This window comes from Mirounga angustirostris, unplaced genomic scaffold (genome assembly GCF_029215605.1).
Source record: "Mirounga angustirostris isolate CCGP_5_RB_7025 unplaced genomic scaffold, mMirAng1.0.hap1 SCAF_8, whole genome shotgun sequence".
Lineage (NCBI taxonomy): Eukaryota > Metazoa > Chordata > Mammalia > Carnivora > Phocidae > Mirounga > Mirounga angustirostris.
Window position 1 is genome coordinate 105172354 of NW_026991716.1, and position 72089 is coordinate 105244442.

General features: G+C 35.2%; 1 protein-coding gene across 1 annotated transcript; it reads left to right on the top strand.

The window, feature by feature from the left end:
- Window positions 1–37686: 37686 nt before the first annotated feature.
- LOC123837114 (large ribosomal subunit protein eL30-like) lies at window positions 37687–38118 on the top strand. Its single transcript, XM_045866066.3, has one exon. It carries the CDS (start codon window positions 37736–37738, stop codon window positions 38081–38083), a length of 348 nt encoding a protein of 115 aa, XP_045722022.1. The 5' UTR covers window positions 37687–37735; the 3' UTR covers window positions 38084–38118.
- The last annotated feature ends 33971 nt before the right edge of the window (window positions 38119–72089 follow it).

Genomic DNA, 72089 nt, shown 5'->3' on the forward strand with positions numbered 1-72089 from the left:
TAATATTGTCTTTAGGAACTCAAAGATAGGAATAGAAGGCATGTTTGTTCATTTTAAAAGTGGGCAGCCTTGAATGCTTGTTAACACACAAATGTTAATAGAGATCACTGGTCAGAACTCTTATATATTAAAAACAATTTGAAGTTTGAAGTGAACTCAATAAACTAAAAAGAGAAACAGAATTAAATTCAATAAAAGATGTCTGCTCTCATGGCTTTCATTCTACTTAGTGCTGGAAGTTCTAGCCATTCAATAATGCAAGAAAAGGAAATAAAAAGCAGACAACTTGGAAAGAAATAAATAAAACAGACTGAATAGGCTGATGACATCATTATTTACATAGAAAATTCCAAGAACACACAAAACACCTTCTAGATCTAACAAATGAGTTGTGTGCTTGAATTTGATGTAGGCCAATTTATCACTTTTTGCTTTTAGGAATTGGTGTGATACTTAGGTAGAGGTTTTCGAAAGAAAACCTCTAGTGCAAGATTTCGAGATACAAGATAAGCACACAAAAATCAATTGTATTTCTATATAGTAGTAATAAACATGTGGACACTAAAATTTTAAATGCATACCATTTATAATCATTCAAAAATTTAAATGCTTACGTATAAATCTAACAAAAAATATAGGATGTATATGCTTAAAACTAAAACCAAAGATGAAATAAAATCAAAGAAGTTTATACCTTTTGATCATTTTCATCCATTTCATTCACTGATAAAAGAAGGATAACTTTTTCAATAAATGGTGCCAGACAAGCAGAAACAAAACCAAAAACCTCTACCTAAGTGTCACACCAATTCCAAAAAGCAGAAAGTGATAAATTGGCCTTCATCAAATTCAAAGATATTTAATCTGTGATATACCCTGTTAAGATTATAAAAAGTTAAGCTACAGAGTGGGACAAAATATTTGCAAACCACATATCTAACAGGACTAATATCTGTAATATACAAAGAGCCTTCAAAATCCAGCAGATAAAATATAAATAATCCAGAAAGAAATTGGACAAAAAAAATTAAACAGACATTTCACTAAAAAAGATATTTAGTGAATAAATACATTAAAAGATGTTCAGTATCATTACCCATTAGGAAAATGCGAATTAAAACTACAAAAAGAGGGTGCCTGGGTGGCTCAGTTGGTTAAGCGACTGCCTTCGGCTCAGGTCATGATCCTGGAGTCCCGGGATCGAGTCCTGCATCGGGCTCCCTGCTCGGCAGGGAGTCTGCTTCTCCCTCTGACCCTCCTCCCTCTCATGCTCTCTGTCTCTCATTCTCTCTCTCTCAAATAAATAAATAAAATCTTTAAAAAAATAAAAATTAAAAAAATTAAAAAAAACTACAAAAAGATACCACTATACATTTAGCAAAATGGCTAACATTTAAAAATAGTGGTAACACCAAATGCTGACAAATATGTGGAGAAACTGAATTACTGTACATTCCTGTTAGAAATGTAAAACAGTGTGACTACTCTGAAAAGCAGTTTGACAGGTTTTTAAAAAAAGTTTTTAAGAACTAAATATGCAACTTCTAATCAACCTAGCAATTGTACTCCTGGTTATTTATCTTAGAAAAATGAAAACTCAGGGTCACACAAAAACCTACACATGAATGTTCTCAGAAACTTAATATATAAAAACCAACAACTAGAAACTGTCCAAATATCCTTCAACAGATTAATGGTTAAAGAAGCTATCGTACATGAAACATGGATTACTACTCAGCTATAAAAAGAACTTTTTTAAAAATTCCAGAATAGCTAACATACGGTGTTATATTAGTTTCGGGTGTACAATACACTGATTCAGCAATTCCATACATTACTCAGTGCTCACCAAGATAAGTGTACTCTTAATCCCCTTCACCTGTTTCACCCATCCCCTCTGGTAACAATCAGTTTGTTCTCTACAGTTAAGAGGCTGTTTTTTGTTTTATCTATTTTATTCTGTTTGTTTTGTTTCTTAAATTTCATGTATGAGTGAAATCATATGGTATTTATCTTTCTCTGATTTATTTCACATAGCATTATACTCTCTAGATCCATCCATGTTGTTGCAAATGACAAGATTTCATTCTTTTTTTATGGCTGAGTAACATTCCATTGTACATATATACCACATCTTCTTTATCCATTCATCTATTGATGGACACTTGGGCTGCTCCCATAATTTGGCTATTGTAAATAAGGCTGCAATAACCATAGGAGTTTTTCCACAGTGGCTACACCAGTTTGCATTCCTACCAACAGTGCATGAGGGTTCTTTTTTCTCCACATCCTCACCAACACCTACTGTTTCTTTTGTTTTGGATTTTAGCCTTTCTAACAGGTGTGAGATGATATCTCATTGCAGTTTTAATTTGCAGAAAAAGAACTTCTGCTATACAGAAGAACCTGGATGAATACTCAGAGAACTTAACGAATGGGAAAAGCCAATTTCAAAAAAGTGACATTCATGAGATGACAAAATTGTAGATTTGGAGAGGGATTAGTGGGTACAGGGATTAAGGAACAAAAAGAGAAGTGAGTGTGGCTATAAGAGGGCAACGTAAGGAATCCTTTTGATGCCATGTTTTGTATCTGGACTGTATTAATGTCAATATCTTGGTTATGATATGGTACTATAGTTTTGTAGTATGTTACCATTGGAAAACTCAGTAAAGAGTACATGGGATCTCTCTCTTTTTTTAAAGATCTATTGATTTATTTAAGAGAGAGAGAGAGGGAAAGAGAGCAAGGAGAAGGGCAGAGGGAAAGGGAGAGAAGCAGACTCTTCACTGAGCAGGGAGACCGACACATGGCTCCATCCCAGGACCCTGAGATTATGACCTGAGCCAAAATCAAGAGGGGGAAGCTTAATTGACTGAGCCACCAAGGCACCCCCCATGGGATCTCTTTGCACAACTTCTTGCAACTGCATATGAATCTATAATGATCTCAAAACAAACAGTTAAATTAAAAATATTTGAAGACTGAAGTAAACTTAATGAACTACAGAGAGAAACAATTAAATAAAATAAAGTATAAATTAATCCTTGAAAATTACAATAAGAAATTGGACCAGAAACAATTTAAAACTATTTTTTGCATTAGTTTATTAAAAGCATTTAAAGAAGTGTCATTCATTCCTGTATTTGTTCAATACTTCATTTATTCAACTGAATATTCTCAAATATTAACTAAGAACTTTGAAGACATTGTCCTTTTCAAAACACTTAAAATTGTGTACTGCATTGATTATGTGGTTTTTCATGGACCTTAAACATTGACTTAAAATATCTCTATAACATTACTTTATTGTATACAAACACGTAACTACAGATTAGGTTCTCATGCTTATAGTTCTCATTTAGCAATAAAATAAATGCTGAAATTTGTAGCAGTGCCTGGCTGTAATCAGATCCAGATGATCCTAATGATCCAGAATGTGCCTAACATATATATATGAAAATACAAACTATTCAAATATTAAAACACAAACATAACATTTTTAGGGGTAATATGTAGACTCTTCAGGGTCCATAGACCTTGTGTGGGAAAGACTTTAGGAGCTTATATGCAAATAAATAAAAACTAAAATCTAAGAGGGTAATATCCAAAACCAAAATGAGTTGATTTCATAGTTTAAAAGAGATCACATAATGGTACACATACATATTCACTATATTAAATATATAACATATTATTTTTATTATATATAATATTACATATATATATATTTTTTTAATCTGGTCCACAAAGAAGTGTTTGTGACAGCAAATGATGTGGGAAATATCTGATCCAAAAGTAAACTAAAAATAGAATTTAAAACTGAAAAATAAATGCAAAAAAGAAAGGCTGAATTGCACTAAACTACTTGGGTTGAAAACAAAAGATCCTGAATAGTGACTCAGTAATTTTCTTAGGGCAGATTCTGTACTTAAACAGAAGCATAAGGAGTTTAAATTTCAGTATGAAATAATGCAAGAATGATGATTATGACCTGTCATTGTGTTATAAGATTTTCTAGGTATGCTTTTAAACCTTTACAAATTGCTCACTTTAACAAAGGGTTAAGAGAGTGATTATTTCAATTAAATTTGAAGTCAGTTAGTGTAATTTTGTATTTCCATGCATGTTAATTTATAGGATAGTACAAAATATGAACTTCAGTGCTTCCCAAAGGAGAGTAAAAAGATTTTTGGCACTGTGATTTTGAAGAAATCTAAGTTTAGTGAGCTCTCTCCACGAATTCATATTTAGAAACATGTGTAAATAATCTATCAAGATAGATTTTAATATGCAATTAATTTGAATATATTTAGCAAGATATAAAACAAAAATGTCAGTGACTGAGGCACTTGCTTTCTAGTAATTGTTTAGAAACAAAGACATATCAAAATTTTTCCACTTCTTGTTTCATTTTGAATATTAGAACAAGAATTGGACATGGTTAAGAAGAAAGGCATGTGACATCAATTCTTGCAAAAGCCATCATAAAGGTTTTACTGGGTAAGGGGCTTGAATAAAAATTTCACGTGCTAATAAACTACCTATTATCATTTTTAAAGGACTATAATTCTCTTGGACTATTCTGATGAAATATTTGTGTATTTCTTCTCAAGTTAACTTTTTAAATTTCTTTCAAGTCTTTGTGGAAATTCAACCATCACAAGAAATATTTACCCAAAAGGGAATCTTGGTATTTGAAAATAATAAAATTTTAGTGTGAATTCTAAATGTAAGTCTAAATATGTTCTTCAAAGGACAAGTAATTTGGCAATAGATACATTTGAGCAAAATATCATGAACATTCCTACTATTGGTAATCAAACTAATTTTTCCTTTACTTGAGAGTGTTGATGTTCTTAATTAAGCAGCCAAATGGATCTGGCCCAGTTACTTAAAGCAAGATGGAGCATACTGGGAACTCTTAGGGCCTTTCAAGGCCTACTTCACATGGCTGGGGCAAGCAAGAGCAAAGGAAGAGGGCAGACACAGCTACAGATGCAACGTAAGGAACCAAAGTCCAATCTGATAGCCTTGGTGACCAGGAATCAAGTAATAGGTTTTGGTTTTGGCAGGTGGGCAAGATAGAGGTTGTAGTTGTTCTAAACAGGTAAGAGGTAATAGCAATGGGGAGTTTAATTGAGACGGGATAACATCTCCTAAGTCCTAGCAGGATGTAAAATGTTGACGTCAGGAAGTCTGGCAAATGGTAACGAGAACTTAGTCACTTAGCTGAGGTTCTAGAGCAGAGTAGTAACATCGTCTGACACACGTTTTAATAGGGAACTCCAGATGCTGGCAAGGCCCCAGATAACAGATGATGCTGTCTTGAATCAGTGTGGTAACAATGGACATGTGAGGAGTGGGTTTAATTCTGTATATTTTTTACAGTGAGGCCCACAAGGATATGCTGATAAACTACAGGTGAGATATGGAAGAAAGAAAGGCAGTGTATATATATATCCCTTGGGAGTCTAAGCAACATGGGAAACCATTATCATCAACTAATGAGAGCATATAATATATCATGACTTCTGAAACTTAAAGAGGGTATTTTGAAAGTTAAAGAGGATGCTATTAATAATTATTCTGAGAAAGGGAAAATGGGTATCTGGATATAATGAGTTGGAAGACTGTAGGAGGAGCTGAATTAGAGGTGAGGAGTGTTGAATATTAGGAACTAAGTTCTGGATATATTAAGTTTAATAGGCCTATGAGATAGCTTAAGGAGCAATTGCATACAGGTCACTGGATATATGTTTCTGGGTTCAGAAGAGAGTTCTGGATAGGAGATAAAAATGTTGATGTCATCAGTACATTGATACTATTTAATGTCTTGAGAATGGATAAGAAAAGAAAGGAATGTGTATAACTAGATAAGAGAAAAGACCACTGGACTGAGTCTTGAGCCACTGATATTTAGAAGACAGAAGCATGGAGGCAAGCCAAGAAAAAAAAATGTAGGAAGAACTTTGACCCATTTCAGGATAAATTTCTGCCTTATGTGGGTTTAACTCATAAGAATTTACCTCTAACTTGTTTTTAGAAGTTAACACTTGAGTTTTTTTTTAATACTAAAATATTGGTTGCCTTCTCAAATACATAAGAAAATGGTGAATCTTAAACCACTTTTTGAAATCTAATCAAATTCCATTTATTCACACAGCTAAAGGAACTCCTACCTTCCATTAAACAGTATTAAAATACTCTCATAAACTTTCCACTAATGCCTCACAAATGGATTTTCAAATAGAATACATCACAGCCTGTGTGCTGATTCAACTCAAGCTAAATATTATAATCACTAATAGAGGGCTGCCAAACCCAAGTTCCCATGGGAGGTGGTAAGAAACAAAATAAACCTTTGTAAAATTATTTGTATAAAATTCACCAGGACAATGTCGAGATGGATCACTAGCCAGAGTATGGACAATATCATCATCCATCAGGCAGCTTCTTAGTAAAGCAAAAATAGAAATCTTTTGGCACAAAATCAAAGACCATATTTTGAAATAAAAAAGATCAACAGAAGAACAATAAAGCCTTTACATTTTAAATTCCCAACTTAAAATCTCCTTCAAAAGAAATTTCTTTGTTTCTTTAACTTTTCCTTTTTTACAGTTAAGAATAAGTATTACTTCCACTAAAAATCCATCAGATTTTTATCATTTTGTCCTGTGATAGAAAGCATTTCACAACAGACAAGGGAAAAGCTAAACTGAAAGTGTTTAAAACTTAGTTTTGAAGGAATTGGGAGAGACTCATTTTTCCTAAAGTCACTAGTGTCCAAATTGTTTTTATAAGGTGCATAAAATAAAAAAATTTTAAATGCTACCATTAAACTTGAGAATTTTTTATAACTAATCTGAGAATAACCAAAAGTGAAAAGTTTTTCAATCTAAAACCAAACTGCATCTCTAAAATCAAATTGCTTACATTTTGTTTTAAATACCTAAAAAGACAATTTTTCCAAAATACTTTGCCATCTTCTAACTCAAAGTGACTACTGCCAGTATTTCCAGCTTTATCAGTAAACCCCTCTGCTCCAGTTTAAAATAGTTTAAAATATTCAGCCTTTTTTCATTTTCCTTTATCTAACCAAACAGTATTTTTTGAAAATATTTTTTCAGTGCAACTCTGCGTAAGAAACTCTATTTAAAATACTGTGTTCTCGGGCACCTGGGTGGCTCAGTTGGTCAAGCGACTGACTGCCTTTGGCTCAGGTCATGATCCTGGAGTCCCAGAATTGAGTCCTGCATCAGAGTCCCAGCTCAGCAGGGAGTCTGCCTCTCCCTCTGACCTTCTCCCCTCTCATGCTCTCTCTCTCTCTCACGCTCTCTTTCTCTCTCAAATAAATAAAATCTTGAAAAAAAATACTATGCTCTCAAGAATCCTAGAGAACCATGTCATTAAGAACAATAGGGACAAACCCATCAAGTTTTTTCTTTTTTTAATCCCATTAGCAGTGAACAAAACATACAAAAGTCACACCTACATGGAGCTTGTATTCTGTTTGGGGAGACAAGAAACACAGCAGTGAACAAAACATACAAAAGTCACACCTACATGGAGCTTGTATTCTGTTTGGGGAGACAAGAAACACATATAGTAGATTAGAAGGACTAACTTCTGAAAAGAAAAATAAAGAGCAAGGGCTACTGAGTGTTGGGGAGGGGGAGCAATTTTAAACAGGATGGCTCTCAAAGGGGTTGGTATGTCAGCTAAGATCTGAAAAAGGTGAGAGAGAAGCTGTGAGGATACCTGGGGGAGGAGATTCCAGATAAAAGAAATAGCTAATCTAAAGACCCAGAGCTCTGAAGAACAGAGAGGAGACCAGCGTGGCTATAGCAGAGGCAGTAAGGGAACAAGAATGAGATGAGAAAGTAAGGGGGCAGGAGGGAGGGGCAGGGGCACAGAACTAGCCAAACCTTGTGCGAACTTTTAAGAACTTTGGATTTTACTCTGAGTGAGGTGGGCAGGCATGGAAGATTCTGAGCAAAGAATGACAAGATCTGGTTTACTACTGACCACTATGTTGAATACAGTCTATATGGCTCAAGGGTGGAAGCCAGGAGTCCAGTAATCTAGGAGAGGCATGATAATAAGGGCTCAGAATAGAGCGAGAGCAATAAAGGTGGTAAGAAGTGGTACAATTTTAGATCCATCCTGAGAGTAGAGCCAACTGGATTTAACAATAACAGATGACATGGATGTGACAAAAAGAGGAAGGGTAGAACCATTAACTGAGATGGGGATGTTTGTGGGTGAAACAAATGGGAATAAGATCTGATTCAGTTGTGGACATATTAAATTTGAGATTTCTATTAATTATTCAAATTCAGGCATTGAAGGAATCTGATGTTTAGGTTAGAGAGATCATTAAGACCATAAGGTGTCAGAGCTGAAACCGTAAAACTCCTAAAAGAAAACACAGGCAGTAAACTCTTGGACATCGACCTTAATATTTTCCTAGGTAGGTTTCCTCAGGCAAGAGAAACAAAAACAAATTGAAAATACACCAAAATAAAAAGGGTTTTCACAGCAAAGGAAACCATCAACAAAACAAAAAGTCAACCTACTGAATGGGAGAAGGTATTTGCAAGTCACATATATAATATGGAGTCAATATCCAAAATATATAAAGAACTTACACAACTCAACACCAAAAAAAACCCCTAAATAATCTGATTAAAGATGGGCAGAGGACCTGAACAGACACTTTTCTAAAGACATAGAGATGAAAAACAGACACATGGAAAGGTGCTCAACATCACTCATCATCAGGAAAATGCAAATCGAAACTTGAGATATCACCTCACATCTGTCAGAATGGCTAGTATCAAAATGACAAGAAATAACAAATGTTGGAGAGGATGTGAAGAAAAGGGAACCTTGTGCACTGTTGGTGGGAATGTAAATTGGCACAGCCACTGTGGAAAGCTGTATGGAGTTTCCTCAAAAAATAAAAAATAGAAATACCATACGATCCAGTAATTCCACTACTGGGTATCTACCCAAAGAAAATGAAAAGACTAATTTGAAAAGATATATGCACCCCTATGTTTATTACAACATTATTTACAGTAGTCAAGATATAGAAGCAACCTAAGTGTCCATCAATATATGAATGAATAAAGATGTGGTATATAATATGTACATAGGATATTACTCGGCCATAAAAAAAGAATGAAGTCTTGTCATTTATGACAACATGGATGTACCTAGAGGGTTATGTACTAAATGAGATAAGTCAGAGAAAGACAATTACCATATGATTTCACTCATATGTGGAATAAAAAAAAAATTCAAATGAGCAGACAACAAAACCAGAAAGACTCATAAATACAGAGAACAAACTGGTTGTTATCAGAGGGAGGATGAGCAAAATTGGTAAAGGGGATAAAAAGATACAAAATTCCAGTTAAATAAATAAGCCATGGAGATAAAAAGTACAGCATAGGGAATATAGTCAATAATACTTTAATAACATTGTATGGTGACAGACACTTATTGTGGTAAATATTTTTTAATGTATAGAATTGTTGAATCACTGTGTTGTACACCTGAAACTAATATAACATTGCGTGTCAACTACAGTAATATTTAAAAAAAAGAAGAGCATAGGGATTACAGAGGAGAACTGAGGGCTAAGCCTTGATGGTCTCTAATATTAAGAGGTCTCTGGGAAACAAAGGAAACATTTCTAGAATTTCCATTTTGTTCTTTGTCAAATGAGTCTATTCTTTTTCATAGTTTGCTATTGTTCACTCTTTATGTTTTGATTCTTTATTCTGATATTTAGTCACTCTAAACATACATTTTTATATTATCTTACTCCTCATCTTCCTAATATCAAAAGTTCTTGATAACAGCTCTACAATGGCAGAGTCCTTCCAAAATGGGTAGGATATCTGTTTCTGCCAAATGGCCCAAACAAATATTTTTTTTTTTAGTTGATTTATCTTTTGGGGGATCTCAAACCTCAAATTCATGGGTAAAATAGCCCAGGATTTTTATTTTACTCAGGGGAGGCTCCTGAGCCCATACAGAAACATACCAGTTTCCTATGAAATTGTTCTATTTTTAAATTTTGTCTGTCAATTGTATACATTCAAGGTGAACGACATAAGGTTCTGGTATGTGTATACATTGTGAAATGATTACCACAATCAATGTAATTAACATACTCATATACCCATCTCCTCACATAGTTATGCTTCCCCCCACCCCCACCCCCATGATGAGAACTCTCTTAGCAAATTTCAAGTATACAACACATTACTATTAATTGTAGCTACTATGCTGTACATTAGGTCTCCAGAACTTACTCATCTTATACTAAAAGTTTGTACTCTTTGACCAATATCTCTCCAAATCCCCTACCCCCAGCCCATGTAACCAGAATTCTACTCTGGTTCTATGAGTTTGGCTTTTTATAGATTCTACATGTAAGTGAGATCATATGGTATATGTCTTTCTTATCTAGCTTATTTCACTTGACGAATTTCCTCCAAGTTCATCCATGTTCTTGCAAATGGCATACTATCCTTCTTTTTAAAGGCTGAATGATATTTCATTATATATATGTATACAATATATACATTATACACACACACATACACCCTATTTTCTTTAACCACTCATCCATTGTCACTTAGGTTGTTTCTGAATCTTGGCTAATATGGATAATGCTGCAATGAACTCTGAGATAGTGATTTTATTTCCTTTGGATATACACCCAGAAGTGGGCTTACTGGATCATATGGTAGTTTTACTTTCTTGAGGAAGCTCCATGCTGTTTTCCATAATGCCTGTACTAATTTACATTCCCACCAACAGTATATAAAAATTCCCATTTCTTCACATCTTTGCCAACACCTGCTGTTTTTTGACTTTTTGATAACAGCCAACCTAACACACTTGTGATATTTCATTGTGGCTTTGATTTGAAGTTCCCTCATGATTCATGATGTTGAGCACCTTTTTAGTGTCTTCTTTGGAAAAATATCTATTCAAGTCTTTTGCCCATTTTTTAATCGGGTTATTTGGTTTTTTACTATTGAGTTGAATGAGTCCCTTATATATTTGGATATTAATCCCTTATTGGATATGTGATTTGCAAATATTTTCTCCCATTCTATGGTTTGTCTTTTCATTTTGTTCATTGTTTCCTTTGCTGTGCAGAATTTTTTTTAGTTTGATGTATATAATCTACACTTCAGTAGATTTTTATTCGAATATCCTGTCTCCTAGGAAAATTCAAGGCCTGCTCTCCTATACTCCCATGGACATTTAATACAATCCCCACATCAATGGAATCTCCCACCACTCCAGGGCAACAGCAGATGACTATCTCTGAATGGTGGAGAAAAGGGGCTTATAAGTGATTTTTAATTTCTTCTTTTCTGTATCTTTGTGTACTGTTTTTTATGAAAAAAATAAAATTTTTATAATTATAAGAAAGACAAAGTAAATATGAATTTGTAAGTATTCCCTGCAAATAAGATTCCAAAAATATGCATGTTTTACTCTACATGACACAGAACCACCCATATGTCTGAAAGAAATAAAAGATGTATTTTCTGCTTAGATAAGAGTTGGAAATATGGACATGGCTTGTCCTTCGTGGTATAGAAAGTTCATTGGGAACGTTAAAGAAACCTAAAGCATCTTTCAATTTTATGTTTCTACCCAATTGTCTGAACAATAAGTTATGTGCCAATTTTATTTCAATATGGTGCCAAATATCTTAACAACAATGGAGTATTTCTTAGTCATCTGCATATTTGGTCTACATGACACAAACTTGCAGATTTTTAAAAAGTAGCTGTGTTGACTATATTTTCTCAGTCTGCTTGTTGAATGCAGCCATAATCTAAATTGCCTACAAAGAATATTTCCTTTCTTCCATTCCATTTTTAAGGTGTCTGAGAAAATTTATTAGATAAAAAGATGGAAATAAAGGAACCTGTTGGGGCACCTGGGGGCTCAGTTGGTTAAGCAACTGCCTTCGGCTCAGGTCATGATCCTGGAGTCCTGGGATTGAGTCCCACATCGGGCTCCCTGCTCGGCAGGGAGTCTGCTTCTCCCTCTGATCCTCCCCCTCTCATGCTCTCTGTCTCCCATTCTCTCAGATAAATAAATAAAACCTTTAAAAAATAAAATAAAATAAAATAAAATAATAAAGGAACCTGTTGTAGGAATGTTTCCACTTAAAGAGTTCTTCCTGGTTGATATATATTTCTGTGTAAAGTTGGGGGTCTTTCATCTCTGTCAAATCTTTGATCCTAACGAAAAGAAACATGCCAGATGAGGGCCATGAAAGGAATGCTTTTAGGAAGTTCTCTTTTTTGAAGATGGTTAAATGTTGATAACTTGTCCCTCCATTATACCTGTCCTTGAATCTTAATATGGTTTACTTCACACTTACCAAAATGATAATACAGATAAATAAGACCTATGTAGGGTGCCTGGGTGGCTCAGTGGCTTAAGCGTCTGCCCTGGGCTCAGGTCATGATCTCAGGGTCCTGGGATCGAGTCCTGCATCAGGCTCCCTGCTCAGCCGGGATCTGCTTCTCCCTCTCTCTCTATCCCTCCCTCCTACTCTCTCTCTCTCAAATAAATAAATAAAATATTTTTAAAAAATAAGACCTATGTAATAAGTTGAATAAATTGAATATAAAATAAATTTTCAAATTGCTACTTTCAGAAATGCAGCTACAGAAAAATGAGAACTTCATTCCAGAGGGGAGAAAGAGGAGAAAGGGGAAAAAGAAAAGCTTGCTGAGGCTATATTTACATAGGCAAAATAAAGTAGAAAGTTAAGATACTCTCTGGGGAAACTGGTTTCTCTGAAATGATACATCAGCCATGCAATTCCTTCCTCCCTACCCTCCACCCTACCTTCAGGGTCCTTTCTCCTTTCTAATTATCTCTTTCGTATCAGTGACATGTTAAAGGGGATTTTCATGCAGAAATGCCCAATATCCAATTTACAGTTTCCAAAGAAACTTGAACAGAATCACGTGAATGTTATTAATTCCCAACTACAATTTCTTTATATAGACTCAGAGAAAGGGTGTGAAAGCCTGTCCTTCAGCTTCTGTCAGCAGATGACAAGTTCTATTCTTTTCAGAAAAGACTAGTCTGCTGGGAGTTCATCCTGGTACATGTGTAGAAAAGTCTAGAAAAATAAGTTTAGATGGTCTTAATTCTCCCAAGATTTGTTTAAAAACTACTTTAATTTCTTGAAGCACTATAGACACGGCAGGAGGTGGTATGATTCAAACTTTTCTTCCCAGAGTTATATTCTCGAAGGGTCAGGGGTGTGTATAGCTACAGATGGTGTGAGAAATCAGCACATCGCATTTGTGTCTTCTCTCAGGTCTCCTCTACCAGAAAGATTAGTAAAGAAAAGTCTTTCAAAATTTCTTAAAAAGTAGCATACACAAAAGTTTCCAATTGGACCTTAATTATTACTCATCTGCTCCTGAGTTTGCTTTCCTTTGGAGTCATAATTGATAAACAGAGTTTCTTAGTAACACTAATGTAATCCTGCAATTAGGAAGTGCATGAAATATTTCCATTTTTTTCCATATTTCTATTTTCCCTCTTTATGCTGTATTTTCCAGGAAAGAGACATGGCATTTGTATGTGGGGGCAAAGGGAAGACAGACAGTATTTCATGTGTGCATCAGTAATTGGGTTTAGAAGTTCCTTGTTAAAAAATTGCTTTTAGTTTCCACAATAAATAAAATTATGTTGAGGGATTAAAATATACTCCCTATTAAACTACAAAGAAGGCAAAAATTTCTTGCCCATTTCTGATTAATGATCTCTATTGTTCTTTTATAATTTCAACAGATATACTTTAAGAAGAAAAGTGATTAGTAATGGAAATTGTCAAGACATTTTTTTAAATGAAGCACTTTAGAAACTTACATTTCTAAAGATCTAATTTAAACATAGGAAAAAAGTTAACTGCTAGAATTGACAAATTATAGGTGAATTAGTGGGACGATACCATGCATTTGTAGAGTACTTTTTCCTAATAGGCTTAAGATTCATTAAAAAATTTTTTAATAATGATTCCCTGTAAAGAAAGTAGGAGTTATTGGGGCACCTGGGTGGCTCAGTTGTTAAGCATCTGCCTTCGGCTCAGGTCCTGATCCCAGGGTCCTGGGATCAAGCCCCGCATCGGGCTCCCTGCTCAGCGGGAAGCCTGCTTCTCCCTCTCCCACTCCCCCTGCTCGTGTTCCCTCTCGCTGTCTCTCTCTCTCTCTCTGTCAAATGACTAAACAAAATCTTAAAAAAAAAAAAAAAGTAGGAGTTATGCATTCTATTTTACAGATTACAGTCCAGAATTCTAAAGCAAAGGGAGATTTAATAACTTGATAAAAGTCATTGGTAAGTTCTTTACACCATGGAAACTGACACGGGCTCTCAGGCATTCTACATTTTTGTATTCATTAGAGTATGTATGATTAATTTTGATATGGACAAATCTTGGACTCAAACTATATTTATAGAAACAATTAATAGACTTGACCTTAAATGTTCACAAAGTAAGAAAAATAGCCTCAGTTAGACAAATATGGTAGTGGCTAGGTGGGTGTGCTACTGACTCTTACCAACAGACTCTTCCCCGAAATATTGCATCACCGTTCTGGAACACATGCTTTTGTCCTCTTTAATTATGTGTTTGGATGGCAAGCTACTTCTGGAATTAGAGAAATAGCAGTTCAGCATGTAGCCTCTGAATTGAACTGGATGACCTTACCTTATAAAGGGAAGGCAAAAAAGGCACTGACCACAGGCCTGCCTGCTGGATCCAAAGATATGTTTGTGGGCAGCAGTGCTGGATACTCTTGAGAAATATGTGTCCTTTATAATCATCTTTTTAAAGTTCAGAAAATGGAAGAGGAAAGAAGAAATAAAAGGCATGGAGTTGATGTTGTTGATTGTTGAGAATGACCATTTCATCTTTGGAAATTCATCAAGCTAAAATCATGGCTTGGTAATGAATGAAGATAAGAGAGGCAAGATGGCTCTCAGGAGAGATTCAGAAAATGCAGATTAGCCAGACACTCCTATTGATGTCAGTATAATCAAGCCTGTAATTTGTCAGTTATGTAAATTTTAAAATGTACTAGTTAAATACATTCAAATAGCATGTACCTGTGTCCCACGTTGGGAGAGTCTTAATAGATTAAATTGCAACCATATTGTTTTTTATTTTGTCCCAACTAAGTGAATCCCAAAACAATGCAATAGGAAATAACTAATATGATCAAAAGTCATTAATATGGCATAGAGTTATCTTTCTTGTCAAGTTTGATATAGAGTTTCTATATTTTTCCAAAACCAGTTTCAGCCTGACTTCCCTTAGTGGTTTTGAAAACGCAAACAGAGCAAGCTGAGATGGTGTATTGCCTCCAACTCTATTCCCACAGGTGGATTTAAGTTAGTGCTACACAGTCCAAACTGTTAAAAAAATTGGCAGCTGTAATATTGCAATCTGAAGTTCATTCCAGCAATTTTAAGAGAGAGCAACATAGCAAGATTTTTTTAAGAATGTGGATTCCTTTACTAATATTTCAGAGTTGTATGTGTAGGAGGGATCTTATATAATCATTTCACCTGATAAGGAAGCTGAGTGCAGATGGGTTGTCTGATTTGTCCAAGGACACACAGTTAATATGCAGAGTTAGAGGGCCAAAAACTCTAGTTTCTTGGCTAATAGGTGTTTGTAATGGTAGCTTTGTGTAGCTGCTGTTTCCCTTTTTGATGTGTTTAGTTTTCGTGATATTCTTTCCCCAGTAACTACGTAAAGCTCATCATCTCAAAGTTCTCGGTGGGAAGTAAAAAGAGGACATGGACTTTGGAGATATTAGAGTGCAAATGTTGACAGGCTTAAAACAGAGAAGTGAACTAACTAGGCTGTCTCAGAACACTTGAGATTTTGTCCTTGTTTCAGCTCTTTCTTAATAGTTGTGGACTGTAGTTTACTTTACCTCTTAGAGTTTATTTTCTCCTTTAGAAAGTAAGAACCACAATCTTTGCCTTGTCTACCTTAATGGGTGGTCAGAAACCTGAAGATCAATCATTTCAATTAAAACATTTTATAAACTGTAAAGTGCCTGAGTGTAGGGCATCATCACAGAATGCCATTCAACTTTTTGAAGATCTCCAAACTGGTTCTTAACTGATGAGAAATAGTAACACTAGTATAGAAAGAGGCTTACCATGAAGCCATTGGTTAGAAGAAGCAAATCTGACCCAAAGTGCTCTACTGCCCAGGAGTTTCAGGAATCCAAATGGTTAACATACCTAGGCAGGACCTTCAAGCAAGCATATTCTTTCACAAATGGAGAACTTTTACCCTTTTCAGCCTAGTGTGAAGTGTTGATTGAGATAACTGCTATTATTCACTTGACCACCAATTTCCAAAGTAGTGAAGGCATTATTTCTGGTGACCTTCATTACCTGAGAGAAAAAAAGCTGGTGCTACATCTTATACAAAAAATATTGTTTGGGCCTCAAGCATTGTTACATAAATATTTTTCTAATGTAAAATTTTAAAATAGCATTTATTTTATACTCTTTACAAGCTCTATACTGTTGTATAAACAATGAAAATATTTAGTGTTTAAAATCCTTTGAAGGGAATAATAATTTTCAGTTGTTATTCTACTTCAAATTCTATACTTCTTCCTGATATAACTTTTATATTATGAAGGTATTTTTCAAAGTCTGATATGAGACTTAAATTCAGTTTATCTATGCCAGATGAGTTCTTTTTGGAGTGACAGATTAAATTAATTATAAGAAAGACAAAAGAGAAAAAGAAAGAAAGAAAGAAAGAAAGAAAGAAAGAAAGAAAGAAAGAAAGAAAGAAAGAAAGAAAGAGAAAGAAGAAAGACAGGAAGGAAGGAAGAAGGGGGGAAGGAGGGAGGAAGGAAAGAAAGAAGGAGGGAAGGAAGGAAGGAAGGAAGGAAGGAAGGAAGGAAGGAAGGAAGGAAGGAAAAAGAAAAACTCGTAGAATGAAGTATTCAATAACTTTATTTGTTCATGTGTTTTTAAGTTATTTTAAATATACTTTCAAAATTTTGTAGTTTTTTGGATACAACTTACGCTGGTTTATCAGTACTGTTTTAAAATAAAAAATTTGGAGAGGAAATAATATTTATATATAATGAAAATAACACTTATTATCTTTCATTCCAAAGTATCTGCACCTTCTAAGGGCATCAATACCTTCCTCATTGCCTAGTAAATATTACTGTTTATTCTATTACTACATTATTTTCCATCTCTCAAAATAGTTTGTATCTACTAGAGTGCAACTTATTTATAAGCTTTTACAAACTTACAATTCAAAAGAACTTTGCCTAATTTACCTAATTACTCCCATTTTATTGCTTTAGAACAGAGGCCAATAAAGTATTGCCTGAGGGTCTAATCCAGCACTCCACTTTTTATTTGTAAATAAAGTTTTATTGGAACACAACTATGCTCATTTCTCTATGTTTTGCCTATGGCTACTTTTGCTCTGCACTGGCAGAACCCAGTGGTTGTGACAGAAACTGTGTGGCACACAAATCCTAAAGTATTCACTATCTGTCCCTTCACAGAAAAAAGTTTGGTAATCTCTGCTTTATAAGATCATTGTCCACTCATTCTTATTAATTGTGGGGGCCTGAGTCCTTCCTTTCCCAGCTCTTTCTTCTTCTAGATACCTAGCAAATAACATGCCCCTCAGAAATTCAACAATAAGAAATATAAGTATATACATGTCCACATTGCTCTTTCCTTCTCAGTGGGATTCTACATGGCACCCTGGTGATTAGAAAGTGGCTATTCATCCTTATACCACTGCACATCATTAATATTGAGTTACTGATTTATGATGTACAAAACTACCATAAAAATGTCACTACCTTCCTCTCTAGACATCTCATCTTCCATACTATTACATCCTGAGTCAATCTTCAAGATAAGTGCCAAAGTGCCTTCTTTGTCCATTATTTAATGATATCACCCTATTTTTAGAGTTCTGCTCTAAAACTTTTTCCTAAAATGGATCATAATCTCTTACTTCCCTTTCTCTTTCTCTTCATACACTCCTTTATATCCAAATACTCCTATATCATATTGGTCCAGTCTTTATTCCCATTCTCACCCCCAAGTGTTTGTTCTCTTAGACCACACACTCTTGTCTAGAATGCACTTAGCCATGAGCCAGCTTCTACCATATGGATAAGGTCAACATCTTAGAAAGTGATAGAGCAAGATAAAACAAACCTGGGTTCCTGGATGATCCATTGGAGCAGAGCCTCCTACCTACTCTGATTCTTCAATCTACCTTTTAACTATTATGTGAGGATGAAATAAATTCCCCTTGTGTCTGAGCCAATATATTATTGGCATATTTGTTATATCAGATTAGTCTGATCTTTAACTAATACAAAACTAATTTCATTCATTTAATCCCAGATTCCAATTAAGTCTTTTTTTTTTTTTTTTGAGTAGTTTTACTGACAATAGCAAGTTAGGTGTAGAAGTCGGAATAAGTGAATAACTCTATTGTCTTTTCCCATTTATTTCCTTAGTCCTCATGTAACTTTAAAACATAAAATTAGAATGTTTCTTCCATTTTGGATTAGTTTAGGTTTTGTTTAGAATAGCAATACATATTATATTTTTGGTAAAAATCCAGAGGTCTTCCTGTCCAGTGAAACCAATCTTTGATGCATTTTCTAAGGCAAGTGAAAGCTCTGTATCTTAATGATTTTGATTCACTAACTAGAGATCAGGGGACTATCTGTGTCCCAATGGTTGTTTAACTTCAGACAAAAAGATACTACTAAAATAACTTTGGTTATATTTAAGTTTAGTCGCATTACATATCTTGGTGAATGTTGATAAACATTCTCCAGGCTAACTAAACTTTTTTTTCCATTTATTTTAAACATGCTTGCTTTCACACTACACTAGCCATCATTGACTCCTTATGCCTAATTATCAAAGTGAAATGCAGAATTAGGGTGTTTACTTTTTTTACACAGTAGAGAAAAGTTGACTAGGGTAGCATCAATTAAATGGTTATAAACTTTTAAATTCTGCCCAGGTATTTTTAACCTTCTGATTAAATATATATATACATATATATTGAAGTATATAGGGGAAAAAAATCTTAACATAGTTATAAAATTCTAGGAAGTATATATGTCAAACATGCAAATCTTTTGAGAAAACAGGCCCTGTAGAAAATATAAACATATTATAAAATATAAAAATAAAGCCTCTCCCACAAAGGCCCACTGACGACCTTAAAAGAAATTAAATAGTGACCAGTAGGGAGTGCAGGATCAGCATGAGCGATTTTGACAAACAGATTGAAAATCTGTAAATTAGAGTTATTTTATTTCATCATTAAACCAATGTCCTTTAAAAAACTAATACTCCTGAAAAAGCAAACTTGTTTAAAATACTTGGGTTTGATTTATGTTCACATTGATTTTACTTATAGGCTTTAAATTTTCTAACAGGATGACAACTGTAAGATAAATCTCATATACATCAGGGATATTTTTTGGCTGACAAGTGAAAACAATATACCTTTTCAATGGCAAATAAGAATGTGATCAATCACAAGGAAGGAAACACAATTCTTTATATTCAAAGTGCTAAAGATTTTAATGTCTTCTTGGTGAAGAATATTTGGAATAAGCTGTGCCATAAATTTCAGAATCTTGTCAGCCCTTAATACCCCCATGGCATGAGGATTGCAAACTGTTTTAAGACAGGTAATGTCTGCAGTAATCTGTTTCAGAAGGGGAAAAAGAGTAAAGGAAAATGCCTTAAAAAATAATGGGGTCAAAATAACAAGAAACAGACTTAAGCTACCAGAAGTTTTCATGGGGCAATAAAAAATGTCATGTTTTCTCTGATGGGCTCAAAAGTACCACATTTTTCAGACTTCAAACAACTTTTATGTGACTTTTTCCTAGTTTATTTCCCAACAATGAACTATATTTTTAGCTTGTTAAATATCATAGTAAAGATGTGCAGGAAATACACTTAAACCTTAAGTCTTTGTGAAGCCTCGATCAAGGAAATTGAACTCTTATTTTTTTTTTAATTGAAATTAGGCACCAGCCAAATGCCAAAGTTAGGTATTCAGGAATGTTGGAGTATCACTAGTTTTAGTAGGTTGAATTTTCAGTCACATTATCATATTATGTTTCAAATAAATTTCAGTCTACTGAGAGATATAAGGATCTCAAGCTTTATGTTCTCTTCTTTGAGAATTGTGCTCTTTTATTTGGGGGGGAGTATTTTTTTGTAACTGTCTTGGACTTTGATCAGAAGAAAGAAGAAAAGATAAAGTATTTATTACAGTGTGGGGAGGGGGTTTTCCCCACTTGGAAAAGGAGAAGAGAAAGAAATATATTACTAAAGGGTTTTCAGGTATTTTAGGATGAAACCTTATTTTTATTTGCATGTTTTGAGTAATTCTCCCTATGAACCCTTAAGTACTTCAAAAGTCAAAATAATTTTAATGACATTTCCCCCCAACACTGGCAAGTATGTTTAGGCCTCTGACAAAAACGTTTTCTAAATCTATTCTGAATGTCCTTCAGTGATGTTCACAGTATCTGGGAAAGTTTCAAAATGCCTAGTGCTAAGTATGGATAAACTAATAGAAGGAAAAAAAAAAGGAAGGGAAAGATTAATAAAAAATTTTGAAATGAACTTGTAGTTACAAAAATACAACTTTAAAAATCCTTAATCATTTTTATTAAACATATTTACTAAGCCACATAATCAGTTGGGATGATTAGAGAAGTAAGCTGGAAGGTGAGCTGATATAGTTACTAAAGGAAGTTTCTTTCTATCTGGGGTTATGATGTCATGGATACAGTGTTGGCCTACACTGGTTTGGGACCCTTACAGAGGAATGGATTTTTCAGATGACAACTACTTAGATAGCTTTCTCTACCTCAAAAAAAAAACCCACAAAAAACAAACAAACAAACAAACAAAAAACACCCCCCCACACGCAAAAAAACAAACCAAAACAAAACAAAACAAAAATTAAATTCCAGAACTAATTAGCTAAGTTAAGGATGTAAATATAGAACATTTGTTCTATCAGGATACCTAAAGAGAAACCTAAGAGAATTCCATAAGTAGCAAGAGTAGGCTTCATAGAGAACCAGGTTTGAGTCTTGGTTCTGTTTACGGAGTGGTGGTAGGGGAGGTGATTGTAGGAGAGAGGAACCTTAGACAAGTGCGTTCATGCATTCAGCACATTTTTGCTGAGAAGTTATCATGCAGTCATCTATCTGAGAGAGATAATAATTCCCACATCATAACATTATTGTGAGGGTCAAATGAAAATACTTAGTAGAGTGCAGGCATACACTAATAGTTTAATGTAGGGCAGTGACTGTCATTATAATAAGTGCAAATAGCTAATAAAAAGTTTACCTTTGGGGATCTATTGTCCAAAAGCACATATGTAAAGAACAATGGACAAAAAGTTAGTTTACACAGAGATTAGCCTTATAAGAAAGGCTATATAAGAAAAGGTTCTTAAATTCTCTCTAGGTATTTGTTGCTTGCTCATATTGTATCCCCCAAATTAATATCCAACAAATAAAATAATGTTATTTATTAAAGAATAAATTTTTAGTAGAAAAAGCATTATTGGATGTGTATACAAGTAAGTACCTATTCCTATTGCTGTAGGCCAGAGACTGTCAAAGTATGGTTCATAGAAACCTGGGATCATCCAAGACACTTTAAGAAAACTACTTTCATAATAATCCTATGCTATTATTTGTCTTTTTTTCAATTTGTTGACATTTGCACCAATGGTGCAAAAGCAGTAGTGGGTAAAATTGCTGGTGTCTTAGCATAAATCAAGGCAATGGCATCAAACTCTAGTAGTGGCCATTATATTCTGCACCATAATCAGCAGTAAGGGGGAAAAAATGCCAGTTTCCTTTAAGAATATCATTAATAAAGCAGTAGAAATATTAATTTTATTAAATCTAAACCCTGCTATACACAACTTTTCACTGTTCTGTGTGACAGATAAGGCAGTTCAGCTACATACCAAAGTATAATGATAGTCTAGAGGAAAAGCACCTGGGCAGTTGTTTGAGTTGTAAGATGACCTAGGCACATTTTTCATGGGGACTGTTCATATTTGAAATAATGACTGACGGACAGGGAATGGTTAATCAAACTTGGGTGTTTGGAAGGCATGTTGTCAAATATAAATGAAGTGAGCTGTCATTTTAAGGAAAACAAGGGACAGTATGTGTTACCAGTAATAAAGAATTTGAGCTTTTATACAAAATTTAGAATGTTGGGAAACCAGTTATGTGCCACAGCGAATTTCATGAATTCCAAATAGCAGATGTTGAAAGACTTATCTGAAATCAGTGGTAATATTAATAAATGGATTTTTTTTTTGCTATAAATGGATTTTTTTACATTATATAATGAAATGTATTAATCTTTGGAAGATTTGCATAACTCCATGAATTGAATCGTCTGATTATCAATGCATGATGTTACTACTATATATATATGCATACACACACATACACACACACAAAAGATCTAAAGATCCATTCAAATTCAAGGTAGGTCAGTAGCTTTTAATATGAAAGAATATGAAAAATTCATAGACATGGTTTCAGATTCTACACTACAACTAACTTTTGAAAAACTACCACTTGTTGAGTTTTGGGGTAGTATTAAAGCAGAATATCCACATTTATTTGAAGAAGGTTTTAAAATAAATCCTCCCTTTTCCAACTATATAATTTGTGTGAGGCTGAATTTTCTTCATAAATTCCAACCAAAAGAGTATATTTCAATAGATGGAATACAAAAACAGGAATGAGAATTCAGCTATCTTCTATAAAGCTAGACTGTATATATATATATATATATATATGTATATATATATATATATATGAGTTTTGCAGAAATTTAAAGCAATGCCACTTCTCATTAATATTTTTTATTTTAAAATAGTTATTTTTCATAAATGTTACTTTGTTAACATGTAATAGATTTATTATTACCATTTTAACATATAACATTTATTTTAATTTTTATATGATATATAATATTAATAGTTATAGATATAATTCACAAAAGCTCTTTGGGGTTTTCCACAATTTTTAAAAAATGCAAATCAGTCTTGAGACCAAAAGGTTTGAGAACCTCTAAAAATCAATGATCTGAGAATCCTTAAGTCAGAAAAAAAAAAAAAAGTACAAGGTAAACCCCAAATAGGTTTACATAAGGTGATAATATAGATAATAATAACAAACAGCAGAGAAATTTAATAAGGCCAAAGACAGTTCTTTGTAAAGGTCAACAAAATTGATAAGCCCCTAGCTCAACTGTTCAACAAAAAAGGCGAAAGAACATCAATTACCAAAATCAAGGATGCAAGGGATTCATCACAACAGATTCTACAAACCCTAAAAGAAAGGGAAATTTCATAGAACTCTAAGGCAGTATTGAGTGTCCTTTTGAAAGATATTGTGAATTTAAAGTGAAACCAGTTACCTACGTTGTGTATTTCTTTTCCAGTAATGTTCAATTACTTTGATTTACCTAGGAGTAACTGGATAATTAATTAGGGTTGTGGAAGTGTCAGAACAAACAAATTGGAGACAGTGAGAGAGAGCAGGGGGGTTATGAGGATTTGTACAACCATCCACTCTCCCTAACATCATCAGAGTAAAACAATTATCAGGGACCTTTCACTTCAAATCTACTGCTAAATATGGTATGAAAGGGACACATTTTTCTGGCAGTCCTGGCCATTTGTCCATGACCTCCATGGTTTTCAGTGGAAGAAGGAAATGGTAGAGGCCCACTGCCCTGATAATTCTACCTGGCGTTTGTTTTTGTTTGTTTGTTTTTATTCAAGTATAATTAACAGACAGTCTTATATTAGCTTCAGGCATACACTATTCAACAATTCCATACATTTCTCAGTGCTCATCAAGATAAGTATACTCTTAATCCCCTTCACCTATTTCATCCATTCCCCTACCTACCTCCCCCTCTGGTAACCACCAGTTTGTTCTCTGTATTTAAGCAAAATTAAACTACTGGGACTACACCAAAATAAAAAGCTTTTGCACAATGAAGGAAACCATCAACAAAACAAAAAGAAAACCTACTGAATAAAAAAAGATATTTGCAAATGATATATCTGATAAGGAGTTAATATCCAAAATATATAAAGAACTTATACAACTCAATACCAATAAAACAAATAATCCATTTAAAAATGAGCAGAGGGCCTGAATAAACATTTTTCAAAGCAAACATACAGACGAAAAACAGACACATGAAAACATGTTCAACATCAATAATCATCAGGGAAATGCAATTTAAAGCCACAGTGAGATATTACTTTACATCTGCTTGGCTTTTGGCTTCTGCCTCCCTGTATTTTCAGCAGTCATTCAACCATGAATACTGCTAGTTCAGGTATCTCATCCCCTAGTGGGATATTGAGAACTTCTCTCTCACCCTGCTCAAATGAAAACTTGGTTGTTATGTATTTCTTGAGCCTCACAGAGTTCTTATATGAGAGAGTAGGCCCCTTTTTCCCGGTGACAGGAATCAGTGTGACAAAATTTCAGACACCAAAGATTTGATAGAAGTTAGAACATCATGACCAGCAAAGTCAATAACATTGTCCTCATGCAATCTTACTTATCTTCTAAAAGGCTCACTGTAGGGTCATTATACTTTTGATCTGTAAGCCAGCAAGAGATCAATTCTATGCAAGCTGATGATCTATCTTTAGAGCTTGTTGGAGTTCTTGGCTCTTCTAAAGTTCATCATGTGAAATGTTTCAGTATCTTTGACAATGTTATCATCCAACAAGCACATGAGCCTACTCAACACTACTGGTCTGTACTAAAATATAGTACTGGGCTCTGTTGCTCTAGACAGAAAATCTACCTCAAAAAAACATACATCTGCATATCTAATTCATTTCTTTCATAGTGTCATTTGGTATTGGTAATTATAAGTAACTATATTTATAATAGCTAACATTGGTTGAGTGCCATCCAAAATATATTATGTGTATTAACTCATTTAATCCTCCCAGCATTTTTATGAGATGGGTTCCTGTTTTAAAGGTAAGGCAACTGAATCACAGGTGGAGTAAGTAACCTATTCAAGGTGAAGGTAATGTGTATCAGAGCTGCAATTTGAATCCTTCCATCCTGCCTCTAAATGTTAGTAATAACCACATGATATTGCCCCAATAATTAACTGGGCTTAAATAAGACAGATGATTTTTTAATAGATTTTTCATCCTGTTTCTCCTAAAATTTTATTTTAGATTACCCTGTATTTAAAATATTATAGATCTGATCATTTAGCTTAAGGAAGTTATGTTTGCATGAAAAAGAATCCGACTGGCTGACTAATGGAATTCTCTAAATCCTCCTTCCTGTATTATAGTCAGAAAAAAAAAGCAAATTTAATCCATATGAAATTGCTGTCATTTTACCTTTTTGACTAACAAAATGGTGGTTCAACTTAATATAATGGGGAAGCTACAAGTCCATATTTAGTCTAGCTCTCTGCTTTATTTCAGTATTATGAGGATTTTCACTGTCATTCATAATCTCTTTTATGGCTTCCCTTCTGTTGGGAACAAACACTATTTCTTGGTGAGAGAGCAAGTCAGGGCCAGAGGCATGGACTGTAACTGAGGGAGAGAATAATTTCTTACAAGATGGCACTTGGCCCATGATGTCTGAAGCCTCCTGACCTTGGCCTCATTTGCCCTATGAGCTCCTCAGTCCAAGTGCCCAGTAATGTGAGATGTGATTTGCCTCAGAAAGTAGATTCAATCCAAGCTTTTATTATTTTACTGTTTTTTCAAAGAACCTCCTCTTGAAATCCAACAGCAAAAGTCAGTTTTTCTGATTGAAAAGTTAATTATAATGCTTCTGAGAATACTGTCAGACACTCAGGAATCATAATACCTACAATGTGCTAAATTCCTCATTTCTTCCATAGGATTTTTCAATGCTAAAAACAGCATTGATGCCAGTTTTCCTGGCAAAGGCACTGCGAATTGACAATCAGACGAATACAGCTAATGTGTTTACTGAGTGTGAACAAGAAAGGTTGTCATATCCAGAAGTTCCAAAATAGTTTTCTTTCTTTAGAAAATGCGTATCTCCCCAGGACAAGCAGCAGTTCTCACGTGTTTTAGTCTGTGTCATTGACCACCGCTGAGTCAGAACAGAGGTGACTTCTGCGCTATTCCAAGTGCCATTTTCTGTACTTGACAAGTGTAGCAGTCTGGATATCCTCACCACATGAGAAAATTGATACAATGGTCATTTTAAAATTTCCCCAGCAAGCCCACAGAAGCTATGAGGGTATGAGAGGTGGCACCCAGAAGATAAATGGTAGGGTCAGGGAAGAGGAACATGGTTGTTACTGCTGACACAGACCATTCTTCCTGTCAGCAAGATATCACCAACATGTCTTTCACTGTGAGGTGATATGTTTCAGACATACAAATAAGAGAATATAATTTCTGTCCACTTTAGAAAGAGATAAGTATGAACACCTAAAAATGACACATCAGTATGAAGCAGACTGTAGAACAGTTGGTTTTAAAATTCCCTCCCCCCAAATTTCTAACAACAGTTAACAAAATGAGTGTCATTAGATAGGAAGATGTATAATCTTATAGGTCTTTTGGAAGCCATCTCTGTCAGCCATCACATATTAATGTATCATGCTGGAAAACTGTCTACAATCAGAGTGATGAAAAGAAAGTAGAAAACAAGCTACTAATAGCTGGGGAAAAAATACAAGAACTTTCTTCATAATAGTGAAATAATCCTGCTCTTGGCAGGAATTTAGATACCATATAATCCAATTGTCTTCTCTTTACAAATAAGGAAACTAAGGCCAGAAAAGCTAAGCAATATGTATTTTTAAAAATCATTTTATTAAAGCTCAGTACAACCTTCAATTTTCTTTTAAGAATTTTTTTAAATTTTGTTTCTGTCAAGAGAATGTCTGAGCTACCAAAAATTGACTGAAAATTGAAGATTGCCTGCTCTGTTTCATACTTGGAAACCAGTGAGGTATACTCTGTGTGATTCTTAGGAAAAGAGAGAATATGCTTATCCTTTATGTCTCCTTCTTCAGATATCCCAATTAGCAAAGCTCTCAAAAAAAGATAGGCATTAAGACAGTTTGTTATGGAAAAATAAGTGATTTTGCAGTTAAAAGAATTAGATTCCAAACAGTCAAGGCTGTTTGTTATGGGGTACAATTCTGCCTAAGCCCCACTTTGCTACATTATAAAATATATTTAATACTTCCTGACCTGCTACAAAGTCCTTTGAGACCAGATTTAAGCCTCGAACTGAATTATTCCCAATTCATGACTGCACACATTTACTTTATTTTGGTCAAATTCTATTTTATTTTATTTATTTATTTTTTATTTTTTATTTTTTTAAAGATTTTTTATTTATTTATCTGAGAGAGAGAATGGGAGACAAAGAGCATGAGAGGGGGAGGATCAGAGGGAGAAGCAGACTCCCTGCCGAGCAGGGAGCCCGATGCGGGACTCGATCCCGGGACTCCAGGATCATGACCTGAGCCGAAGGCAGTTGCTTAACCAACTGAGCCACCCACGCGCCCCTTATTTTATGTTTTAATGCAGATTCTGACTCAGTGGGTCTGGGCTAAGCCTGGGATTCTGCATTTCTTTTTTTTTTTAAGATTTTTACTCATTTATTTGAGAGAGTGAGAGAGAGAGAGCACGAGCGGGGTGAGGGGCAGAGGAAGAAGCAGACTCCCCACAGAGCAGGGAGCCCAATGTAGGGCTTAATCCCAGGACTCTGGGATCATGACCTGAGCCAAAGGCAGACACTTATCCAATTGAGCCACCCAGGCACCCCCAAAATTCTATTTTAAACAGTAAAATTAAATTATACAAAGATTAAATATAAAGAATAATAATTCACAGGGTTATTTAGGACATTAGATGAGACACTATACATTAAAGCACAAAATAATACATAACAAATATGCAAAATATTTGGTATCCTTTATTCTTTAATTAATATATTCAATAAATATTGAGTATTCTATGTAAAGCACTACTCTGGTGGGGTTTTTTTTTTAGTAAGAGAGCAATGAACTTTACCCAAATCCTATCTTGAGGATATATTACTACAAATGTCTTTAATAAGAAGGAAAAGAGGTGTTATAAATGAACGGCGAACCTACCCTCAGTTGGGGTTTATGGAAAATAGATAGTTCATGACAGCTGGTGTATGAGAAAAGACTGATGAGAACTATTATTTTCCCAACTGGACATAGATCAAAATAGAGAGAGAAGGGGAGACGGAAAAGGAAAAAAAGAGAAAGAAGGAGGAAGGGAGAGAGGAAAGAATAAATTGGCTAATGTTTTTGTAACATTTCTTTCTTATCAAATCCCTCCCAAATCACCCGCACTTCTCATCCACCTACCTCAACACATTATTGTTCTCCTTTCTATTGACTTATCACTGTGGCCTCCTTCTAGATACCATGAGTACACAAGCTATATCTGGACTCCTTCCAAGCTTGCTGTCATCACAGTGTTTTCACATAATGGGCACTCCAAAAATACTGTTATATTGATGAAGTGGTGAATGAGTGAATAAATAAATGGAATGCATTGAAAGTCAGGTTTTAATTTTTCTTGTTATCTATATAAATCTGATCATCAAATTGCTCCCTATCAGCAACAATTCCCCTGGAAAATAAGTGAGGTCTCTCCCCTTGGCTGGAAGACGATTCTGCGCCCACACTGTTCAAATCTTACTTGCACCATGTTCTGGTCCTTTCTGGGACAACAGTAGGATTATTAACAGTCATTTGATACAACCAAATCTCTCCAGTTAAGAAATTCCTCCCAGAACACTTCTGAGAAATTACCAACTAGCCTCTTCTTGAACACATATGATAAAACTTGCCTTCTGTAATGCATTACAATCCACTGCTGGTCAACTCTGATTAACAGAATACATCTCTTCTTATATTGAGCCCAAACCTTCTTTTCTCTTTAACATTAATCTGATAGCACTAATTCTGTAGCCTTGAGCAGCATATAACAAATCAGCTCTTCCTCCTTCAGAATATTATTTACAATTAACTATCATTTCCCATCTTAGTCTTTGCTTCTATATACTAAGCATCCCAATGCATCTAAATTCTATCTCAAATATGACACTTAACTAAATACCAAAGGAAAAGTTGACCCCATCAAAGCTGAGCTCTTAGCAGTGATAGAGGAAAGTTATTTGCTAAACTAATTTCACTGCAGAAATGTAAATAGTAATAACTCATTACATTTTTCAGTGCAAATATTTTTAAGAAATATATATTTTTTTATTTCAGAAAACCCTATGCAGGCATGGCTGACATTATTTCAAATCATAGTGATATGACTTGAGAAAGTTTTGACTTTGAGAGTGATAAAGAAGGATAATGTCTGACTTCCAGGTTGTGTGATTGATGGTTGAGACAGGGGTGTGTGTGGGGTGGAGGTATATCTTTCTTACGAAATTTTTGGTAAAAAATATATTTATGTGCCCCTCAACTCTTTCCCATAGGTAGTATATTATCATGAAGCTAGATTTTATAACCTCAAAGACTTGTGAGTCTTTTATTTATTGAAAAATTGAAATAGCTAGTTGTTAAAAGATCAGTTAAACTAAATAATCTCTTTAGACACCTAGAAGCATCACTGGGGAATATGGTACAAGATAGCTAAAAATTTTAGGTTATTTCCATGTGTATACTATACAGCCAGAAATTACTGGAGTCTTGGGAAACTGACTTTACTCATTGCAGAATGATCCAAATTATACTGAATTGTAAAAGTAACAATGAAACTTAGAACACTCTTTTGCTTTTACTATGGGGTAAGAATTAAAAATAGTATTTGATTACTAAAAATTTGGTTGCTTTAATTAGTCTTTGAATTTTTAGTATATCATATACAAATGTTACCTTTTTATAGGTTTTACCAAGGCATTTAATGTCATGAAGTCCTATTCTAATAATGGCACTCCTGTTCAGCAAAGGCATTTTTTACATGTTTGGTGATTTTTTAAAAAAAATCATTGTTCTATTAGGGAAAAGGATTTATTAAAATTTATCTTCTCATAAAATTCATTATCAAATCTGTTGAATTCTATGTCACTTCATTTTTTAATGCCTTTAGCATACAATTTGCTAATTTATTCTTGGAACCATGAAAAACACTGTAAGGAAGGGAAAAATGGAGGGGGGGAATTGGAAGGAGAGATGAACCATGAGAGACTATGGACTCTGAGAAACAAACAGGGTTTTAGAGGGGAGGGGGGAGGGGGGATTGGTTAGCCCGGTGACGGGTATTAAGGAGGGCACGTACTGCATGGAGCACTGGGTGTTATACGAAAACAATGGATCGTGGATCACCACATCAAAAATGAATGATGTATTGTATGGTGACTAACATAACATAATAAAATTAAAAAAAAAAACTGTAATCTTTGTGAATTCAGATTATTTTGACTACACAGAATAAATATTTTAGAAAAGATTATCTCTTTCGTCATTTGAATTGCCTTGATTTTCCATTGTCTTGTGATTTTTACCTTTATAACATCATAATCTTGAAGCCTGGCTCTGTCACTTACCAAATTGGTAACTTTGGTTAAGTTATTTAATGTACCTGAACGTGGGTATCATCTGTACAATGGGGATGAGATCAATGGTTCTTTAGAAAAATTAAATGAAGTCATGTATGTCGATGGCTCAGCACAGTTCCTGGAGTCTCTTACACACTCAATGATAGTGTTTATTGTTTTATTAATTATTCATTTTGGTATCATATTTGATGAGATCATTGTTGTTATCCTCTTTAAAACTCTTTTTCTCAGTAATTTTGGGTATAATAAAAGGAGAAATATACTGTCAGAGTAGCATCCTGATGATTTTCATATTCATTAAAATGAGTCCAGCTATAATTCAACTATAAGAATCCCACACACCTTTCCATAGTAACTTTATAAATCATTCTTAATAACCTGTTTTGGCTTTTTAAGTATGAAAAACCTTGCTTATTCAGTGCTGTCATAACCAAGACACTTCTTCATGGGCCCAAGCTTGTCCAAGCTGAAGTATTACACCTATGCATACAAGACAGCCCAAATTTGGAAAAGTTTTTCAAAAGACAGCAAGGTCCCTTCAAATTCTATGATCTTCAGCAAAGTTGTTATTTTAGACATGGTTAAGATACTCATCAAGATGTCACTGAGAATGTAGTTCCATATGTACTGAAACCTGTATTATGTTTAGCCTTCAGCCTCAAATGTGATCATCTGTCTTGGGTTCCTAACCTGCTAGAAAGACTAAATGATCAATAACAGAGAATTCCATTCAGTTCTTTTATCCAAATATGTCATTCTACCTTCCCAAGTCACACAGGGACCTGGAGAGACTAGTCCATTTATTCAGCAAATCAACAAGTATGTGAGAGCCAGAATAAACAAAGAGCAAGAACACATCAATGAACAAGACAGAGATCATTCTTGCCTCTTGAATTTATATTCTAGCAGTAATTGTAAACCAAACACCAGCTTAAAAAAGGCAAAATTGTGGCAACTGAAATGAGTAGAATGAATGATGCAACAAACATTGAGCTGAAATAGAGAATAATGTTGAAGGGTGGTGGGGACGAATGATAATGGTAAGGAATCTCCTTCAGGTAGCAGAAATGCTAAGAATGGGGTGTGAAACCCTATAATTAAGAGTTGAAAAAAAGGCCAGTCATATTGGGTCTTATGTAGAAGTTTTAGAACTTATTCTAAGTGTAACCAGAAATCACTGAAATGGTTTACATTTGGAGTGGTGTTATTTATGTTTTAAGATCACTTTAAGATTTTCTCTATATAAAAACTTGTTTAAACAAAATGCCTTTTTTGATAAATTTGATTTTTTTCATTTTGGAAATAATGACACTGCTAAGAGTCAGTTTGATAAATATATATTGGACTTCTGTCATGTAACATGTCATGTGTCATTTACACATGGGTGGTGTAAAGATGAGTGAAAAATGGTCCATATGTTTGTCTATTAGTTTATTCTAACTGTTGAACACTCACATGTGTTGCTTTTTTGCTGTCTATAAAGTCATTTAAATTTCAAAACCAAATAGCATACTAGGAATTATACTACTTCTTCACAGGTCCAGTACCGTAACCCCTGTGCCATTCAAAGAGGAATGTTGCTAGCATCAAAATCAAGTGTACTTTCTTTTCTAATACTCTGTCATATTCTAGTTTACTTTGTATTTTAACCATGACAGACTCATACAATTTTTCTTCTCCCAGAATTTCAGCTCTTTTCCCTCTTTCACCTCTTCATGAAAAAATAATCTGTATTCACAATATTCTAGAGTTTTCCATTATTTTAAAATCTGGTAATACACAGCATGGAAACTCTTTTTATTTTATTTTATTTTTTTCTGGAGACAGACTGTCCCTGAGCCCACCAGTCCCGTTCTCCAACCTGAACTAGTTGTGCTCTAGATTGGCTGCCCAGCTTACATGCAAACACTTCCCTTTCCCTGGTTCCTGAGTTCAATTCTCTTGGAACTTAGATCTTCCACTTTCATGGTTTTCTCCCACAACTTACTAGAATAACATCCTAAAAAATTTCTCAAGAAGAAGTGCATAAATAGTAAGCCTTCTCAATCTTTATATGTCTGAAAATATTTCTATTTAGCTCTCACACTGAGTTGACAATTTTGGCTGAGTATAGAATCATAAACTCAAAATCTTTTCTCCTCAGGACTTTAGAAGCATCCCTCCACCACCCCCACTGACTCAAAGCAGAGTTCCTCATTCTCCTTGTTTGGCCTCTATTTTCTCCTTCTATTCTTTCTCCTCATTATCTATCTGGTAAATTTTGGAATTTTGTATTTATTCTTTCTGTGTGGAAAGTTCATGATGATGTAATTTTCATGTATCCTGGCCAGGCTAGGGTTAGAATTTCCAATCAGAAGACATTTTGTTTGTTCAGCTCTGGGAAATTTCATTATATTATTTTTGGATCATTTTCTCCCTTTCACGTTTTTTATTCTCTTCTGGGACGCCTATCTAGTAAGATGTTCAGACACTGGACCTTTTGGAGTAATCCTCTATTTCTCTTATCTTTTTTTTTTTTTTTTTAATTTCCTCTTTGTTTTCTTCATATATATTGGAAGACTTTACCAATTTTGTCTTCTAGCTCTTCATTAAACCATATTTTGGCAATCTTTCTGTTTTTTAAATTTCCAGAAGCTCCTTCTGTTTTCTCTAATCATTCTTTATTATTTTTCTCCTAGTTATATAAATATAACTTCTGAATTTCTCTAAAAATAAAAATTATAAATTTTAATATTCTCTTCTGTTCCCCAAATTATCTCTGCTTGCTCTGGGTCTTGTTTTGTTAATTATGGTCTTTCTCTTACATGCTGCTGGTTTTACTCACATGCCTAATGATCTCTACATGTCTCTTTATTTTAAATAATGAGTGAATAGACTGATGATTCAAAGTAGCTGAATGGCTTCCTTTGCTGCTAAATTTATACATCTATTTTTAAAGGGGAGGAAGAAAGAGCTCTCAGTCACTAGGCAGAGCCTGTCAAAGGGGACATTTCAAATTGGAGAGTCCAGATGAGAAGTCTGCCTGGAGGGTTGGGTTCCCAGATATCAACATAAACAGGGTTTTAATCTAGACACCAAAATCTACGTCAGGCAAACTCAGTGGTTCCTCAGAAAATCTGTTCAATTGCTCTAGAGAAAGCCCTTTGCTGTGTTTTTTAGCATGTGGGTAAATCCCAACTTACTGTCATTAGCACATAGGCACGGGCAGGTGGAAGGGCCAGGACCAGAAGAACAGCTCCAAGAAAATATCCTCAATGGCTCTGATTTCAACTCCACTCCTCAACCCCAAGTTTTTCACTAGAAGATTAGCTTCTTCCTCCCTTGCAGCCCTGACATAGAGTGCTCTGGACCATAGTTTTTTTTTGTTCTGTTTAGTCATCCCTTCATGTCCATCAGCCTTCTGCTGCCCAGAAATGTGTTCCACTGTTGCCTTGCTAAAGAGCGTATGTGATGGGAAATAATGTTGCAGCCATCTTTGGAAAATACAATCTGCCACACTAATAAATACTACAGATATAGCTACTAGTCAATTTCAGGAGAGCATGAAATGGGGCAGGTGTTGGGTAAGGTGGGGGTACAGACAGAAACAACTCATTTTACCTCTCTATTCCCAACTCAGGAATTGAGTTAAAACATACTTATTCAGAAGACATTCAGAACATAAGGTTTCCTAATGTTTAATTTTTGTCTATGTATTTTCTACCCTTTATTATCTGCTCTTTATATTCATTAAGACCTTTAAGATCTTGGGGAAAAAATGCTAGCTCCTCTATTCAATTCAACTTAAAGAATATTTACTGATATTGACTCTGTTCCAAATGTGCTCATAAATTTTATATTATCTCCTCTTCCACTCAAAAATGAGTATTCCCTGATTTAAACACACAACCCATTTTGTAGCTTTTTATCTGCTTATAATATTTATGTTGTATGACTTGATGATAAGGTCTATGAAGTAAGGTCTCCCATTTTTATATGCCACCTAATGCCAAACACTTAGTATTTGTTGGATTAATAAGTTTGTCTCAGAAGCTCAGAACCTAAATATTACAACTTTTAGTGAGAGAAACATTTCTCAGGCATATTTACCTTTGTTTTGCCAAAATTCTTAAAAATGTGGTTATATGATTTCTCAACCTACAGAATATAAGTGCAGTGAAATGAAAGAACTCTCCTGAACTATGAAGGGAAAAATGACTTAAGGAGCCAATCAATAAAATCATAAAACCAAAAAATTATCAAGAACAATAGCCTGGGGCACCTGGGTGGCTCAGATGGTTAAGCGTCTGCCTTTGGCTCAGGTCATGATCTCAGGGTCCTGGGATCGAGTCCCGCATCGGGTTCCCTGCTCAGTGCAGAGCCTGCTTCTCCCTCTCCCTCTGCCACTCCATCTGCTTGTGCTCTTCTGTCTATCTCTCTGTCAAATAAATAAATAAAATCTTTAAAAAAAACAAAAAAACAAAAACAAAAACAATAGCCTGAACTTGTAAATGCACAACAGTATGCATATATTTAGAATATTCAGCATATGACAAACAAGCAATATGAGACTTGAAATACATAACCATGGCATTATGGCATTAGGACTAAGTATGGGAATTAGGTGGTCCAAATGCTTAGGTTCAAACCCCAGCTCCTCCATTTAATGACCACATGGCTTTGCAGATGCTGTTTTTTTCTATTTGAGCTTTTGTTTCCCCATATTTAAGAATAGAATAATAATGACTATGAGTCTTATAACATAGTAAAACTCAATAAATGTTATTATCATATGCTTTAGTCTTCTACACAAAAATTACTTTAGATACTTTCAATTTAAGAAAAGTGTGAATAGCCGTCTAGAAAGATTTCCATCTAAAATGAATCAAAAAGGAAAAAAAAATCAGGAAGTGTGAGAAGAAATTGATGTTCATATAACCCCTACCATTTTTAAGCAGCTGTTGTATTCCAGGCACTACTATAAGAATTATGTATAAATTTCCTCATTAAAAACAGCACTATCATAGGTATTTTTACCTTCCTTCTATATGAGAAAACTATGATTCAGAGATAATCCTCATCTATTTGTTAATCATTCAAATAACATTTTTGAGATTATACTGTCTGCCAAATGCTAGCATAAGAAGCAGAGCCTACAGACATAAATCATCTTCTAGCCACCATCATTTATTTCACAAACGTATTTAACTGAAATTATTTTCTACACTAGATAAGTGATTTATTATTTTATATAAACATCTAATATAAATTTTCAATGTGACAAACTAATGTACTTAATATTTACTAAAACATGGCAAATCAATATTCAGTAACATCTACAGATAAAAAAACATGAAAAGGGAAAAAATAAAGTATAAAATAAATCTAAACCTTTCAAATACAAGTGTTTTATTTTATCTTATTTATTTTTGAGAGAGTGAGATCTCAAGCAGAGGGTAGGGGCAGAGGGAGAGGGAGAGAGAGAATCTTAAACAGACTCCATATTCAGTGCAGAGCCCAATTCAGGGCTCGCTCTCACAACCCTGAGATCAAGACCTGAGCTGAAACCAAGAGTCAGACGCTTACCCAACTAAGCCACTCAGGCACCCCTTGAATACAAGTATTTTAATATGCAGGTCAAAGCACATACAACACTGCCCAAAGGTATCCAAATTATTCTGTTAAACCATGATTTTATGGCATTAAATATTTCCTAAAATAGAAAACTTGAAATCTGTCATTATCTAAAAATTTTCTTCATAATATTTCCCTAAAAGGATTTAACAATGTAAATATAGCACAGTTTTTTCAGGGAAAGAATGGTCCACTCCTTTTCCTGTTCTTCCTAGATGTTCTGGGTATTTGGTTATTTGTTACCCTCTTTATCATTTTTTAAATTTGGCAACTCTGGAATCATTTAGGCAAAGGGCTAGATCTCAATGTCGTTTTAATGGGACATTTAATAAATACCATGATATATTGGCTTACTTGCATGAACTCTCAAAACTGTGGTTACTTGTCAGCTCTTGAAGGTTGCTTTCATTGGGCTGAATGTTTGAGATGTGATTCAAGTGGCTTCTTCCTCTAATTCCCACTGTGGGAGGAGTTTCCTGGCTTCACTGCTCTCTTGGCAGAAAATGATGTATTCGAAAAAGAGATATTTGGTCCAGGCATTTTAAATTTTTTTCCATATTCATTACTTTTTCATCCAATATCTAAACCATTACTGACAATGTGGCAAAAACCACACTACCTTAGAAGATAAAATCTAAGGATCTGATGCTAGCCTTGACATTTCTTAGCTTTGTAGCCTTGGTTAAGGCATTTAACCACTGGGTTTCTCAGTCTCTTCACCTGTCATTTGGGTTATAACATACCCACCTTGCAAAGACTGAGCAAATTAAATTAAATCATGTTTATGCAAGCAATCTGCAATATTTAAGGTACATGATTATGCTGGTATAAATCAAGGACTAACCCTACAAAATGGTATCCCATTATACCCAACCCTGTCTTATCTGAACAGGTCCCTCATTCTCTCACATACCCTCTTCATAGTACTTCAACAAGCTTTAGAGTCATGATTCTCTTTACCAGAGATTACAGTCCAAACCTACAGTCTGTGTGCTCTCTCAGCACTCATCAGTTACCTTTTTTTGTTGTTAAAAATAGTATTTGTTTATTGCTCTACAGTTTATAAAGCTCTATACTGTTAAACTTGATTCATTCAACAATCCAGTCAGCTATCTATGGAAAAGGTTATCTTGTTATTATGGCTGTTGCACTGTAGCTTACGTACTACCTCCTTTTAAAAACACTTGAAGTAACAGAAATTCTAAGCCACATTTTGTAGATAGGAATACTAAGACTCGGAGAGGCTAATTGAAAAAAAAGATATTACCTTTCTCTCTCTTGGCCATTTTGGCGGCTGGTTTTGGTTGGGGCCATCCCGCATCTAAAGCAGGAAGATGGTGGCCGCAAAGAAGACAAAAAAGTCGCTGGAGTCCATCAACTCCAGGCTCCAGCTTGTTATGAAAAGTGGCAAGTACGTGCTGGGGTACAAGCAGACTCTGAAAATGATCAGACATGACAAAGCGAAACTGGTCATCCTCACCAACAACTGCCCAGCCTTGAGGAAATCTGAGATAGAATACTATGCCATGTTGGCCAAAACTGGTGTCCATCACTACAGTGGCAATAATATTGAATTGGGCACAGCATGTGGGAAATACTACAGAGTACGCACACTGGCTATCGTTGATCCAGGTGATTCTGATATCATTCGAAGCATGCCAGAACAGACTGGTGAAAAGTAAATCACATAAAATTCTTCTTTAATAAAACTGGCCACAGCTTGTTTAAAAAAAAAAGAAAAAGAAAAAAAGATATTAGTTGTAAATCCATGGGTAAATCCAGGTCTCTGTGCTATATATTCTAAGTTTTTCCTGCTAGGTAATCACCTCTCTTCTTTGTAATGGTTCTTATTGAGCCATTATCCTCAACTGTATTTACTTGTCTACATTTAGCCAGCTGTTCAGTTGCTAAACTACATGTTTTAAAAATTATAATATCTCACTTATTCATTTATTTTTCCAGTCCCAGAGAAACACAATACGATATGAGATGAGATGATAAAGCAAATAGCCAATGTTTTATATTAATTAAGGTGATAAAAGCAACCAATTTGAGGGGCGCCTGGGTGGCTCAGTCGTTAAGCGTCTGCCTTCGGCTCAGGTCATGATCCCAGGGTTCTGGGATCGAGTCCCACATCGGGCTCCTTGCTCGGCAGGAAGTCTGCTTCTCCCTCTCCCACTCCCCCTGCTTGTGTTCCTGCTCTTGCTATCTCTCTCTCTGTCAAATAAATAAATAAAAAATTTAAAAAAAAAAAGCAACCATTTGAGCATTCCCCATAAAATTATAGATAATAAGATACTGAATTAAAAATTAAGTTGCTTTCTAATACATCTTGAGACAATCTTCTGTGTCTCACCCATTATTTTGTTGGAATTACTTTAGTTCATAGAATATCAATTATGATGCTGTTCAACTCTAAGCATAGGACATAATCCAAAACTAAATGTATTTTTTTAATGTAATTTTTTCTGTGTTACTGTGTCTGTAATAAAATAAAATAATAAAATTCTCTGTATTTTACTATTATTTCTATTCATGTGTAATCTTATCTCAAGGTTTCAAATGTTCATAGTATTTCAAAAACACAATCTTCTTTGAGAAGAAATAAGTCAGATTTCTGTAAAAAATAGTTATCAAGCTATGTAGCAACTATTAAATGCCAGAAATGTAGCATGCATATTTCAAGACAGTACAAAAACCAGTTAAACATGAGGAAAAATTTTTTTATCCTCACTTGTACCTTGGTGAATAAAATTCAGGTTTAAGCATTGCATCAGCTAAGTAGTAAATAAAGTTGCATCCAAAAAAGTGTAATTTTAATATTTAGTAAAATGAAAGAAAGACTGAAGACCTTAGAAATTACTTTAATTATAAAGCCTTAACATGAAAAAAAATCCTAACACTCAAGTAAATGATAAAATGTATTTAACATTATTATTAATAATAGATGAAGATGCAATAATTTACATATGTGTGAACCATTTTTCATAACTTTTCTCATATCAGTTCATTGTTTACTGCCTATAATTTCTGCTACTCAAATCTTGTTGCCATTGATAATTCTTAGTAAGTATCAAAAATTTTGACTATAATACTCATAGCTACAAAGAAATCCAGAGCAAAAAATATATATATATATATATATATATATTTCCTTGAAAAAAACACCCAAAAGGAAATAACAGAAGATGACATTTGGACAAAATGAGAAGACCCCTCTTCCTTTATCGTTTCATATAGAGAATGAAATTAGTTTGTTTCATTACTTTCTGTTTTCATCTCATTTTTGACATATTTTTGGTATATTATATTCTTTCTCTCCTCACAATTTCCACAAAGAAAGGAAAAAAATTGAAGGGCCCAGCTTTCAGGATGTGGTAAATCACCACCATGAAGAATTTAAGTGATTATCACCTATTGTCCTTGCTTTTGATATTTTTTCCTTTCTCTATCTGCATGTCCTTCAACACCTAGTACATTTCCCCACACCTGCTAAGATCTCTTAGTTGGACAAAAAGTAGGTGAGTCAAACAAAACCAAAACTGCAAACTCATCAGCCATTTGTTAATACATTATGTACTAAATCCGCTGATAATTAAAATGTGGGTAGAGATTTTTTTCCCACATTTTTACAAGAACAAATATGTTACTGCCAAATAGATATTTTGCTAATAAGGAAACTGGCTCAGAAAAGAGGGAAATTATAAAGAAATTATATCATTGGGTAGAAAATTATATGGAAAGTCAAATCTCACCAAGTGTGGTATTTTGTGGTTCTGCTATAATGGAACAAGACAAAATGACCTTCAATTGAGTTTCCACTAAACATTTTATTTCTTATTACTAAGACATTGGATCTGCATATAGGAAAATTCAGAACTAGAAAACAAAGAACTAGATCAGTATCCAAATGTAAATACTGATTTGGATTATCCTCATTAATCCAAATGTGGATAATAAAGGGAAAGCCTGAAAAACTATTTAATTGTATGACATTAAACACTGGGAGGCTCAAAAATAGACCATAAAAAAGAATATACTAATTCTTTACAATTTAAAATTTTATATCATTCATTCTATTTTAAATATTGAATCATGTCTCCTTGTTACTTAGGATTTATACCAAAATTGTTATTTTTTCCTCCATAGAGAAAAGAAAGTGTCTTTTATTTAATAAGACCTTGAATCAGGAAAGAGCCAATTCCTCCTGGCATTTCTTATTACTTGGACAAGAATATTGCTGTAAAGAGTCAAATAATAATTTCACTTTATTGATATCACCTGGTTCCCTATTGAAAATGGAATCTTCAAAGTGAAGTCTAAACCTGAAGAGACCCATTTTGGTGGAGAAGAATTTGACAAATCAAAGTTCAACCATTTGATTGCCAAGTTCAAGCTCAGTCAGGTTTCAAGTTCAACACCCAAAGGACATCAGGAACAACAAAAGTAACTTTACCTCCACAAAGTTTATACATTTTGCATGCAGATTAGTCTTTCCCAACATTTATTCCAATATAAATTGACTTGTTTCATGAAGGAATTGTCTTGTATACCCCCATCCATCCTAGAACCAATGGAAAAGGTCATTGGACATTCCAAATGAGAGGAGACACAGCTCTGACATCAACTTTTTGGTGGTACTGACTTTATCCTCTGAATTCAGAAATACCTACAGGATTTTTCTTAATGGCAATAAATCAAACTAGATCATAAATTCCTTTCAATCTCTTTATTATAGCATACAGATTTCTGTCTGGTTTGTATGACTATAAATCGGAAAATATAAAGGATTTGTTCCTCTTGGATGTCACATTTACTTAATGCTCTCTGATAATGGAGTTGATGGCAAATTAATAACTGCCACGATTAGGCATAAAATACCAATCCCCTACCACCCCCAATACACACAAATATATATTAGTTACTAAGTTAACCAGCTTAATGTCTTTGTTCAAATTTATGAATGTAAGAAGGCAATAACAATGGATAAGAACTTGTTGACAAACTTGAGTTCATGGACATGCAAATTAATTTGATATTAATCCTAATAGCATTCTTAAAATGTGAAAAGTATATTTCACATGTACTGCTGTGAAAAGTACAGACAAAATGACAATATTAAAATAATCTTTAACAAAAGAAGATATTAACACATGGTTCAAGAAGCTAAGAAATACAAAGCAGGGAGTTCAAGGTGTCTTCAAGAACTTACACAGATCCTTCTACAATAAGACCATGTTAGACATGAGAAACTGCTGTTATGATCAGTAACAAAGACAAAAAGAACATTCTAATCCAATTGGCTGGTGAAGAATCAGACTGCTGAGTAAGAAGATGAGAGCACCAACAGAAAGAGATGAAGGATATATGTAATGCTACCATTATTATGCTGTAAGAAGGCAGGAGTGAGCTAAGTAATGACCTGTAGCCTCTTATGGGTGAAGTACCCCCACCTGGAGGCGTCTCTTCTAGACCCAAGATCGATGGCTAAGCAGATCATAAATACATATTCTATTAAGCTTGTCACAGAATATGAAGGACCTACATTTGTAGCAAAGTTGGTATAGTGATAGTTTAAGAATCTTGTTTGAGATCCATTTCTAAGTATTCTGAGGTCTTGAACATAAGTTTTTTTTTTTAATTTTTTTATTCTTATATTATCCCCATAAATTACATCATTAGTTAGATGTAGTGTTCCATGATTCATTGTTTGTGCATAACACCCAGTGCTCCATGCAGAATGTGCCCTCCTCAATACCCATCACCAGGCTAACCCATCCTCCCACCCCCCCTCCCCTCTAGAACCCTCAGTTTGTTTTTCAGAGTCCATCGTCTCTCATGGTTCGTCTACCCCTCCGATTTCCCCCCCTTCATTCTTCCCCTCATAAGTTTTATCAGTAGAAAATATACTACATGTTCTTTAGAATAAGACATTTAAAACTGGCACCATTAAATACTTCATGATAGAAACTACTTATTTTTAGAGGACTTTTATTTAAGTTCAATGTTCTTATGACAGAGGTAATGAACCCCCCCTTTTTTTTTTCATCCCATAGACTACCCTGTTGCCCAGTATCCAGGAAGAAGCACAAAGCATGCTTTGGCTGAGTTTGGGGCTCTCTAACATGGTGAAAATTGGGGCGTTTCCTAGGGAGAAGGATAAGTGGCATTACATAACTAGATGTACCAAATTTTCTGCTTAGCAACAAATTCGTGTAAGCAAAAAAATGTATTCAGCTTGAGTTACTCTGAGGAATTCTATAGAGGCCCTTGGAAGGCTGGAAAAATCTTTTAGCCACTTAGGGATGCTAATTTACAAGGGACAAAAAAGCAATATGCTAATTTTTGTAAACAGCTATTCTTTGGACAAACATTCTGGAATACTACGAAAGGACAAGAAGAGGGAGTACATCTCCATTATTCTCAGAGAAAAAAATTGCCTGATCCTAATATTCTAATTAAATGGGGTTCTAGAGAAATTTTCTTTCATTGACAGGGCTGAGATTTCTCAAAATGCTTGTTTGGCTACAAAGTCCTTGTGCCTCTTTAGTCTGAGAGAGATTTAAAGTTTTCGATCTCCAAGGTAGTGTTTTCTCCCTTCTAAAAATATTTTTGGTGACCTACTTCAATAGGGCTTTTTCAGAGGAAAAAAAAAAACAAAGCAAAACCTTAGAAATCACTTTTTCACAAGCCCTAACCAGTTTAGAAATTTTACTGAAAGTATCCCTGATATACGTCCCTTCTATCTCTGTCTGACACTATCAATAAGAGGGAGTTCATTACCTAAAAAAGTGGGTTATTCTATTTTTGAACAGCTCTAATTGTTTTAAAGTTCTTCCTTACACTGGATTTCTAACTCTTCCTTTCTTAATAGCTCTGCCCATTAGTCTTAGTTTTGCCATTTGAATATAACAAAATTAATGTACTCTTTATCCTATGCAGCAATTCTCTCAATATTTAAAAACAATCATTAGAAAAAAATGACCCAGGGGGAGGAGAAAGATGGCAGAGGAGTAGGAGACTTAAATTTTGTCTGGTCCCAGGAATTCAGCTAGATAGGGATCAAACCATTCTGAACACCTACGAACTCAACAGGAGATCAAAGAAAAGAATAGCAGCAACTCTCTGAACAGAAAAGCGACCACTTTCTGGAAGGTAGGACGTGCGGAGAAGTGAATCCCAGGCGATATTCAGGAAAATAGATGGTGGGGGAGGGGGCCTCCGTCAGCCACTACCCGCAATTGATAGAGCAACAGAGCCCAAAGTTGGAAATTTTATAAGTCTGCTCCACTGAGGGATGTTGCTCCAGAGGCTAAGCGGGGGGGGGGGGGGGGGGGGAACCCTCGCAGGACAGTGTGGTCTCAGGACCCTCGGGGGCACAGAAAGACGGGGGTGCCTGAGTGCAGCAGAGCTCCCAGGTATCGGATTGGGGAAGCTGGCTCGCAGAGACGGAGCAGAGGAGTGGGCTCTCAGCTCCGGGTTGCCATAAACTGTGATCCATGGCATAGTCGAGACAGAAACGCTTGGTCACAGGCCAGGTGAGCATGGAGTGCAGCCAGAGACCGGGGATACGGGAGTGACTGACTGTTTTTCTCTGGGGGTGCACTGAGGAGCGGGCCCTGAATTCTCAGCTCCTCTGGGGCAGAGATTGGGAGGCTGCCATTTTTACTCTCATCCTCCAAAGCTACAGGAAAGCTTGCAGGGAACAAAAGCTCCTGGGAGCAAAACCGAGCAGATTACTTAACCTGGCCCTGGCAAGGGCGGGGCAATTCTGCCTCCAGCAAAGACATCTGAGAACCATGGCAACAGGCCCCTCCCCCAGAAGATCAGCGAGCACAGCCAGCCAAGACCAAGTTTACCGATCAATGAGAATGGCAGAACTCCAGCGCTAGAGGAATACTGCACATAGAATTCATGGCTTTTTTCCCATGATTCTTTAGTCTTTCAAAGTTAATTTTTTAAACTTTCTTTTTTTCTTTTTTTTGGAATTTTTCTTTTTCCCTTTTTCAACCAAATCTTATCAATCCCTTTTTTTTTTAAATCTTTTTTATTTTTCATTTTTAGAGTCATATTCTGTCCCTTCATAATAGTTAACCTTATTTTTGGTATATGTATATATATATATGTTGTTCTCTCTTTAAAATTTTGGGATACAGTTTCTTCTAACAGACCAAAATATATCCTAAATCTCTAGTGTATGGCTTTGTTCTAGTCTCCTGCCTGATCACATTCTCTCCCTTTTTTTTTTTAAATCCTCTTTCTTTTTTTAACTAACTTCTTATCAATTCCTTTTATAAAATCTTTTATAATTTTCATCTTTACAGTCATATTCCATCCCTTCATCGTATTTACCCTTACTTTTGTACATATATAAGTTTCTCTTTCTTTAAAATTTTGGAAGGCACTTTCTTCTAACAGACCAAAATACGCCCAAAATCTAGCGTGTGGCACTGATCTATGCACCAGCCTGATCATATTTGATCATATTCTGGTTTTTTTTGTTTGTTTCTTTTTTTGTTTTTATCTTTTTCTTTTTCTTTTCATTTTTCTTTCTTTCCCTTTCTTTTCCCCCAGTTTCAGGTCTCTTCTGATTTGTTTAGTGTATATTTTTTCTGGGGTCATTGCTACCCTGTTAGCATTTTGTTCCCTCATTCATCTATTCTCCTCTGGAGAAAATGACAAGATGGAAAAAATCACCTCAAAAAAAAGAACAAGAGGCAGTCCCGACTGCCAGGGACCTAATCAATATGGACATTAGTAAGATGTTGGAACTAGAGTTCAGAATGAGGATTTTAAAGATACTATCTGGGCTTGAAAAAAAACATGGAAGATATTAGAGAAACCCTTTCTGGAGAAATAAAAGAACTAAAATCTAACCAAGTCGAAATCAAAAAGCCTATTAATGAGGTGTAATCAAAAATGGAGGCTCTAACTGCTAGGATAAATGAGGCAGAAGTGAGAATTAGTGATATAGAAGACCAAATGATGGAAAATAAAGAAGCTGAGAAAAAGAGAAATAAACAACTACTGGATCACGAGGGCAGAATTTGAGAGATAAGTGATACCATAAGATGAAACAATATTAGAATAATTGGGATCCCAGAAGAAGAAGAAACAGAGAGAGGGGCAGAAGGTATATTGGAGCAAATTATAGCAGAGAACCTCCCTAATTTAGGGAAAGAAACAGGCATCAAATTCCAGGAGGCACAGAGAACCCCCCTCAAAGTCAATAAAAATAGATGAACACCCTGACATCTAATAGTAAAACTTATGAATCTCAGAGACAAAGAGAAAATCTTGAAAGTGGCTTGGGAGAAGAGATCTGTAACCTACAATGGTAGAAACATTAGATTGGCAACAGACCTATCCACAGAGACCTGGCAGGCCAGAAAGGACTGGCAGGATATATTCAGAGCACTAAATGAGAAAAATATGCAGCCAAGAATACTATATCCAACTAGGCTGTCATTGAAAATGACCCCCTAAGGTCAAGAACACGGCAGGGATGTCCACTATCACCACTGCTACTCAACATAGTATTAGAAGTCCTAGCCACAGCAATCAGACAACAAAAAGAAAAAAAAGGCATCCGAATTGGCAAAGAAGAAATCAAACTCCCACTCTTTGCAAATGATATGATACTTTATGTGGAAAACCCAAAAGACTCCACCCCAAAACTGCTAGAACTCATACAGGAATTCAGTAAAGTGTCAGGATATAAAATCAATGCACAGAAATCAGTGGCATTCCTATACACCAACAACAAGACAGAAGAAAGAGAAATTAAGGAGTCGGTCCCATTTACAATTGCACCCAAAACTATAAGATATCTAGGAATAAATCTAAATCTAACCAAAGAGGCAAAGGATCTGGACTCAGAAAACTCTAAAATACTCTTGAAAGAAATTGAGGAAGACACAAAGAAATGGAAAAACGTTCCATGCTCATGGACTGGAAGAACAAATATTGTGAAGATGTCAATGCTACCTAGAGCAATCTACACATTCAATGCAATCCTTATCAAAATACCATCCACTTTTTTCAAAGAAATGGAACAAATAATCCTAAAATTTGTGTGGAACCAGAAAAGACCCCAAATAGCCAGAGGAATGTTGAAAAAGAAAAGCAAAGCTGGTGGCATCACAATTCCGGACTTCAAGCTCTATTACAAAGCTGTTGTCATCAAGACAATATGATACTGGCACAAAAAACAGACACATAAATCAATGGAACAGAATAGACAGCCCAGAAATGGACCCTCAACTCTATGGTCAACTCATCTTCAACAAAGCAGGAAAGAATGTCCAATGGAAAAAAGACAGTCTCTTCAACAAATGGTGTTGGGAAAATTAGACAGCCACATGCAGAAGAATGAAACTGGACCATTTCCTTACACCACACACAAAAATAGACTCCACATGGTTGAAAGACCTCAGTGTGAGACAGGAGTCCATCAAAATCCTAGAAGAGAACATAGGCAGCAACGTCTTTGACCTCAGCCACAGCCACTTCTTCCTAGATGCATCGCCAAAGGTAAGGGAAGCAAGGGCAAAAATGAACTATTGGGACTTCATCAAGATAAAAAGCTTTTGCACAGCAAAAGAAACAGTCAACAAAACCAAAAGACAACCGACAGAATGGGAGAAGATATTTGCAAATGACATATCAGATAAAGGGCTATATCCAAAATCTATAAAGAACTTATCAAACTCAACACCCAAAGAACAAATGATCCAATCAAAAAATGGGCAGAAGTCATGAACAGACATTTTTCCAAAGAAGACATCCAAATGACCAACAGACACATGAAAAAGTGTTCAACATCGCTCGGCATCAGGGAAATCCAAATCAAAACCTCAATGAGGGGCGCCTGGGTGGCTCAGTTGGTTAAGCAACGGCCTTCGGCTCAGGTCATGATCCTGGAGTCCCGGGATCGAGTCCCACATCGGGCTCCCTGCTCAGCAGGGAGTCTGCTTCTGACCCTCCTCCCTTTCATGCTCTCTGTCTCTCATTCTCTCTCTCGCAAATGAATAAAAAATTAAAAAAAACAAAAAACAAAAAACACTTCTCCCATGAAAGACATGTTTAAAAAAAAAAACCTCAATGAGATACCACCTCACACCAGTCAGAATGGCTAAAATTAACAAGTCAGGAAATGACAGATGTTGGTGGCCATGCTGAGAAAGGGGAACCCTCCTACACTGTTGGTGGGAATGCAAACTGGTGCAGCCACTCTGGAAAACAGTATGGAAGTTCCTCAAAAAGTTGAAAATAGAGCTACCCTACGACCCAGCAATTGCACTACTGGGTATTTACCCCAAAGATACAAATGTAGGGATCTGAAGGGATACGTGCACCCTGATGTTTATAGCAGCAATGTCCACAATACCAAACTATGGAAAGAGCCAAGATGTCCATTTACAGATGAATGGATAAAGAAGATGTGATATATATATTCAATGGAATATTATGCAGCCATCAAAAGGAATGAAATCTTGCCATTTGCAACAATGCGGATGGAACCGGAGGGTATTATGCTGAGCCAAATAAGTCAATCAGAGAAAGACATGTATCATATGATCTCACTGATAAGAGGAATTCTTAATCTCAGGAAACAAACGGAGGGTTGCTGGAGTGGTGGGGGGTGGGAGGGATGGGGTGGCTGGGTGATAGACATTGGGGAGGGTATGTGCTATGGTGAGCACTGTGAATTGTGTAAGACTGTTGAATCACAGACCTGTACCTCTGAAACAAATAATACATTATATGTTAAAAAAAAAAAAAGATAGCAGGAAGGGGAAAATGAAGGGGGGGAATTGGAGGGGGAGACGAACCATGGGAGACTATGGACTCTGAGAAACTGAGGGTTCTAGAGGGGGAAGGGAGTGGGGGGATGGGTTAGCCTGGTGATGGGTATTAAAGAGGGCACATACTGCATGGAGCACTGGGTGTTATATGCAAACAATGAATCATGGAACACTACATCAAAAACTAATGATGTAATGTATGCTGATTAACATAACATAATAAAAAAATCAGTCCATTTAAAAAAAAAGAATATATACTATAGTTTCAAGTAATACTAAGTGCTATGATCAAAACTGTAACAGGATGAGGGAAAGTGTCAAATAAAGAAGCAGCTGTTTTAGAGGGCAAGTGAGAAAAAACTTCTCAGAGAAAATTGGATGATGCAGAGGAGCTTGCTAAGAGAATATCTGAAAGAAGAACGTTGTAGGCAAATAGTAAATATAAAATCCCCAGAGTGAAAATGAGGATGGTGTATCCTGGTGGCAGATGAAGATGAGGAGAAACCATACCAGGAAGAATGAGCATTCTCCGGCACAATAATTAACAGTCTCTTGCAGACACTCAAGTAGGACACTCTTGCAGACATTCAAGTAGGATGCCTAATAAGCATATACAAGTTGAAAAACGGTTTCTGTAACTTAATAAATGATATTTATGTAAAAGTGAGGCTATCATAGTGAAATATTAAAGTCAAAACTAATATATGGTTTTTAGCTATTATTTAACATGTTCCTGGGCTGCTAAATAAAAAGTGAACTGAGAAACTATCAGTACAATTAAGAACTAATAAGAGTTTGGGGTGCCTGGTTGACTCAGTCAGTTAAGCCCCTGCCTTCAGCTCAGGTCATGATCCCAAGGTCCTGGGATCAAGCCCTGAGTTGGGCTCCCTGCTCAACGGGGAGCCTGCTTCTCCCTCTCTCCCCTGCCGTGCTCTACCTTTAGCTATCTCTCGCTCTCTCAAATAAATAAAATCTTTTAAAAAATAACTAATAAGAGTTCAATAATGGTGACTAATTTCAGAAATAGGCAAAATAGATAAATTTCATATATATGTATATACATATATATGAATAATGACATTTACAACAGCAATAAAAATATGTGGTTCATTGTAGAAACTTTAGAAAATACAGTAAATTGAGAAATAGAAAATATTTAACTTCTTCTTTGATTTTTTGGTTGATCCATTCATTACTAAGTAGCATGTTATTTAACCTCCATGTATTTGGTCTGATTTCCAGTTTGATAGTGTTGTGGTCAGGAAAGATGCATGGTATGACTTCCATTATTTTGAATTTGTTGAGACTTGTTTTGTAGCCTAATATGTAATCTATTCAGGAGAATGTTCCACATGCACCTGAAAAGAATGTGTATTCTTCTGTTTTAGAATAGAAGTTCTGAATATGTTTGTTAAATCCATCTGGTCTAGTGTGTCATTCAAAGCCACCATTTCCTTGTTGATTTTCTGTTTGGATGATCTGTTCATTGATGTAAGTGAGGTGTTAAAGTCCCCTACTATTTTTGTATTACTATTGATTATTTCTTTTATGTTTGTTATTAACTATTTAATGTATTTGGCTGCTCCCATGTTCAGTTCATCATAAATATTTACAATTGTTATATCCTCTTGTTAGATTGTCCCCTTTATTGTTATATAGTGCCCTTCTTTGTCTCTTGTTACAGTCTGTTTTAAAGTCTATTTTGTCCAATATAAGCATTGCCATCCCACCTTTCATTTGACATCCATTTGCATGATAAACGTTTCTCCATACCCTCATTTTCAATCTGCAGGTGTCATCCAGTCTGAGAAGAGTATTTTGGAGGCAGCATATAGATGAGTCTTGCATCTATAGGATTACCTACCTCAAGAAGGAAGAAAAATTTCAAATAAACAACATAACCTAACACCTAAAGGAGCTAGGAAAAGAAGAACAAACAAAATCTAAAACCAGCAAAAGGAAGGAAATAAAGATTAGAGCAGAAATAAATAATATAGAAACTAAAATAAACAATAGGACAGATCTATGAAACCAGGAGCTATTTCTTTGAAAAGATCAACAAAAACTGATAAACCTCTAGCATGACTCATTTTAAAAAAGAAAGACAAAGAGTGAGAGAGGAACCAAATAAACAAAAGCACTGATGAATGAGGAGAAGTAACAAACAACACTATAGAAATACAAACAATTGTAACAGAATATTATGAAAACCTCTGTGCCAACGAACTGGACAACTTAGAAGAAATAGATAAATTCCTAGAAACATACAACCTACCAAAACTAAAGTAAGAAGAAATAGAAAATTTGAACAGACTAATTACCAGCTTCAAATGAAACTGAATCTAAAAAAAAGCCTCCCAAAAAACAAAGTTCAGGATCAGATGGCTACACAGGTGAATACTACAAACATTTAAAGAAGAGTTAAAACCTATTCTCAAACTATTCAAAAAAAATACAAGGGGAAGGAAAATTTCCAGATTCATTCTATGAAACCAGTATTGCCCTGATACCAAAACCAGATAAAGACACCACAAAAAAGAGAACTACAGGTCAATATTTCTCATGAATATAGATGCAAAAATCCTCAACAAAATATTAGCAAACCAAATCCAATAATACATTTAAAAAAAACACACACACACGATCAAGTGGAATTTATTCCTGGGATGCAAGGATGATTCAATAGTCACAAAACAATCAATGTGATATATTGCATCAATAAGAGAAAGGATAAAAACCATATGATCACTTTAATAGATGCAGAAAAAGCATTTGCTAAAATACAACATCCATTCATGATGAAAAACCTCAACAAAGCATGTTAGGGAACATACCTCAAGATAATAAAGAGCATCTATGACAAACCCACAGCTAACATCATCCTCAAGAAGGAAAAATTGAGAGTTTCTCCTGTAAGGTCAGGAATAAGACAAGGATGTCCACTCCAACCACTTTTATTCAACATAGTCCTGGAAGTCCTAGCTACAGTTGTCTAATTGACAGCATAAAGAAATAAAAGGCATTCAAATTGGTAAGAAAGAAGTAACTCTCATATTTGCAGATGACATGATACTACATATAGAAAACCCAAAAGACTGCACCAAAAAACTCCTAGAGCTGATAAATGAATTCAGTAAAGTTGCAGGATACAAAATCAACATATAGAAATCTGTTGCATTCCTATAAGCTAATAATGAAGCAGCAGAAAGTGAAATTAAGAAAACGATCCCATTTACAACTGCACCAGACAACAAAATATCTAGGAAAAAACTTAACCAAAGTGGTGAAAGACCTATACTCTGAAACTGTAAAATAGTGATGAAAGAAATTCAAGCCAACCCAAGGAAATGGAAATACATTCCATGTCCATGAGTTGAATGAACAAATATTGTTAAAATGTCTATACTACCCAGAGCAATCTACAAACTTAATGCAATACTTATCAAAATATCAACACTTTCACAGAACTAGAACAAACAATCCTAAAACTTTATAGAACCGTAAAGACCTTGAATAGCCAAAGCAATCTTGGAAAAGAAAAAAAAAAAAATTGGAGGTATCACAATTCCAGATTTTAAGTTCTATTATAGAGTGGTAGTAATTAAAACAGTATTGTACTGGAATAAAAATAGACACATAGATTAATATAATACAACAGAAAACTCTAAAATAAACTCAAAATTGTATGGCCAATTAATCTTCAACAAAGGAGGAATGAATATACAATGGGAAAAAGATAATCTCTTCAACAAATGGTGTTTAACATGAAAGAAATGATGAGATTCTAAGTCAGACAGTGGTTGAAAGAATGATGGGGATAAAAGCATATATATATATATATATATATATATATATATATATGTTAAAGCAATAAGTTACAGGATATGGAAATTGCTTAGATATAGATGGGAAAAACTAAATCATGAAATACAAAGATCTTCTATACACCTACAGTTTTGATAAAGCATTTATCTTTTTTTCAATGTAGAAAGTGGTTTTAACTAACTTTCTAATGGGTATAATCTGTATATTTTTAAAGTACTCAGATTACAGCAAAAATAAATAATTTATCCAGATAGTTATCCATCAATTTCTTTCCTCAATATAAAAAATCAGCTACTGTAAAAAATAAAAATAAAAATAAATTTTAAAAATTCTGCTTTTTAAAAAGGTGTTGAGAAGAATGTATTTAGGAAACTAATCCAGAAATTATGGTTAGCAAACTAAATTCCAAATCTCATTTAAAATAAAAATCAACTCCAGGACCCTTACAAAAAAATTTCATTATTAACTTGATCTGAAAATAGCACTAAAATTTGGAAAAATTATGGGATTAGAGCAAATTTATAGCCTAGAATTGACTTCTGGAACTGTATTGCCTAAGTAAAAGCCACAGAATTAGTCCCTAAAGTAATATATTATTTAACCTGGAAGGAGCAAAGTGTTTGTGGTAAACATATTGAAGAATCTAGAAGTGAATGCTAATTTAGCAATAAGATGTACTTAAATTATTTATGCAAATAAAGGCAATTTTCTCTAGCGAGGGTGTAGAAAAAACCATGATGTTGCTATTAAAATTCTAGAATGGGGATACCTGAGTCAGCATTTCCTTACCTTGGTCACAGTGTTGCTTTACCATGAGGGAGAGATTGTGAAACAAAGTGCATTCTTTTCCATTTTGCTATGATGCTATGTGGATATGCTGGCACTTGTTTGTTCCTCTGCAGAGAATTGCATCACAAGACTCAACAGAACAAGGAGGAATGTTGAGCAAATAAAAATTCTACTTGATCTAATTTATGTAGTTACAGTTCTGAGTGTGTATTTCTCTCCACATTTTAAGTCAAATTATTAGTCACAGGAGAAGAAAGTATACATAATTCCCTTCAAATGTTTCAGTTAATTTTCATAAAGTCATAAACCTGGAAGATACATTGGGAGTTGATCTCCCTAAATGTAGACTTTGAGACATTTTTGAACAATGCCAGGTAAAAGAGAATCCATACAGAAATATCATGGTAGAATAGCCTACATTCCTTTTTTACTATCCATCAACTTTCTCTTTGTCTTCTAGAGGATATTATTTTTATATTCAGAAAAATCACAGATTTTATGAAGTATAAAACCCCACATTTCAAAACTAATTTTTCTTCAAACTTTTGGTTGCTTTTTTAATTTTATGATGATGTAGAATACTTATGGAGATATTCAGACTACAAGACCTGGAAGATTTGTATTATATTTCTAGTTCCGCCATTGATCTTATATCAGATACAAAATTTTTCCATGTTTCAACACCCTTACCTACAAAACAGATAAAATAAATTTATTTCCCCAAACAAATCTGAAAAAAATTTTTCCATTGGAAAATGTGTAAGCAACTTGTCCTTCTGAGTATAGAAAACCAAAAATCTCCTTTCGATCCAACTCCTGTAGTTTTCTTTATATAGAACTTAAGAAAGAGTAAATGGACTTTCCTAAATATATCTAAAATATTAGGTAAAGCATTATTTTCAGATTTCAGATTGTTCCTATTGGTAACTCCTAACAATCTTTTAAAGTGGACAGAAATGACATTACTTTCCTATTTTACAGACAAAAGGACTGAGGGTTAAGTTAAGCAATATTTCCTAAGACCACAACATTATTCTGATGATTGGCCCAGAGCTCATTCTGCTGCATTATATATTTACCAAGAAACCATATTTTTTAAATGTCATCTACCCATCAAATACTATGCTAGCTCTCTTAGGGCATACAAAGAAATCTAAGCTATGGTCACCAATCTTAATAAGTATTAATATATTAGGGAGCCAAAACATCTGAATCCAAGGAGAAACAAACATAGCAGGGGGCATATTGAATGAAGTTACACAAAATGAAGTCTACCTATTATATATGGAAATTGAGAAAGGCTTTATATGAGCTGGAGCATTCCAGAAATATTTCATGGAAGAGGGTAATATTTAAAACTCATTATTTGGGCAGGCAAGTGAAGTTAGGAGGCTTTCCGGTTAAGAGAGAGGAAGTATTTGCTAAACCACAGAAATAGGACCAGGTATGTGCTTCTGAGACAATGAGACATAGTTATGCCTGAAGTAAAGCTTGTGCATGGGAAAAGGCTAAAAAAATAAGTTTGGATAGGTAGGGTAAGACAGCACCATTGAGGCCTTGAAAGTGTTGTTGCAATTTGTCTGTGAGGTAAATATTGAAAGAGGATAATGTTTTGAAGTAGGTAAAAACTCTTGTGGAAGTTCTGCTTAAATTAAATTAGCCAGACTAGTCTGGCAAATACATGCAATGTGTACTGGAGTCAAACTATAGGGTGTTGTTGTGATTTAGGTTTGCAGGGATTAGCCTAGAATGGTAAGCCATGACAGTGAGGAAGAAGGGATATCCATTTTTCATTAAAGAGTGGGTAAATGAGAAAAATTTAAAGAGAGTTTGGAAGGTATTACAACTGGGTCCTCAAAACAATGAAAGCAGTTTCATGGAGAATGTGGCTAACAACAATTAGTGCTAGATGTGGAGGAGACTGTGGACTGATGGAGAAAAAAGTCAGAGCCATGAAAAAAGAAAGAGAGAAAAGAGAGAGAAAGAAGAAAGAAAGAAAAGAAAAAGAAAGAAAGAAAAAAAGAAAGAAAGAAAGGAAGGAAGGAAGGAAGGAAGGAAGAAAGAAAGAAAGAAAGAAAGAAAGAAAGAAAGAAAGAAAGAAAGAAAGAAAGAAAGAAAGAAAGAAAGAAAGAAAGAAAGAAAGAAAGAGTGAGAAGAAGGAAGGAAGGAAGAAGGACGGACAGACAACACATCCCTGGATAATCTCTAAAAGTTTACAATCATTTTTTTCACTAACAATATGGAAGTATAAGTGAACATAAGCATAACCACTCATAGGTATACTTATAATGCCTTATGTATATAAAGCTATAGTATAAAGGGATTAGGCTATAAGTGCAGCAACATGATGAATGGGATGTTTTTGTTGCCTTGGAATTGGTGGCTAAGATCCAAGCCTAAGATACAAAGAGATATCCTATACTAACCAAACTAAAGAGAACTTCAAATAATTGGGATCCTTCCTCCATGGGGTTATTAAGTGGTGGCTGACCCCACTACTCTCCTTAGTAAACACCACAAGTCATTCCCTTTACCTACATGGGCAGGGATGGAGAGAGAAGGGGGAATAAATTTGTTGGAGTTGTAGGAAAGGATTATTGTTTTTCCCTCCCTTTCCCAATGTCAATTTGGGGAAAGGATGGGACTCAAGACAATTATTCAGAGAGGAGCCTGGAAAAAAAGACAAGAGAAAGAGAAAGAAGAAAGAAAAGAAAGAAAGGGGCGGGGGGGAGGGAGGAAGGAAGGAAGGAAGGAAGGAAGGAAGGAAGGAAGGAAGGAAGGAAGGAAGGAAGGAAGAGAGGGAGGGAGGGAGGGAGGGAGGGAGGGAGGGAGGGAGGGAGGGAGGGAAGGAAGAAGTAAGAACTCTTACTTGTGATGTGGTTTGAAGTAGGGTCCTGAGCCAATGGTCAAAAAAGAATTCTTGAGATGTTCTCAATTCAAAAAGATGTATTTATCAAAGCACAGAGACAGACCCTGGGCAGAAAGAGCTGCATTGGGATTGCGAGGAGCAATTGATTACATATTTTGGAGTTGGGGAAGGTAAAGACAAGGAAAGTTTCCAAAAAGGATTTTCATATGTTAAAGAAGACTAACAGGATCCTGTAGGCCTAGCTATTGTCAAGCTAAGGGTTTTTTCCCTCTAGCAAAGCATTAAGACAGTTGGGAGTTACTCGAGGAACGAGGAACGTCATCCTCTGCCTGGCTCAAATATTTGTCAAAGGGCTGCAGATTATAAGGAAATTTAATTTTATCTACATTTCTTTTGCCTTTGCTCTCCACATCACTTGGACATTAGCTTAGAAGTAGACTTGCTAATCTTCTTCAGTATTGTTTTGAACAAGAGGAAAATAGAGTGGGAAAAAAGAGGATAGAAGGGAAAAAGAGGATAGAAGAGAAAAAAGAGAAAGGTATGGAAAGTCTAAACTACCACTATGAGGAACAGAAAGGAAGTAAGTGAAGTGGACCCCATGGAATCCCATAGCGCTTGCCTGTTCTAAGCCCAAGATGGCCATTTAGGTATGTCAACAGTAAGAGACTCTGCAGTAAATATTCAGGAACAACCTCTGAGAAGGGATTAAGAAGAAATCAAATTAGACTTGGTCCCTCACATCAGGGAACCTTGAAATGGGATTACCCACCATCAAATTAATTAACATATCCATCACCTCACATAGTTACCTTGTGTGTGTGTGTGTGTGTGTGTGGACATTATTTAGGAGGTGGAGAGGACATTATTACTGTATGTATTGGCTAGACTAGTCTGGCTAATTAATTTAAACGGAACAAAATTCCAGGCAACATATTATGCCCTAGGTCTCTATTTAAGTAAGCCATGATTCCCATTTTGAATCTGCATGAGCCTTGTTTCTGAGTGATAACTTGGAAATTAAATTCTAATATAATAGATGGACTTAAAGTCTGACTGCCTTAGGAACACTAAGCAGTAAGAGGTTTGAACATAAAGTCCATAAGCCAGATCAGAATATATTACTTCCTAGTCATATCTCTTGTTATTTCTGTAATACATAGCTTTTACTCTAAAGCATTTACTCAACCCAACATCATTCTCCTTATAGGCAGCAGAATGTTTGGCATTTACTTGCTGTAAGATGAGAACTCTGTGCACTAAGTTCTCACAGCGGCAGTCTAGGCAGGCCTCCTCCTCTTCTTAATGTACCCTGAAAAGGTTCCAATTGATTGTAAACACTTGCCAGCAAGTTCTGAAGTGCGTCCAGTTGTTTTTTCAGCTTGCTGTTAAGAGCCTTCACACCATGGCCCTGAGCTTTAATTTCTTCCATTTGAGAGAAATGGTCATCCAGTCATCTTTCAGCTCACAAGGCCTAAAGAGGTCATCTTTCATTGCAGATAACCCTGGGTTCTGGCATGTTCTTCATTAATGAAATCAATCCCCAGGAATATAAAACAGATAGCTCAACGTGGTCTGACAGATAGTGGCCAGAAACATAAGCCAATTGACATCTGAAGAGCCTTGAGGGATTAAAATGCATTCTGTGTATCTGTTCAGCTTCCCAGCATAGGTTTTCCCCCAATATCTCCCAAGTTTCATTCTATCTTTTAGTCTGACATCCTGCTCTATAATATCTATGTGTTCAAAAAAAAAAAACAAAAAAACAAAAAACAAAACAGAGCTATATAGAATATGACGACATAAAACACAATGCACTTAAAATCACAATCCAATGACAGAAAGTCTTTGAAATAAGAATACAATGAGTAAGGTTTCCTTTATGTTTTCCCTAATCAATGAGACTTATTGTGAGTGATGAATAACTTACTGATTTAAAATTCTACTATCGTGGCACTAAGATTAAAGTTATAGTCTGATTAACCAAAGACATATTTCTGGATGATAAAATTTCATGCCTATCAAGTTTCTATATTATAGCCTGAGAAATGACATTTTACCTCTCCATTGTATTACCACCCCCATGTTATAACAAAGTTCTATAAACTCCATTGGCAAAGGCCCAACTCTCCTGATTAAGTACAGCTTTAAGACCCAAAATGATATTGGAAAATATTTTCATAATGCTGGAAACTCAGGTGCAATTAAAAAATATACTACTGAGCATTATTAATGCATAAAGCTCACCCCTCATATTTATTAATGCATTTAATGATATATTTTAAATGGCTAAAACCATATGATACAAATTGCTAATTCTACCCATTATGACTGAGATAAGTTATAAAGAGCATGAAGATTCCTGAAAGATTATAACACTTCTAAACAAATAAAGTAAGGTTAGCACACATCTTCATACCAATTCTCCAGTTCTAAGAAACAGAAAAGTTCCTTTGAATTCATTTCAGAGGCAAGATTAGAGTCTGTGTGATGTCAATAGGCCTCCTCCCCAGCAGTCTTTGTGTGCCTTCAATATGTCCAAGGAGATAAGTAGATCTTGTGTTCCTGACAATTAGACAGAAAGCAATAACTACGCTCTGTTTGGTATTTCAGGCAGCTCCCCCTCCTAGACTGCATCTCCAGGCTTAGCTCCAAAGAGACAAGAATTTTCCCTCTGACAAGAGAGCCTCTCCCACATCAGGAGTTCAAGTCTCTCCCTACAATGATTTTCTCTAGTCACAGAGCATTTTGTCCAGCATAATGGATCTTATCTATAGTACTGGTATTTGAAAGTAAATTCCACGTGACATTAAATTGCAATCAACTCCTCCATCAGTCTTGCCAAAATTCCATTAAGTCGTGTTTCCAAAAATTCCAGTCAGTCCACGACATTATTAGGTTTTCCAATTGTACCACCCATCTTTTTTCCATAATGATATTAAGCTTAATCAGCTCTCTTCTATGAACTGTATTTCGTGATGTTTGTTTTAATCTCCCAAGAAGTTTCTTCCAGATTTTCAATGTGTTTGTCATTTTCCATAATTTAGAAGTCCAGCTTTGCTATTTTAGGCAAGAGTACTTCAAGTTCCCCCCCACCCCCCCAGAAAGGTCATGGAGTTATATAGTTTCTTGATTCTGGAAATAATTTCCCAAAACAAGCCTTTCATGTGGAATCCAGAGTTCTTGACAGAGTCATTTTCCCTCTAACTTGCCTTGTTGTTTAGATATTGTAGAAAATTAATCATTAAAGCACCTAATGTCAATGCTAAACATGTGTCTCATGTGAACCATATACTCTAGCTGTGATTTCATAATAAAAAGCTGAATGAAAAGTGGAAAATCTACTCAATCATTCAAATGAGTGCCTATTGTTAGAATCAAAGTTTTAAATGTAATTTTAGAGAAATTGGTCTTGGATTTCTCTAACATCAAATGATGAGTTAGAGAATTAGTCTCCCATATAATAGTAATCTATCTGCTGAATTTGTAAAACCAGAAAACGATAGCAAATTTGGAGGAGTGTTCATGGTTGAGTAATCAATCAACCCCCATTTAAAAATATATATGAACTGGGGCGCCTGGGTGGCCCAGTCATTAAACATCTGCCTTTGGCTCAGGTCATGATCCCAGAGTCCTGGGATTGAGTCCCGCATAGGGCTCTCTGCTCACTGGGAAGCCTGCTTCTCCCTCTCCCACTCCCCCTGCTTGTGTCCCTGCTCTCGCTGTCTCTCTCTCTGTCAAATAAATAAATAAAATCTTTAAAATAAATAAATAATAAATATATATATATATATATGAACACATGTGTATAACTATTTGATTTGATTTGATTTGGTCAATATTATTGAGTTATAATTTAAATAAAATATAATTCATCAATTTTAAATGTGCTATTAAGTTTTGACAAATAGATACAGTTATGCAACTACCATGATTGTGATACAGAATATTTTCATCACCCTAAAAAATTTTCCTTGCACCCCTTTGCAGTTATCCTCTTCCCCACTACCCCAAACCCCAGCCACTGGAAATCACTGATTAACTTTCTATCACTATTGTTTTGTTTTTTCTAGAATTTTATATAAATGGAATCAAACAGTATATATTCGTATGTCTACCATCTTTCACTCAGCATAATACATTGAGATTTCATCCATGTTTCTGCAAATATAAGGAGTTTGTTCCCTAGTGCTGATTAGTATTCTGCTAGTTTGCCTTTCCAGTTCTTCACTTCTTAAATCAGGATTAACCTAATTCCAGAAGAGCTGGTAGTAGGAGTAGTAACCCAACTATGGGAAACCCTACTCCTGCCCACAATGATATGGCCTGATGTCATAATCTCCTACAGATGAAAATACTGTTGGCTTCAAATCCTTCCTGTGCTCTGGATTGACTGCAGGTGGTGTTTTCTTGGCTTAATTTCAACTGACTTCCGGCCAATGAGAGGCAAGATATTTGAGAGTAGGAAAAACAGAATAAGCCTAGTATTTCTCTCTACATTTCTTCTTTGGCTTCAGCTCCCACCATACAAGTCCACCATGGTTCCAGTTTCCATCAGGTCAACCCAACCCCTGGGCTCTAATAACATCAATTTATCTCATTCCTTTGTCTTTCAAGCCTAGTAGTAATGTACCTTTTTCTGCTGCCAATTTCTGGATGCTCAGTGTTCTTTGTTTGGTTCTCATCTCTACCATCACCTACATAACCAATTCTCTGCATTACATTTCCTCTGCTGTAGGCTACTTGAAGTGTATCCTGTGTTTCTGGTTGATCCTGTTGTGGACTGATTGTTTGTGACCTCCAATCGTATGTTGAAACCCTAATCCCAGTGGGATGGTAGTTGAAGGTGGGCCTTTGGAAGGTAATTCCATCATGAGGGTAGAGCCCTCATGAATGCGATTAGTGCCCTAGTAAGAAGAGGGCAGAGAGCTAGCTTGTTCTTTTTTCTGCCATGTGAGGATACAAGAAGTTGGCAATCTGGAATCCGAAAGAGGGCCCTCACCAAAACCCAACCATGCTGGCACCATGATCTTGAACTTCTAGCCTCCAGAACTATGAAAAATAAATCTCTGTTGTGCTAAGTCACTTAATGTATGGCATTTTGTTATAGCAGCCCAAGCTAAAACAGACCCTGATTATATTTTACAAAGTCTGAACCACATGGTCTTATCCATCTTCACCTAACTTTTAATACAAAATTTATTCCATTTAATCCTCGTACTAATACTGGGGCATAATTATTATTCCCATTTATAAATGAAGAAATGAAGCCTAGAGAAGTTATATATCTATCATACAGAAGGTCACAGTGCTAATAAGTAACAGACGTTAAGATGCTAAAATGTTGAGAATAAATTAAAGGGGCTGATAATGGGCAATGAGAAGTGCTGAGTAAGCCAAATGGTTAGCAGACAGTAGGAGAGTTTACATATCCTTGGGCAAAAATGTAAAAGTATTCTGTAATTTGTTCCATGTGAATACAAACTATTTCTAATCCTCTTTTCTGATCAGAATGGAAAGAATACTTTTCCCAGATTAATAATCACAAACAATGCATCCAAGTTTGTGTTAATCTATTCTAGGAACAAGATCACATCTGACACAGAAGCTAAACTTGGCTACTACTTGGTTGAGTTTGTGGCAATCTGTTATCATCTTACAGGATCCACCAGGTTTTTTTCAGGGGCCAGACTAGTAAATAGAAATACAATGGCAACCACCATCCTGGATTTTTTATGTCTGTAAGGTTGGTGTTAATCACTGCCATTCCCCCTCAGATACAATATTGTGATTTACTATTTGGTCAGGGCCTAGCAGGCAGAGTTAGATAATTCTATTTAATCTTTCCTACTACAATACCTCTTATCCCAAAGACCAAAGAGTGGGGAATGTGCCAAATATAAAGCATGCCTATTCCAATTATATAATCAGAAACTGGGTAAATGACCACTTTGGAGCCAGGCCCAAGCTCCCATTATGTCCCCACTCTGACAGGGCATGGTGATGGCAACCTGGACTCTACACCTAATAGCTCTCAAAATGTTTGGGCATTCCTCTTTCTATGTTCTATAGTTACCTTACTAAATGGCCACAGTTCCCTTTGGGGAAACACCTGGGGACACATTACTAAGTACACTGCCATGGTGTTGCACGGTCCTTCCTCTAGGGGATCTGGCATCTGGCCTCTCTTTCAGTCAATGGAATCCCACTGTGAAACCACTTGAAGGCCAGGGATCAAGCCTTTTAATTAAGGCAACTGCTCTCAATCTCTTGATCATCCATTATTGAACTCTTTGTAGAAAAGAAACAATAAATTCTTGGTTATCTATTTATTTTACTGCTAGACATACCATGTTCTATTAAGAATCTCCACACTCCGAATTTCATGAGAAGATTGACTATTTCTTTCCTACTGTATCTCTTCTCCTCAGGAGAGACCAGTAGTATTTAATTTGATATAAAGAATTTCAGAACCCTAAAACAATTCTCGTTACTAAAAGTACCAACATGTTAATATTGATGAGATGTGTCAAAGTCAAATATAAATGTTAACTTTCACATATAATCCAGTCTATAAGGTGGTCACTGTAACCATCCTGCATCAGGAAGGGCTTCCACTAAACTTAGAAAAGAACTGACTTTGTTTACATTTGGATATTTAAAATGGTGCCAATACTGTGCTTACCTTTAAAATAGGAATAGAAAATATAAACACTGCTTCAATTCCTTCATCCATAGGTATTTTTTTTTCTCTCACAACATAACTGCTGCTATTTTCTTTCCTGTCTTGTTGCATAAGAGTGTAAAGAAACATAAAAGTTAGAGAGAGAATACTCAGGGAATGACTTCACTGTTGAAATATCACTACTAGGTGGTGGAAAAGATTAAGAAAAAGAAACTGTGGTTTCACTGCAAGGTTTCTAACTATAAATATTTGGACACATCTTATCCAGACCCACAGAGCTGAAAGAAGGAACATTTTTTATTTCTTCAAGCTTTCAAAGATACCATGGAAGAAAATAAAAAGTCTGTAATTATATATTAAGGTGGCATATGATATAGGATATAAGTAAACTGAGCAAATAGTGACTTTTGACATTTTTAGACCTGAACTTGAAAGAATTCAACTGCTGTGTAAAAATACTGATGATGGGGGGAAATTGTATGTATAATAATCAGAAGAGAAAATGGGTTCTTAAACATAATGTGAGCAAGAAGAGAAATGGGGTCATTTAGAAAGGTGGCAGAGAGTGAGTGATTTTAATTATAAAGAGAAAAATGGAAGAGGCACCTGTGTAGCATAAAGCAGATAGAATTGGGCGGGAATGTGGTGTCAGTCTTGTCAGGTTCCTTATGCATAGGTTCTGTGATAGCAGAAGTAAGAAGGAGAGCTATGTACACTCTAATGAAGTATGTAAATCATGAAATAAAGACATCTTACATGCTCTTTGTCACCTCATTATTTATAATACACACAAAGGGGGAAATTACACATGTACATATACTCCTCCCCAAAGCTGTTAAAGTATTTTATTATATCATATCATAAGTCTCAGTTTCTCTAAAATATTGCCAGTTGGACCCAAACTTGTATCTACCTTTGGAATATATTTTTTTGGATGTACAGTTTTTGGGTATCTCTAAGCCTTGGAAATTCTTTGTTTCAGGTAAACAAAAAGTACAAAATATATTCATGTTATAACTCTTGTTTTCCTCTGCAATCTAAGTATGAGGACAGAACTTCATACTCTTAAGTTCAGATTCAGCCCAAACCAGAACTCACCAGTTAAACAATAATAACTGTGAATCACTCATTATATTAAATGGAGTAGAACTTATTTTAATCTAAAAATCCTTCTCTTCCAAACTTGCTAGATCATAAAAACCAGATATCATCTAAGAAAAGGAAATCATTGTCATTGTCTTAAACTGATCATTAAAAAGTTAAAAATAAAACAATATCCTCATTCATAAATATTAAAATAGGTAATTACCACATAAGTAAGGATAACAATCTAAAATAGCAAATCATATCTCAATTTTAATTCTGAATTCAACTAAGTAGCATCCATACCAACCATAGGAACAACCTTCTTGTGCAACAGATACATCAATATTTAATGGCTTGGCTCTATAAAGTCCTAGATTATTGAAATTTGTTACAATATTAACCAAATTAATCAGATAGGTGTTTATGAAAAGTCAGTGGGTATACTAATCTGATATTTGATATAACTGTTTCCAAACTAGAACACTAGACTTCATAATACAAACAAACAAACAACAACAACAACAACAATAACCAGCAGATCCCAGAGAACAAAAGCTGTATCAGGGCAGGTAAAGGCAAAAAATAGCCAACTCTTTGGAGATTTGTGTAAATCTCCAGCCAGCTTTTGTCTCTAGAAACAGGCAAAAGTGCATTGCTTTTCTCAGAGTGTTCAGAAATCTAACTGATGATTGGAATGTAAAAAAATGGCGACTCTAAGGTGGAGATGGGAAAATGAAGTCAGGCTGTAGACTGACCATCTGCCAAAAGGTGATGGAATGCACAACAGGAAAAAAAAAAAAAAAAAGCTTTGAAATTCACCAGTAGCAACCATACAAAGAAAAAAATCCAACTTCATCCCATGAACTTTGAAAAGTGAGAGCCAAGGAAAGAAATAAGATTCTGGCTAGCAGAGCAGGACTCCTAACCAGAGCCTCAAAAGTTATCCTGGGGGAAGAAGGAAAATCTGTCAAATTCTAACAAATCTCACCAATACCACATAATCTGTAGAGACATGAAACTAGAAAAAGTCAGTAAAATCCTCAAGAGTAGGTGCCCAAATTATTAGAGACTGGGTCTTGGGCCCTCAGCAAATGCAGAAGAAACTTCAGGGCTCTCCATTTTACAGGCCTTTCTCTGAATTGAGAAAATGATATGAAACCCCAGATTATACTGCCGCAGGACTAAGGGTACAACTTCAACTAGATACAGACAGAATCTAAGAAGAGAAAACAAGGGTCAGGTCATCCAATGTACGCTGCATTCAGGCTTTAACAAGATCACTACTTTCCCATCCTATCCCTATCAGCAGGTTCTGAAAAAGTTCCTAGAACTCACATAACACAGCCCTAAAACTAAGATCACAGGGAGGAATAGTTCTCAAGTATGGTAAAGGCAAATTGCAACCACCCACTCTCTGAATCAGTTCCAATTTTACATCAGTGTACAGCTGCTCTTATTTAGCATAAGCTAAATAAAAAATAACTATGGGAGTCTGCCTGGCTCAGTTGGTGGAGCATGTGACTCTTGATCTCAGGGTTATGAGTTCAAGCACCATGTTGGGCGTGCAGCCTACTTTAAAAAACAAATCAATAAAAATAAATAAATAAAAATGTGCTTACTACAGAGCCCTCAAAAGGAACCCTTAAAAAATAAGTGAAAAGTAACTACATATACACACACACTACACCAAAAGAAAATAAAGAGAAAAAAAAAGTCAGGGAGATTATGGCATGCAAAAGCCAGATGAAGAATTTATTCTGGGAAAAAGAAATAAACAAACCCAATGAAAAGAGTATCATTCCCTACAAACACATCACGCTGTGAAAAAACTTAATAAATTTAATAACATAAAAGCTTAAAGCTAAGATAAATAACCAAATGAAATAAAAAGAGAAACTCCAGAGCTAAAGAAACAGAGATCTCAAACACCATTTGCAAATCAATAAATAAATTATAAACATCACGCCACAGACATACTGAAAAGCTTGAGATTATTAAGTGCCTATAAAGGACATGAACCAATAGTTTAATCAAGTAGAGAGAACTTGGTCCATGTAGAAGGAAAAGGTAATCCAGGTCAAAGAAAGAAGTATATGTGGTGTGCCATATGCAACAAATGGCACAGAGAATGTGTCCAAAGACATAATATAAAAATTTCCTGAAGTAATGGAAGAACTAAAATGGTGGACTGAAACGTTTAACAAATTCTGGAATATAACACGTATGAGCCTTTCCAGAGAACCAAAAAGTCCAATCAACCAGAAGATAAACCAAAGAAAGATCTCAATAGAAACAATGTTAAAAAAAAAAAAAAATTGTGCTGTCTGAAGGGTACTGAATCCACCTACATGCAGGAAAAATAAAACTAAACATCAGTGACATTTATGTTATAAAAAGAGAATGCTATTCTAATATTTGACAAAGTAAAAAGAATCATATAAATAACAAAAACACTGAAGGTCAAGTAAGGAAGTTGGAAGCAATATAAGGACTCACTTTCTTACTTTCACATAAATAAGAAGTCATATAATACTATATTAAAATTAAACTTGGAATTTTTGATCTCATATTGATGCTTTTATAATCTTTTTTTCTTAATTTTAGTGGGATTTTTGTGAACTTTTGTGGTAAAAATTATTTTCCAAACTACAAAATCCACTTAATTTTTCTTTGTGTTAAGTCATTAGTTAATAGTGCTAAACTAGAATTATTGTAAAACCTCATTGTATAAAAATTATTGCTATCTGTGTGTATGTGTGTTGATGAGTATACATCTCTCTATGGGAACTGGAGTATAGCAAATTGTCTGAAATATTTACCTAAAGCTAGTGATGGATTTTTGAGATTATAAAATTTATGGCGATATTTTATCTTCATTGTTCTATATTTTGCTTGTATTTTTCATATACCGTTATTATATCAATAATGAAATCATTTTTTTCTAGAATTTGTGAAGAATTAATGGCTAAGATAGTGACAAGTCACACACTTGGAAATATTTCGCTTTTCACAGTTTTCTTGGCTGAGACTTTGTTGAGCTAAACAATTTTATCCTAAAGGACAAAAAGCTGTTACGCAGCTAAAAATAATGGGTTTTCAGAAAGGGAACTGGACAACAGAAGTGTAATAAATGTTTGGTTGTTTTGGTTTTTTTTTTTTTGAGTCCAGCAAAACACTTGGGAAAAGCATTGTTGACAGTCAAAGAAAAATAATAAAATTTTGCATTGCATAGTGCTTTCCAACTTCAAAATTCTCTTCAGAGAATATTTAACTATTTCTTATTGAATACCCTGAAGATACTAGGAACAATTTTATTTTTCATTACTGAAAAGGAGAAACGATTACAAAAACATGTCCCTGCTTCCCTCTAAGTTTACGGATGCTTGTTGGTTTTCTAACATTGAAGACATTGAGAGTGGAGCAGGCAAATTAGTGATTTAAGAAAAAGCTCACAATTTAAAACATGAACAATACTCAATTTTTACATGTGTGCTAGACCAATACATTTATATTTTAACCTAAATGTATGTCATTGATCATCCATCATTTGCAGAAGTGTATTATAAGTTCAAACACCTACTTAGAAATGTAGAAAATTAAACTAGAAGAGTCTCTGGCCCAATCTCTCTAAATTTACAGATGAGAAAACTGAAATCCTGAAGCTAAAGAGGCATATAATTCGCCAAAATTCATTTAGCTTGAGTTCAAATTCACATCTTCTCTCAGGCCTTTTGTCTTCCTATACCACCTAGCAATACTTCTCCTGAGTCCTGTTTGTTTGTTTTTGTTTTTTTAAAAAGAAAGATGCCCAACCCGATCACCTTTATGTCACATAAAGAAATAGTTATACAAAATTTCTCTTTGAATTCTTATAAATCCAATTTCTGTGTAAAAACATGGTAGATAAAAAAATTCAATTTTTACACATGAGAAAACTAAATATATGATTCTTCCATGATTTACAAGGCTCCTAACACTAGGAAACCAGTTTTTCCTTTCCTACATGTTTACAGTGTTATTTAAATTTTTTTTAAATTAATTTTTAGATCTGCATAGTTGCAAGATAATCTGTCACCCTCAAGTACTAGTATTCCCAGTGAAAGCAGAGGCCCTTTCTATTGTATCCCCAAGATGTAAGCAATCAGTGCCACCCAAAAATGGTCATCAGATCCTTTGAACAAGCTTTCCTTCAAATAGTTATCCTTTCACATAAGTGATTTTTGTTTTTCCAGAAAATTCAAACACTAGGAAAATAACACAGAAGCAACAGTATGATTAAGAGAAAGATGATTAGAAAGCAGAAGACTAAGATTCAAAATAATTCCTAGGTTCCTGCACAGAATTTTCCCAAAGTCCTAATTAGAAATAAAAGTCCTCATTTTACCTGATGGCGAGGAAGAGTGCTGTAAAATAATTATAACCAAAATCAAAGGATTTTGTCATGATTACACATAAATACATAGCTTAAGGTCAGTGTTCCATTTAACTTTCATCAAAAAGTGGCAAAAAAATAACTAAAAAGTGAAGCCTACCAAAAAAACATTTATAATCTAACTGAAGGACAAATTATACCATTTTCTCTGGATTTTTTTTTTTAAGTAGAAATCTTTACAAATGCATAGTGAAATAGTAAAGGCATGGGAGACGTACAATTTAGACTTTGGACAAGTAACCTTAGGAGTCCAGGTATTCTGTCCTGTTGGCTAAAGACTCAGTACAGAATATGGACATTTTTACAGAGTGCAAGCCCAGAAGATACAGCCAATTACCAAAAGGTAAGCCCAGGGCAGGAGGAGCAGGAGGAACATGAGATACTTTCTCTGGGACCCACACATGTTTGGATGATTGTGCATGATATCAGACTGATCGTGGATAGAGGCACAAGTAATAGGAAACCCACACAGTAAACAGGGAACTCATAAGAAGGAAGCCTGGCACTTGGAAACCTGGCACTGAGGGTAGGACAGATACACGTGTACCAAAGTACTAGTTGCAGAGAAAACAAAGAAAACCAAACTTTTAATTCCTCCCTGTTTCAAGACATAAACCTGAAGTGGGGCTGAAACTATAGAGGAGGATTATTAATTCCAGGGACAGAGGGTATGGAGACAGGAGCCAACAAGGACATTGTACCTAATTCAGTGTCTGGCACAAGGTCAATGCTCCAGATTGATTTGTTGACTTTAACTGATATAAGACAACATTTGGTGTGGTCTGTTCCTTGCAAAATAGTATACATGGCAACCTCTAAAGAGAACAAAAATGTAGATGGAAAAAGAAGAGGGAAATAAAGATTTTCCTCTTTCACATCCTAGGAACTGACTCTCTTAAATTTAAATTCCTGGAAGCTTGCTTGCTAACCTCAGTAATAGAATATCTGTACCCAAGCAGTGGAGGGTTCTAAACTTTACAGGGCCACTGACAGCAAAAGATAAGCAATGCTATAATGCAATCCAACAAGAATCCATCATTTCTTTTAGATAATCTTTTTCCTACATCTTTGCTAAATATTCAAATATGAAATTCAATGACATCTCAGAAGCTCCCATGAGTAAGTCTCTCTTCCTCCGTTAATTAGGTACATCAAAGACAAATGCAAAAAAAGACTAGATGTACCTCTATACACTATAGTTTCACAATACACTATACACTTTTCACTTCATACTTTCAAATTTATAGGCTGAATATTCAGAATGACTTGGTTAAACTGGCATCAGTGCCAAAACCAAACCCTTCTTACATCTTCTGTCCTGAAAAGACATTATGATAATGTATCTTCTGTGACCATAAAAGCACTAAGGATAATAAAGAAAAAGACATCGCGTGAAAGCAACAGATACTATTTCCAATAAAAAACAGACTATTTTTAAATGATACTATGAGTATTAGGAAGAATATTTTGGTCATTTTTAGTTTATTAAAAATATAATTTAACTGAGGGCGCCTGGGTGGCTTAGTTGGTTAGGTGTCTGCCTTTGGCTCGGGTCATGACCCCAGGGTCCTGGGATCGAGCCCCACATAGACATCGGGCTCTCTGCTCCGTAGGGAGCCTGCTTCTCCCTCTCCATGCTCTCTGTCAAATAAATAAATAAAATCTTTAATATATATATATATATATAATTTAACTCATTATAAAACAAAAATTATCAATACTGTTATTCTGTCAAGCCTATCGCCGGAGGCCAGCAAAGTTTATCTAGTTTGTGTATCACACTGGCCTTGTGCTATTTCCCTCTTCTCAGATTTGGGCCATTGTAACACATGGAAAACAAGAGAAGCTGACACTAAGCCAAATGTTTTAGAAGTTTTGAAAACTCACATAGCAGCAAACATTTAAATCTATAACTAATGTGAAGTTTTAGGAATTTCAATCTTTCAATTACTGTAGTTCATCATACAATCAATTTAGGTAAATTTAAGTAATATAACATAGGGGTAAAAGCACAGTTTTTGGAATCAGAGACTTGAAATGGAAGCCTCAGTCTGCCTCTTGTTAGTAACTTGGGATACATTGTTAAACCTGTCTAAATCTGTTTCTTCTATTAAAAAATAAGAATAATATTATTTGTTACTTTGTGGAATGTCGTGAAGATTAAGTAAGATTATATATGTAAAGAAACGAGCATTGCTTGGCACAGAATAGCTACTCATTGCTCTAAAATTTCATTACCCTTATTCCTATTCTTGTAAGTCGGATAGCTCATAGGAAGTTTTCAGACGAGTGTTGGAGATGTGATTCTGATCATTAGCATTTAGCAGTTAACAATGCCAGCCACTGCTAGGAGGGGCAGGCAACCACTGATCTTTACCAGAAAGCCAATGTGGTTAGCTGAATGTTAGCTCCCCACCCTACCCACATTCAAGCTAATACGAAAAGCTCCCTCTAATAAATGCTTCTAGTGTTTCTAACATGCCCACTAAGTATTGAAAGAGAAATTCAGAGGGCTTTTTCAGATCTAAACAAAATTATTGCATTTGATTCAAGCAACAAGTCTGACCATTCCCAAATTGTTTGAATCAATCCCCAGAACACAGAGCAAAATGGTTTTTGTTTGTTTTAATTAGGAGTCTCTTTTAGATGCTGTGTCATCTAGCAACAGGAGCCTAAGGAATACTTCCCTTGTTAGTCATTAAAGCTGAGACCTACAAAGCATTCGTAAAACTCAGACTCCCACTTTCAACCATCATCAATCTCTAAATTTAATAAACTTTCTAGCCAGAGCCTCCATTGCCAGCGTAAAGAGTGACCAGTATACACAAAATGAACCAACGTCCTTTGTCTAGCAACATATTGATTCTGATAGATGGCAAAGGCCAATACAGAAGAGACCCTCAAGGGAGTTGTTGAGAAGTAAGCAGTATTGCCTATTAAACTTAACACCATCCATCTACACGTACATTGTGAAAGGTCTGAAAAATCATGTTATTCTTTTCACATGCCCATTCCAGTGAACACATTTATTTTAATGTAGGAGGTCTTCAGGGATCTGAATGTCTGGTCCTTTTTAACATGTTCATGTACCACATAGACAAAATGGAAGAACGACTCTTCCTTTCTGTGTTCCTAAAGGAGAATCCAAAAAACATTTATTCACATCAGCCCTGGTGTGCACAACATTTGAATAGCAAAACAGAATTATCTTCTACTTACTTTATCTCCTTGAATGTAGTGTACGGAGTGGAAAGCAAGGGCAACCGAAGCCAAATAACTGACTCGCCAGTAGATAGAATTAACTTGCTTGCAGCACGCCTTCACTGCTAGTATAATTTACCTCTTGCCATTTCAGTGCCATTTTTACCCTACACTGTGACAGTTGACAAGAATCATCCAGGCATCAAGCTGTCCCCAACCAGGAGAAATCATTCCTCAAAGAAAGTGCAAACTGTTTAACTCTGTTAACTCTTGCACACTAGCATAAGTAACTCTGCAGTCACTTCAAGTGACTGCCACCACCCTCTGTCCCCTTGAGCATTAATATAATCCACCTCTTAAATGCAGTGTGAGCGGGTAGGAGGCCCATCCATGTGTCCTCCACTCTCAGCCTGCTCCAGCCACATCATGATGAGCCACTACTCCCGCTGGGTCTAGATGCTGTTCTTTACTGCTCCCATGGGAAAGGAAAGAGAAGCGTCCTGCCCGGAAAGTCCACTGCTCCTGCAGCTCTTGGTCGAGGATACTGAAAGCGGCTTTCTTCTGCCTGGAGACAGAGTTGAGGGATGGGGAATGCTTGACAGGGGACTAAATGGGTTGTGGGCATTTTTTCAACATGTGGGTTTCAATATGTTTTACTTCAAAGGAGGAAGGATGATAATATGCAAGGTGGGGAAGGAAATAATACAAATACAGTGTTTTGTATTTGCGTATAGTACCTACTGGTTTATGAGCACCACAGGTAATGCCAACTTCTATAGGTGAGATATAACCTGAGCCAATTTTTCAGGAAACACCAACATAGGTGGAAACCAACTTTGAAATAAAAGGAAGAAAAAAAAAAAAAGAATTAAATGCTCCAAGTGCAAAATTTTTCCAAGTTTTTAATGACTATATTTTATATGACTAAGTAAAGAATATTTCCTCAATAAAAACCTTATTTTCATCAAGCTTTTGAGTAACCACTACACTAAGTATT

Bases quoted from the DNA above. Each gene is read 5' to 3' on its own strand.
- LOC123837114 (XM_045866066.3), top strand. From the start codon at position 37,736: ATGGTGGCCGCAAAGAAGACAAAAAAGTCGCTGGAGTCCATCAACTCC.